The sequence below is a fragment of the Labeo rohita genome, chromosome 9, assembly GCF_022985175.1.
Source record: "Labeo rohita strain BAU-BD-2019 chromosome 9, IGBB_LRoh.1.0, whole genome shotgun sequence".
Classification (NCBI taxonomy): domain Eukaryota; kingdom Metazoa; phylum Chordata; class Actinopteri; order Cypriniformes; family Cyprinidae; genus Labeo; species Labeo rohita.
Genome location: NC_066877.1, coordinates 32,004,687 through 32,061,737, shown reverse-complemented (window position 1 = coordinate 32,061,737; position 57,051 = coordinate 32,004,687). Strand labels below are relative to the sequence as shown.

Sequence of the window (57,051 nt, the reverse complement as noted above, 5' to 3'; positions counted from 1 at the left end):
AAATAACAATTGTGACTAGAAAATAAAGCTTGTATATGTTTTGTTTGTGGCAGAGAAGATTGCTAAAATAGTCATGGTTATCACAAAGAAAAATTGAGCAATAAGAAGAAAGACAGAGATGAAGATTAGGATGAGACATAGCAATATAAAGTCACTTTTTTTCCTTTATAATATCATCTTGAGAAGCCGCCTCCTCCTCATTGTGATCACCAGGTTACTTCTGCTTCCTCCACTGACTAATCTTCCTCTTCATCAGCTGTTCTGCTAACTCTTATTTTGCGAACGCCTTTTCCATCACTAAATCCAGTTGTTCTGCCAACTCCTCTTGCTCATCTCTCCACTTTTCCAACGCTAACTCCTGTTGTTCTGCCCGCTCCAGTTGCTCATCTCTCCACTTTTCCAAGGCTAACTCCTGTTGTTCTCCCCACTCCAGTTGCTCATCTCTCCACTTTTCCAATGCTAACTCCTGTTGTTCTCCCCACTCCAGTTGTGCATCTCTCCACTCTTCCAATGCTAACTCCTGTTGTTCTCCCCACTCCAGTTGTGCATCTCTCCACTTTTCCAATGCTAACTCCTGTTGTTCTCCCCACTCCAGTTGTCGCACTAGTTGCTCATCTCTCCACTTTTCCAGCGCTAAGTCCTGTTGTTCTCCCTGCTCCAGTTGTGCATCTCTCCACTTTTCCAATGCCAACTCCTGTTGTTCTCCCTCCAGTTGCTCCAGTTGCTCCCTGCTCCAGTTGCTCATCTCTCCACTTTTCCAGCGCTAAGTCCTGTTGTTCTCCCTGCTCCAGTTGTGCATCTCTCCACTTTTCCAATGCCAACTCCTGTTGTTCTCCCTGCTCCAGTTGCTCATCTCTCCACTTTTCCAACTCTAAGTCCTGTTGTTCTCCCTCCAGTTGCTCATCAGTTGCTCATCTCCAGTTGCTCACTTTTTTCCAACTCTAAGTCCTGTTGTTCTCCCCACTCCAGTTGTGCATCTCTCCACTTTTCCAATGTTCCTGTTCTCCCTGCTCCAGTTGCTCATCTCTCCACTTTTCCAACTCTAAGTCCTGTTGTTCTCCCTGCTCCAGTTGCTCATCTCTCCACTTTTCCAATGCTAACTCCTGTTGTTCTCCCTCCCAGTTGCAGTTGCTCATCTCTCCACTTTTCCAACTCTAAGTCCTGTTGTTCTCCCTGCTCCAGTTGCTCATCTCTCCACTTTTCCAACTCTAAGTCCTGTTGTTCTCCCTGCTCCAGTTGCTCATCTCTCCACTTTTCCAATGCTAACTCCTGTTGTTCTCCCTGCTCCAGTTGCCGCTCCAGTTGCTCATCTCTCCACTTTTCCAACTCTAAGTCCTGTTGTTCTCCCCACTCCAGTTGTGCATCTCTCCACTTTTCCAATGCTAACTCCTGTTGTTTTCCCTGCTCCAGTTGCCGCTCCAGTTGCTCATCTCTCCACTTTTCCAACTCTAAGTCCTGTTGTTCTCCCCACTCCAGTTGCTCATCTCTCCACTTTTCCAGTGCTAACTCCACTTGTTCTCCCCACTTCTCTTGCTCTTCTTTTGCCTTTTCAATCGCGGACTCCATTTGTTCTGTCAGCTCTTCCTCCCCGAAAATGCCGTTGTTGTGTGAAGCAGGATTTTGTTCAAGTTCGCTCTGAGAGACCACTTCTCCGTCTATTATTTCTTGCGTGATGATGGCTTTTTTCGAGTCCGACGGAATGTGAAGTACCTGTGGACAGAAAGCTGAAGGTTAGAGTCATTATTTAATACATTAACATACATCTCCCGCATATTGATCTCAATGACGCAACCTTAAATCTAACAAGACACCTGCAAGATGTTGATCCGATAACAGTTGATCATGCAATACATTTTTATCTGGTATAATAATTATCTAAACATTTTTGTTGTTTTACCTGTTATTATAATGCGTTTTCCTGGTATTATCAAAGCATCTCCCAGGACTGCTTGCAGTCGGTTTCCTATTATTTCGTGAGATTACACTACATCACTTTCACTTTCGATTCACGAATAACGGGCGTTTGTTCTTTGGGGCCCTTTCCTGGAAATGGGTTGGGTCATTCTATGTTTCGAATCAGATGCCTATTGCATTTTGAGAAAGTAATTTTGAAGAAGATTTTTTTTTAATTATGTCTTTAAATTTCAACATATTGCATCGCACCATCTCAAGCTAAATTAACCCTCTACGGTACGCCCTATGATATCAATGAGGAAAAAATTATTTGTGATGTTTTTCCTGCTTAAAATTGGACACTATAACAATATCAATAAACATTTTTATAATTTATTTATTTATTTATTTTTTAAAAGTTTGTTGCCTCAGGGCAACATTGTACCACAATGGATAAAATTAAACATTTGATATTTTCATGCAGAAAAAAATTAATCAATTTATTTAAAACACCAGTTTCTTTAATCAAACATTTGAACAAATAGATTTAAAACATTTTTGATGTTTTGCACATCTCATATTTAACAAAAAGTAAGATTTCATACCCACATGTTGCTTTCAGGCAACACTGTACCATCGCGGATCACAAGTATAACCAAACTATCATATCTGTTATCATATCAAAACATTATAATTAGTGTTGTTTCAAAGTAAACAAACAAAAAAAAATTATCATAACCTTATGCTAATATATAACTTTTCCTTACAAGCATGCACATACACACACAAGCACATGCATGTCAAATCTCCTTCCTCACTAATGACTCCTCACTGCTTGTGAAAGCTGAGAAAGCACTTCCTCTCAACGGAATATGTGCAGATATTGTATATGAATTACAATTCTTATAAATGCATTACAATATCATGCAAAAATTCAAATGCATTTAGATAATTCTAACTTTTTTCTTACAAATATCATATACATGTATGCTATGCTATATGCCTGGTATGGCCATATGTGATTCCATTACGGTACAATGTTGCCTTGAGGCAACATGCAGTTTTTTGTAAATTCCTATGATATATTTGATGATATATTATGAAAAGTGTTTGAAAATACTTCTTTACTAATCAGTGAAGGTGATTCAGATTTTTTGTTGGCAATTATATGCATTAAAATTGATAAAAACTGCACCTTTCTCTGGACAAAATATGGAGTCATGTGACGTGCACATGTCCTGAAAGAGGGAGCAAAATAGACCCCTATGGGTCATGTGTCCACTTTTTTGCAATTTCATTTGTTAGTATTTGACTTCTTCTTTACTAAGATAGCATTGATTCATTAAATGGGTGGCTCATTTTATTTAAAAAACAAAAAACAAAAATAGGCTGTGTTGCCTGGAGGCAACATAGAGGGTTAACAATATTATATTATAATACATATTATGAGATATGGTTATATCTTCAGAACAGTAACAGGGTGAAATTTAAGTTTAATTTGAAAATAAGGTCATGAAGCTGTAAAGAATTTAAATTTGAGAATCCAAAAATGAAAATTAGCCCATTGTTTACTCCTAGATGTATATGACTTCCTTCTTTCAGATGAATGCAGTTGGAGTTATGGTGCGTTAAAGAGAGCTAAACAAAGCACAGTCACGAATTAGAAGTTCAAAACGAGGTTTTGAATATAAACCAAGAGAAGACTGTTTTTCCTTTGCTAAAGCAAGGAAACTTTGCTTCCTTTGCTCCTGTAAACAAACATGCTGCATTCCTGACAACTAGGATTTAGAATATTTCCCACTTCAACCCGGAAATAATTTATCGAACGGCGCTCTTTTAATGTTAACAGATACTAGTAATGTTTTAATGCTACTAAATCACTAAATTACCAAACCCATTTTTCTGTTGCTAAATCCAGACGTTACTTCCAGGTTTGTGGTGGGAAATATCCCACATCCAAGTTGTCTGGAATGCAGCGTAAGATAAAGTGATTATTACGTCTTAGATATGGATATTTTTCTTACAAAAATGCATCGATTTGCTACATGAGGCCTTTATTTACCCCCGGAGCCATGTAGAGCACTTTCTATTATGGATGGATACACTTAACTTAACTTGTTTTGGACTGATGAAGAGAAACACCTGCCCATTGCCATGATAGAGCTTGGGGGTGGGGAATTAAAGAAATTAAAATTTTATTTAGCAACGATGCTTTAAATTGTTCAAAAGTAATGATAATTATATTTCTAATGTTACAAAATATTTTTATTTCAGATAAATGCTGTTCTTCTGAACTTTCTATTTATCAAAACTTTGTTTTAAATTTTATTTGTTATTTTATTTTATTGTATTTTTCCATAACCAAGCTATTAGTCACTGTTGACCATTGAGTTTATGAAGTACAAAACAAACACCTCTTGGTTGTAATTTAGTATGTACAAATTTAGAAACTAGTTGTTTTCCTCAATAAGTTAATATTTGAAGAGTAAAAATGACCTCCTTCGTCAAAGAATTCACAATGATTGGAATGTGAAGTGCTTCTGTGTCATCAGACTTTAAAGGTTTCCAGGTAACACTATTCAGGAAGTTTTCATTTGTTACCAGTTAATGCATTTGGTATTTTAAACCGACAATGAGCAACCACTTTTACAGCATTTATTATGTTAACATTACATTGGTTAATGTTTATTTATACAGCTTAAAAAAAAAGCTGTATAATTTTTTTTTTTTTTTTCAGATTATGTGACATTTGTTAATGCATTAAACAGTTAATTGTTGCAGTATTTTATAATCTTTGTTAGTGTTATGAACAAATGCAGCTTTTGTTTTTTACGTTCTTATGTTTCATTGCATAGTGATTTATTAACATTAGTCATGCATTAGTCATGTCTTTTGCCTTCTTTGTTTTCAGTATCAATATTGGACATCATAAAATGGTCATAAATTAACCCGTCTTTTATACAAGAAATTCTTTGTCTGTTATTTGGGGTAAAATCACTGTACAAATGCAAATGTTTGTGGTCAGTAGAATACACATATATATACATTTTTTCGAATTTTGCATCAAAAATACAGCAAAAACAGTAACATTGTGAAATCCTATTACAATTCAAAATAACTCTTTTCTATGTGAATATATTGATTTGTTAATGCAAAAAAAATTCAGCATCATTGCTTCAGTCTTTAGTGTCACATGATCCATCAGAAATCATTCTAATATGCTGATTTGATTAATAGAAAGTTAAAAAGCATTTATTTGACATAGAAATCTTTTGTATTATTATAAATGTCCTGCTGTCACTTTTTGTCCATCCTTGCTGAATGTATTTTTACTTTCAAAAACAAACATTCTAACTGACTCAACGTTTAATCAGTAACATACATTATAAAATAACACTTAGTGGAAAATGAAGCTTATACATGTTTGTGGCACAGGAGATTGATAAAATAGTCATGGTCATCACAAAGGAAAAATTGAGCAATAAGAAAAAAGAAAGAGAGATGAAGAACCACCAATGCTGTAAGATTAGGATGAGCTGTAGCAATAGAAAGTCACTCGTTCTCCTTCAAATCATCTTAAGAAGCCTCATCATGTTCAGCAGGTGACTCTTTACTACACTAACTCATCTTCCTCTACACTGGTGGGTTTGCTAACTCCTCTTATTTTGCTAATGCCCTTTTCACCACTAACACCAGCTGTTCTACCAACACCACTTGTGCTTTTTTCCACTTATCAAATGCTATCTCGTGTTGTTCTGCCAACTCTTCTTGCTCATCTTTCGCCTTTTCCACAGCTAACTTTATTTGTTCTGCAAACTTCTCTTGCTCTTCTTTCCACTTTTCCACCCCTATCTCTAGTTGTTCTGCCAACGTTTTTTGCTTATCTTTCACCTTGTCCATCTCTAACTCTAGTTGTTTTCCCCACTCCTCTTGCTTATCTTTCGCCTTTTTCATCACAATCTACAAGTCTAACCCCAGTTGTTCTGCCAACTCCTCTTCTTTATCTTTCAGCTTTTCCATGTCTAACTCCAGTTGTTTTCCCCACTCCTCTTGCTCATCTTTTGCCTTTTCCATCGCTAACTCAAAGTCTAACCCCAGTTGTTCTGCCAACTCCTCTTCTTCATCTTTTAGCTTGTCCATCTCTAACTCTAGTTGTTTTCCCCACTCCTCTTGCTTATCTTTTGCCTTTTTCATCACAATCTACAAGGCTAACCCCGTTCGTTCTGCCAACTCCTCTTCTTTATCTTTCAGCTTTTCCATGTCTAACTCTAGTTGTTTTCCCCACTCCTCTTGCTCATCTTTCGCCTTTTCCATCGCTAGCTCCAAGGCTAACCCCATTCGTTTTGCCAAGTCCTCTTCTTTATCTTTCAGCTTTTCCATGTCTAACTCCAGTTGTTTTCCCCACTCCTCTTGCTCATCTTTTGCCTTTTCCATCGCTAACTCAAAGTCTAACCCCAGTTGTTCTGCCAACTCCTCTTCTTCATCTTTTAGCTTTTCCATGTCTAACTCTAGTTGTTTTCCCCATTCCTCTTGCTCATCTTTCGCCTTTTCCATCGCTAACTCCAAGGCTAACCCCATTCGTTCTGCCAACTCCTCTTCTTCATCTTTCAGCTTTTCCATGTCTAACTCTAGTTGTTTTCCCCACTCCTCTTGCTCATCTTTTGCCTTTTCCATCGCTAACTCAAAGTCTAACCCCAGTTGTTCTGCCAACTCCTCTTCTTCATCTTTCAGCTTTTCCATGTCTAACTCTAGTTGTTTTCCCCACTCCTCTTGCTCATCTTTCACCTTTTCCATCGCTGACTCCATTTGTTCTGTCAATTCCTCTTCCTCTTCAAAAACGTGGTCTTTGTGATAAGGATTTTGCTCAAGTTCACTCAAAGAGACCACGTTGGCGTCCACTATTTCTTGCTGATGATGATGGCTTTCTTAAGCGAAAGAGCTGGAGACAGAAAGCTGGAGGTTAGAGTCAGTCTTTAGTAATTCATTAAAAAGAGAAGTCCACTTCCAGAACAACAATTTACAGATAATGTACTCACCCCCTTGTCATCCAAGATGTTCATTTAAACTGCATTTTGGGAGTTCAAACTCGGGGCACCATAGCAGTCCATTATATATAAAAATCCTGAAATGTTTTCCTCAAAAACATAATTTCTTTACGACTGAAGAAAGGAAGACATGAACATCTTGGATGAAAAGGGGGTGGGTACATTATCTGTAAATTGTTGTTCTGGAAGTGGACTTCTCCTTTAAGACATTTTCAGACATTTGCACCTCTCCCGGAATGTCCAGGAGTCTCCTGCATTTTGATAGCAGCTTTCTAGGGGGCAATCATGGCCTAATGGTTAGAGAGTCGGACACTAAGGACAACCGAGGGATTCATATGCAACTATTACAGATGGTTCATACACTCACTGATACTCTAGAAGAAAAAAACGAGGCATTAAGAGCCAGGGGTGTAAACTTTTGAACAGAATGAAGATGTGTACATTTTTCTTATTTCAGTTAGCAACACAGTATAAAGAATCAAGCGTATTTTGAATCGGGCCATTTTTATAAATTATTTTCTCTTGACTATACAGTATGTAAAAGTGTTTTATGTGAAATATCTTATTCAGGTCAGTACTAAAGAAAAAATAACATGCATTTTAATAAAATAATTACCATTTTCCATATTCTGCAAGGTGTATGTAAACTTTTGATGCAGACTTTATTAAAACTGTAGGCTATTAATAAAAGTCACGGGAAATGCTTACAAGAAGTTTCTTTGTGTGTGTGCAGTGTGATTTGTGATATCTGACCTCTCTTTCTCTCTCTCTCTTTCTCTCTGTGTATGTGTGGATCAATTAAAGCAGTGCATTAAACTGACTTGAAACTACCTGTGCAACAGTTTTAATGCATACCTGCCAGCCAATCAGAATCCAGTGTTCAGACTGACCATGCTATCCACCTTTTTCTTAAGTAAGCCTATGGGTGATACTTCGGGTTCATTAGCCGCTATAGGGAAATAACAAGAAGAAGAACAACATGCAGTAACCGGGGTAATACTGTTTGCACTACAAATCAGTATGCTCATAATTAAGAATATACATTAAAATAATACAGTAGGACAATTTGCAATGTCAAGCAGCAATTTTTACAGGAAGAAAAAGGTGGGTAATACATTTTATTCTTTCTGACAACAAAGCACTTGAATGCAACAAGTAGCCAGTTTCATAAACATAGTCACCACATTAAGACAGTGTCTTAAGAAGTAGTTTGACTAACTAGCAGTTAACCAAGCCGTAATCACATTGGTCTTACATTTTAGATTCAATTGAGATCAATCTATGTAACTGACAATCTATGTAACTGACTTTAAATGTTATGACCAGTCTTGCAGAAAAAAGTTAGATGTCTAACTTTTTAGACTAGTCTAAACAGTTTAAGCAACCGGCCAAAGCTTGTAATCACAACTTAATAAGTGGGAAACAGGAAATTTCTGATAGCACATGAAGGCAGCACCATGTTGATCCAATAACAAATGGTCACTGTTCAACTCTTTATCTTAAGAATTTAATGTTCACAGCAGATGGCACAACATTGATCCAATTGGATTGGATATTGTACAGCTTATGGCCATAAAGTGTTAAATGTGGTCTTTCTGAAATAAACTGAACAAAATAAGCATCAGTTTGCATCTTCTAAATATACATTACAGACATTTAAATAGCTTGCTTCTGATACGTTATGCATAAATCAACATGACGGAGAAAGGTTAACCAATCTTAAACATATCAACATCATAAACAATGTATGGTTCGATTGCACAAGATAAATATGTAAACACAACATTCGTGTTTTCCTTGTATTATCAGTGCGTCTTCCATATTATTATTTCGTGAGACACCGCAGTAGTTTAACTTTCGGCTCACATATACTAGCTAATCAGTGAACAAATGGGTGTTTGTTCTCTGAGGCCATTTCCTGGAAAGGGGTTTTGCCAGGGAGAGATGTCTGCACTTATGTAGCATACAAAAAGAAATGAGACATTTTTTTCTTACAAGCAAGCAAATCATCAACATTGATGCATATGATTGTCTTCAAACATATTTGCATGAAGTTAGCAGTTTAGAAACATTAACAGTGTGAGTGATGTGAGTTTATTTGGCCAGCGAGGGCTCAGGCAGCACTGTTTACTCATCCTTGTTAGACCGTAGAGCAGTGAGTGATGATTAGTATAAAGACAAGCTTGATGTGTGTTTGTTAACTCACACTGACCATGCCTAAAATCTACACGTCATGGCACTCACCTGCATATAGCACATACAAGAAAATTCCTCTCTATGGAGGGAAGACGAAACATGAGAGAGTGGCACAAAGGGAGTGGCACAAAGGGAGGTACTTGATGGGAAAGGATGCAACTAAATATTCAGGACTGGGGTGGACTGAAGTTAAGGACAGATGCTTGACTTGTTTCTCTCAAGCCTGTAGGGAAAGAGTTTGTCTCGTGTGCTTGTTACTGAAGAGTGACTTCATCATGGAAAGATGAGTTTGTGCACACTAGATTTGCATGGGTATTGCAATACTGTGTGATGTGCACATTGCAATCAGTGACTAAAGATATTTCAAAATGGGATAGCCCACCAAAAATTACAGTTCTGTCATTAGTTACATTCCAAAACTGTATGACTTTGTTCTGTGGAACATAAATGAAGATATTTTGAAGAATGTTGGTAATTGCCCTTCCTGCTGACTTCCATTATGCACAAAAAGTACAATGTAAGTCAGTGGTAACCGAAAATGTTTGGTTACCAACAACAAAAAAAAAATGTATGAATATGTAGAAGAAAGAAATGCATACAGCTTTGGAACGACAAGATGGCAAGATGGTGCAACAAACATGCAGAAACATGCTTTTTGTGTTTGTTCTAAACTACACCAAACAAAACAGAAGCATTATTTGAATGTTTTTGAAAATGGTCTCTTATGCCCACCAAGACTGCATTTATTTAATCAAAAATACATTAAAAACAGTAATATTGTGAAATATCATTACAATTCAAAATAACTGTTTATTTTAATGTATTTTAAAATGTAATTTATTCCTTTAAGGCAAAGCTGCATTTTCAGGATCATCCCTCTAGTCTTCAATGTGACACATTTCCTTCAGAAATCTAATATGCTCTGATCTTTTCACACTGAGGACAACTGAGGGACTGATATGCAACTATTACAGAAGGTTCCAATGAATCACTGAAGCTTCAGAAGGAAACACGATGCATTAAGAGCCGGGGTGTGAAAACTCTTTGAATTTAAAGATCAGGGTACTAATTGAAAAAAATATATGATATTTAGGCAAAATAGGAAAAATGTGCACATTTTGAACCTTCTGTAATAGTTGCATATGAGTCTCTCAGTTGTCGTCAGTGTGAAAAGATGGATCTCAAAATCATGCAGTCATTGTTGGAAAGTGTTGACATACATAAGATGCTGAAAAACCTAAGAATTTGTGGGACCTGAATGATTTTTCTGAAGAACAAGCAGGCAGTTTAACTGTTCAGGACAAACAAGAGACTCATGGACAACTATCACTAAACAAAAAACACAGCTGTGGATCATTCAGGTAACAACACAGTATAAAGAATTAAGTGTATGTAAACTTTTGAAGAGGGTTATTTTTATAAATTCAACTGATATTTTCTCTTGTGGACTACATATGTAAAACAGTATTCAGGTCATCACTAAATAAAAAATAACATGCATTTTGTATGATCCTCTTATTGTGGTAAAAAAATTAACACTGCATATTCTGCAAGGTATATGTAAACTTTTGACTTCAACCGTATGGTGCTAGAAAAATAAATGCAACGATACAGTTAGTCCACGTTTCAATAGTTTTTAACCATGGTTTTCGGTTCGGTTTGGTTCTATCTTGCCACTTCAGTGTTTTTTTTTTTTTTGCAACAAATTAACAAAATAAACCTCTGTACACTGGAAAAAAGCGTGGTTTAGTATATGTCTGCTTCATTTTTCTTTTGAAAGAGGGATTATTTTTTAGATTTTTACACAAAATAGAATGGGTTTTTTATTCATACTAGACGCCAGAGGGCGCCATCACGCAGAAAATCCACATATGCGTCAAAGAAGTATCACTGATGATGTTCCGTTCCAGCTTCTCTAATATGGATAAAGGCATAATGATGTAACTGAATAAAAACAAGATATAAACTTAAACGTTTTGAATGATGAAATGTAAGAACAATAAACACTTGTCTGGAATAATATATGGTTTATCTGTGTTCTTCAAGCCATCTTGTGTATTTTCATAAGCCATTGCTAATCGACATACATAGAATTTGAGTGTAGAATTTATTGTTATTGTTATTAAAAATCCACATCAGATCACTTAAGGAAGTTATTTCAAACACTCGACTGATGTTATGAATTAAAAACAAGTTATAATGTTTTTATAACTTTTGTTTTTATAACTTTTGTTGGACAGCAGGTTTAGAAAGGCTCATCATTGCATGTCATTAGAATGGAAGATGCTCTGCATGTGTTGCTTTTTCAAATATATCCGGGGAAGCGTTTCCTCATTTCAGCACATGAAATCGCGGGCACACATATAGCAAATTCCGAGAGAAATAGAACAAGGAAGTTAGTTAAATGCAAAACTGAAAAACCACAATTCACAAGCGCGTATTGAACCATGGATGTCGTACCGAGCGGTTCAATATTATATTGAGAATTATGACATCCCTAAAGATACTTACAAGCAGTAATTAAAATATTGGGCTAATATTTGACCTACCTGACTGGAAATGCTAAGAACAAACACGAATGTTTTCAAGATTCTTGTGCTGGAAATCCTGGTTCAGTTTGGCCAACCATAAATGCCTTTTGTTCCTCAGACAGTTTTTTTTTTTTTGCACTCTTCTCCTTGATTTGTTATAACTTTTGGCAGTCTATAGTACTCCAATTGTTTTACCCGGCCCGACTGATTAGTACAGCCCAAAACATGACAATAATTAAACACTTTCAGCAGCAATAATCAGCAAAATACGCAAGTTTTGTCTGGTTCAGTGGCATACGTTCAGTGTCACCAATATGGCCGACTGATGGCACGTCTTGAAAAAACACTCTGTTTGAGCTAGAAGATGAGAAATTTTAACATCGGAACATTCTCTTGACATTTACCGTTGCTGTGAGGAACTATTTTTTAGTGGAATGACAAAAAGGTAACGTGTTAATACATGCATTTTTGGTTTTAATATTTTTATTATGTGATAACCGTTTTGTAAAAGGAATAAGGTACTTAAGCCGTGACTTATTCACAATACAGCACGGCCTCTCGTACCTTATTGCTTACTTAAAAACAAGTTCTTACTGACCCCAAATTTACATTGTAAAATAACAACACTGACCAGAAAATGAAACTCACACTTGTTTTATTGTGGCATAGGAGAATGATAAAACAGTCATGGTCATCACAAAGAAAAACTGAGCAGGAAGAAGCAAACAAAGACAGAGAAGAAGAATCACTGGGGCTGGAAGATTAGAATGAGACGTAGCAGTAAAAAGTCACTTTTTCTTCACAACATCTCCTCATTGTGTTCAGCAGGTGACTTCTCTGTCTTCCACGAACTCATCTTCCTCTGCTAACAGCAGTTGTTTTGTTAACTTTTCCTCTGCTTTCGCGTTTTCCACCCCTAACTCCAGTTGTTCTGCTATTTCCTCTTCCTCTGCTTTCGCGTTTTCCACCTCTACCTCCAGTTGTTCTGCTTTCACCTCTTCCACCGCTAGCTCTAGTTGTTCTGCTACTTCCTCCTCCTCTGCTTTCACATTTTCCACCTCTAACTCCAGTTGTTCTGCTTTCACCTCTTCCACCGCTAGCTCTAGTTGTTGTGCTACTTTCTCTTCCTCTGCTTTCACCTCTTCCACCACTGCTTCCAGTTGTTCTGTCAACTCCTCTTCCTCCCCAGAAACTTCCAGGTCATTATGATTAGTAGGATTTTGCTCAAGTTCACTCTGAGAGACCACTTCTCCGTCCACTATTTCTTGTGTGATGATGATGGGTTTCTTAGGAACGACGGAAGGAGGAGGAGGAGCTGGAGAAAGAACAAAGGCTGAAGGTCAGTCTTTCAGTAGTAAGTCATTAAGACATTAATGTAGTATACAAAAAAAAAAAAAAAGCACTTACAAGCAAAATGAATCATTAAGGTTAATCATGATGCACATAGTTGAGAAAGCAACATTTAATAGGCTAGTAAACATTACAAGGGTCATTCTATGAATCAGGCGCCTGTTGCAGTTTGAGGAGATTATTTAAAAAAATTCTATCAGGCAAATAATGGGTTTAAAATTTAACACATTGCATTTCACCATTTCAAGCTAAATAAACAAATTTTAGATATAATGATGTCTCCAGAACAGTAACAGGGTGACGTTTTACTTTATTTGACAATTGGCATTATAAGGCCATGAAGCTAAAAGGTGCTTCTTTGAGAATTTAATGTTAATATTTGTAAAAATATACACTTTTCATTAGTTCATTTTACTTAAGTCATATTTCTTAAAATTATAATTATTTTTAAATGGTTTAAAACATATGCATGAGTCGACTCAAATGTAAATTTATAAACACATCTGTTCAAAAGTTTGTCAAAGGTTTATTTTTTATTTTTGTAAGAAATTAATATTTTTATTCAGAAAGGATGCATAAATTGATCAAAAAAATTATTTCTATTTCAGTTAAATTCTGTTTCTTTTTTAAACTTACTGTTCATCAGAGAATACTAAAAAAGAAATGTGTATAAGTTTCCACAAAGATAGAATTTTTTTAACACTGATAATTATATTCTAGAAATATGTATTCTTTAATTTTTTGATCAAATACATGTGAGTCTGGTAACCAGAAAATACTTCTTTCAAAAACATCTTGCTGACCCACAACTTATAATATAAAATAATGATTTTTATTTTATTCTACTTTAAAATTTAATTAATTTCTGTGATGCAAAGCTGAATTTTCAACACCATTACTCCAGTCTTAAGTGTCACATGATCCTTCAGATATCATTCTAATTTGCTGATTTATTATTGGAATGATCAATGTTGGAAACAGTTGTGCTGCCAAATGTATATATTTTTTCAGGATTCTTTGATGAATTAAAGTATCAGCATTTATTCAAAATCTAAATCTTTTCTAACACTGTAAATCTATGCTATCACTTTTTTTTTATTAATTTAACACATCCTTGGTGAATAAAAACATTAATTTCTTTCAAAAAGAAAGAATAAAAATGTACTGACCCCAAACTTTTGAACAGAAGTGTATTTTGCTGTTCTTTTTAAACTTTTATTAATCAAAGAATACTGAAAAAAATATTTAAAAATATTAAAATACTAAGCAGCACAACTGTTTTCAACATTAATAATAAATCAACATATTAGAATGATTTCTGAAGGATCATGTGACACTTAAGACTGGAGTAACAGCTGATGAAAATTCAGCTTTGCATCACAGGAATAAATGATATTTTAAAGTATATTAAAATCAAAACCATTATTTTATATTGTAATAACATTTTGCAATATTACTGTTTTTTTTTCTGTTCTGTTTTGATCAAATACATGCAGCCTTCATCAGCATAAGAGACTTCTTTAAAAAACATTGCAAGTCTTACTTATCCCAACGAACAAATAATATATATATATATATATATTTGTTCACTGTTATATATATATATACAGACTAAAGTCAAAATATGTATTTTGTTCATGCAAACATGCTAATAGAGCCAAAAATGAAAACAGAGGTGGCTAAAAAAAAGCCACACAAATGGCACCTGTTTTGTAGAATGACCCTTTTGTTTCTTCAGTGAGATGATTGCATGATTATCTTCAAACATATTTGCATGAGGTTAGCAGTGAGAAACAAACAGTGTGAGTGATGTGAGTGTATTTGACCAGCGAGGGCTCAGGCAGCACTGTTTACTCTTCTTTGTTAGACCGTAGAGCAGTGAGTGATGATTAGTATGAAGACAAGCTTGATGTGGGTTAGGCAAGCGTTTGTTAACTCACACTGACGATGCCTAAAATCTACACTTCGACGCCACTCACCTGCATATAACGCCTGCTCTAAAGAAAATTCCTCTCTGTGGAGGGAAGAAAAAACATGAGAAAGTGGCAAAAAAGAAAGGTACTTGATGGGAAAGGAAAAGGTTGCAACTAAATGTTCAAGACTGCGGTGGATTGAAGTTAAGAATCGTTCACTGAAAACCCACAATGAGTAATCGCTTTTCTGCATATAAGGTGGTAAACAGGGGGGACAGATGCTTGCTGGGACTTGTTTCTCACAAGCCTGTAGGGAAAGAGTTTGTGTCATGTGCTTGTTACTATAGAGTAACTTCACCATGGAAAGATAAGCTTGTGCACGCTAGATTTGCATGGGCAGCTCACAGGGGAAAATGCTATAAGGAAACAGGATTAGATTGTATGATGTGCACATTGCAATCAGCGACCAAAGAGATTTCAAAATGGGATAGCCCACCAAAAAGGACAATTCTGTCATTATTTACATTCCAAACCTGTATGTCTTTATTCATCAAAAGATAGATATGTAAGGCAGAATGTTGATGACCAAACTGTTTCGGTTTCCATTTACTTCCATTATATAAACAAAACATATAATAAAAGTCAATGGGAATTGAAAATGTTTGGTTACCAGCATTCTCCAAAATGACTTTTTTTTTTTTTTCCCACAGAAGAAAAAAATGCATACAGTTTGGAACAACATGAAGGTGCAACAAACATGTATAAACATGCTTTCTGTATTTGTTCTGAACTACACCAACATAATTTAAAAAAAACAACAGTATTTACCCTTTTACTAAAACATTTTTTAGAGAAAATTAGACCTCTGATTTTAGAAAAAAAAAAAAAACATTAAGTGTCAACATATTCAATATCAGTGTTTGAATAATTTGATTTAAGGAATAGCTCTTCCAAAAATTAAAATTTGCTCACCCTCAGGCCATCCAAGATGTAGATGAGTTTGTTTCTTTATAAGAACAGATTTGGATAAATTTAACTTCATTAGACTTCATTTGCTCACCACTGGATCCTATGCAGTGAATGGGTGCCGTCAAAATGAGAGTCGAAAGAGCTGATAAAAACATCGCAATAATCCAAAAGTAATTGTCAAAACATCAGTTATATTTTGAAGCAAAAATCTGCATGTTTGTAAGAAACAAATCCATCATTATAGGGGTCATCGGATGCCCATTTTCCACAAGTTGATGTGATTCTTTAGGGTCTTAATGAAAAGTCTATAACATGCTTTGGTTAAAATTTCTCAATGGTAGTGTAAATAACACCTTTTTACCTAGCCAAAATCAGCTCTGCAAAAATTATGCTGTTCTGGTCGAGGTTGCTTTTAATGTTAATGAGCTCTGCTCGCCCCGCCCCTCTTTTCTCTTTGTGGAGTGACGAGCCTGTTTACTTTAGCCGCGTTTAGCCACGCTTTCCCTTCACAAACATAATCCACGTAATCCGTAAAAATGACAACCACTATGTTCATTATTACATCCAGCAACACAACACCTCAAACAGAGATATTCTTGTCTAACTTACATCCCTGCTCCGACGCATATAAACAATGGAGGTTGCCCTGTTACAGCTGACAGGTCTGAGGTAAGATGCTCATGTCAATCAACTATCGTGGGAGCGGCCTCTGTGGGTGTGACGCCATACCAACAGGCATCTGAGAATGGCTCGATTTGAAAAAGGCGATATTATTTTTACAGATTAATGAAAAACCACTGCATGGATTTTTATCATTATAGGGTAGATTTGTACATACACTGCCAACACACATTAATGTTCAAACAACATGTAAAAGTGAACTTTGCATCCGATGACCCCTTTAAGACCCCTTTAAGACAAACCATTGCTTGCAGCTAAAATGCAGAGTCTTCTATCTATATTATTGCTTTCTCCAGTGAAAAAGTTTTCTTTTCTGTATCAGGAGAGAAATATGCACGTCAAGCACTGTTTAAAAGCAAAAACAGTCCAAAACTGTACGAAAGAAATATATCAGTGGGTTTTGATGTAAGAGGACAACTCAGCGGACATTTTACAATGGATTATGAACTCGTATTTTGGCCAGAAGTAACGGTTTGAAGTTAAAAACACCTTAATGACGGTTTTGTTTCTTACAAACATGCAGCTTTATGCTTCACAAGATGCTAATTGATAGTCTGGAGTGGTGTGGATTACTTGTGAATTATTGTGATGTTTTCATCAGCTGTTTGGACTCTTGTTCTGACGGCACCCATTCACTGCAGAGGATCCATTGGGGAGCAAATAAAGTAATGCTAAAGTTCCAAACAAGAAGCAAACTCATCTACATCTTTGATGGCCTGAGAATGAATAGATTTTCAGCAAAATCTTTTTTGGTTGAATTATTCCTTGAAAACAGGCAGTGTGAACTGATGCATGAAAATGAATTGAACTAGCCAACTCTAATGCCATTTTTGCTATACCGCAAAGTTAACAAGAACATGCATGTTATTTCAAGTTAAAAAATAATTAAATAATATTGTGAATCTTTGATATGTTGCCCAGTGCTAATCTGATTCTTTATAAGGTGATTTGGCTTCAGTCTAAAAGAAATACCAGCTTATTCAACTCATTAAGGACTTGAGGCGATTAAGTGTCAAAGATGATTGTGGCACTGAGCTGGAATATTTTTCCCATTTATTTTTAATTGCTGTTCATAAACTCATCTGTCCTTCATCTTACTTGTTTTTGTCCTCCTTGTTGTCAACAACACCCTCCAGAAGGCGGTGATAGGTGGCAATCTCTGCCTCCAGCTTGGTCTTGAGGTTGAGCAAGGCCTCGTACTCGGCCGCCTGACGCTCCACCTGAGCTCGCACCTGTCCCAGCTCTCCCTCCAGCTGGAGGATTCGAGAGTTGTACCCATTGACGTCGTGAGCGTAACGTGCCTCAGTTTCACGTAGTGAATCTTCGAGCGATCGAATCTGCAAAGCACCAAGCAGAATAAGAAAAGTTTGGGCACTTTTGACTGAATTTGTATTATTATTATTAATTGTATTATTTTTATTATATTTTTATTTAATTATTTTTGCTTTTGCTAGCAGAATCATCTTTAATATACACAACATATTCAATACAATTTTGTTGGCAAAAAATAATCACATAAAACATTAAAAAAAAAAAAAAAAATTTATTTAATACAAAAATTAAGAATAATATTTCACCCCTTTATCATTAATGACAGTATTTTATTTTATTTTATGTATTATATGTTCATTATTTTTGTAAGCATTTGTGTTCTTTCAGGTGACTGTACTATTATTTTAAAATGTGGGAAATTGTTTTAATAATGAATAAGCAGGTGTGTTTTTGATTTTTTTTTTCTGAGATTATTTCTCTGCCAAAAAAGCCAAAAAAGTAAAAAAAAGAAGTAAAAAAAAATAAAAATAGATATATAAAAAATGTATTTTATTTATTTAGTTATTAATGTTTTTGACTTGAAAAAAAAATTATTGATAAGCCGCTATATAAAAACAACTTGATTTCTCACAGTTAAAAACACTTGGGTGCACAGGAATAATGTGTGCATTCAGATGACATGCATGCATCGAGACAGGCATGATTTAACCTTTAATGCAGTGACATTTTTTCAGGCAATCAAATCAAGACACCATGATCTTAATCCTTTGAAACAAAGACCTCTGCCTAAATGCTTAAAATTAAATGGACAAATATAAAATTGTATTTTTTTATTTAATATTATTTATTATTTATTTTTATATTTTATGAACTGTATTATTTATATTATGTTTTTAAATGTTTTATTATTATTATTATTATTATTATTCTTTAGTAGGTGTGCCAAACATTTTGACTTTCAGTAATTATTTCTCTGCAGAAATGTGTTTCAGAAATTATCTTGACAAAAAAATCTTGACAAACCACCATATAAAAAGGGCTCCTGTTTTCCCATGGTTTAAAAACACGCTTGGGTGCACAAAAATAATGTGTAAATTAAGATGACATGCATGCACAGAGACAAGCATTGAACGTTTTATGCAATCATATTTCATAATCATATAAACAATGCACATGTCTGCCAGGTGAGAGTGCTGACTGTGTAGAAAGTTGAATGATTTGCCAAGTGGATAATTTGTGTAATATGTGTACTGTACCATGTTGTGCAGAGCCTGCAGGTCAATTTCTAGAGATTGTTTCTGCCTGCGCAGCTCATTGAGCTCTGTCTTTCCTGCCTGCAGAGCTTCTGTGTTCTGAGTCACCTCAGCTGTGATGTTGTCAAACTGGATAGAGAGGAACAAAGAGAACAGGATAATCAGGTCACATGACAATATAGTGCCGCCTTATAATTTTGCACAAAGCTCTTCTAAATAAAAGCCACTTTCCACTTTCCCATAGGGTACAAAATAGGGTTAGAGCAAATGGAAGGATGGTGCTTAAATGTAATGGGACACCAAAGTGTAGTGAATTGGTGGAAAGCGACAACAATTTTGGAAGAACAGAAGGAGGAAACAAATGAATGCAAAATTTGACTGACTTTGTTTTGATACCAAGCTTCAGTGTCCTCGCGGCTCTTCTGCGCGGCTCGCTCGTACTGCAGGCGGATGTTATTAATGGTCTCATTTAGGTCTGCACTGTTTTTAGCCTCCATTTGCACATTGACTTGAGAGTCGCTGATCTGATTCTTCAGGCTGGCGACATCCTGTGAAATAAATTGACAAATGAATTTAGTTATATGGATTATAATAGCGGGATCTGGCAACCAACTACCAGCGAGCTGAGTTTGTTTAATGCCTGCCCTAAAGCATAGAAAACCAGCTAGGTCGGGTGGGAAGATCTGTTGACAGTAGCTCAAATGATTTTATGGTGACCGCCCACTTTTTTTTTTTTTTTTTTTTAGTTTGGAAAGTATTTTGCCCATACTTGTTCCCCATATTTAAAATATACAATAATATAAATATGTAACAAATTTCAGTTATATAAATAAATCAAATTTAATTTAGATATAATTAATACATTTAATATGTTTAGTCTGATTTGTTTTTATTATTTTAATATTATTTTTTTAAATTAATATTAATATTAAATCAGTAAACTCAGTTAAATCAGTTCCATTTTTTTTAAATATTAAAATAATTTCATTATTGATTTAGTTTAATTAATTTTAATTAAATTAATATTTCTTTTTTAATATTAAGATATTTATAATATTCATTTAGATCAATTAATATTAAATTCATATTAATTACTAACAAAATTATTTTCATAATGTCTGAGTATTTTACAATTAAAATAGTTTCATATTAATTTAATTCAATTAGTATTAAATCAATATTTGTTTAATTAAATGTATTAAAATATTACATTATTTTAACAATTTCCCGGTATTTTAATATAAGATAAACAAGAACTTTAATATTAATTTAATTCAATAATATTAATATAAAAAATGTAATTAAAATAATAAGTATGTATTATTATTGCTTATTATCCAGTATTTATTGTCCAGTATTTTAATCATAAAATAATTTCAGTATCTTTAATGACATTAATATTAATTACATAAATTTTTAAACTATTTTAATAATTTCCAAGTATTTTAAAATTTAGACAATTTTAATATTCATTTAGCTCAATTATATTAAATTATTATTAATTAATATGAAATTAATTTTCATAATGTCTGAGTATATAAAATGTAAATAGTTTCATATTAACTTAATTCAACTAATATTAATATTAAATTAATATTCATTCAGTTAAATGCATTAAAATACTTAAATATTTTAGCAGTTTCCCAGTATTTTTATAAGATATAAAATCATTTGAATATTAATTTAATTAAATTTAATAATGAATATTAAATTAATACGTATTTATGGTTTGTTATGATTACTGTTATTATCATCATTTATATAATTGTCAAGTATTTTAATATTAAAATAATTTCAATATTAATTTAATTTAATTTAATTAATATTCATTAAATACATTTCAATATTAATTTAGTAAATTAATATTAATTATTATTATTATTATGAGTATTTTAAAATTAAAATAGTTTATATTAATTTAAATCATTTAATATGAATATTATAAATATTCATTCAAATGTATTAAATTATTGTAACAATTTTTTTTAGTATTTTAATATTTATTTAATTCAAGTAATATTAATATGTGATGATATTAATATTACAAAATTAACATTAAATTATTACAATTAAATTAAATTAATATTATTATTAAATTGTTACATTACACTTATTAATGATTTCTACAGAACTACACAGTAAAATTAATTAGATTTTACTTCCGGGACTGATGTTTGCTTTTGTTGCGCTCTATTAACTAGTCTGTTGCTGCTTGTGACTGTCTGTGGTTCAACAATGAGTCTCATACAAACACAGATCAAATGAACCACCTGTACCTTTCTGTAGGTTTGATGTGTTAATGTTTAATCAGTGTTGAACGGTGTGTTTAAGGCGTGTACCTCCTCATGGCTCTTCTTCAGGAACGCCAGCTCTTCTCTCATGGACTCGATCTGGCTCTCCAGCTGCATTCGGCCCATGTAAGTGTCATCCAGCATCTTGCGGAGTCGTGCCAGATCTTGCTCCACCCCTTGCCGCATGGACTGCTCTGACTCAAACCTGCCAGAGTTCATTTACATTAGAAACCACAGGGCGTGTGTCATATTTACAGCAAACTACTGCAACTCTGTGACTGCTTTTTACACAATATGATTTTTTTTTAGTTTTTGTTTTTTAATATTTCATCATGGAATATATAAATAACTCACTTGACTTTGAAATCATCAGCAGCCAGCCTGGCATTGTCTATCTGTAAGAAAAGTCTGGCATTGTCCAAAGTCATTTCCTGGAGCTGAGGGGTTGATTTACAAACACAAACACTCATATCATTGTCTTGCGTTTAGGGTTCTCATTACAGCATTTAAGATTTATTATTATTTTTTTTTAATTCTCATTAAACTTTATGCATATAACCAACAGAGGGATATAGACTAAATCATATAAAACAATGAAATGGTTTACATCTACATTTAGACATTTAGCAGACGCTTTTATACCAAGCGACTTACGACAGAGGACAATGGAAGCAATCAAAATCAACAAAAGAGCAAGAACATGCAAGTGCTATGACAAGTCTCAGTTAGCTCAGTAACGCAGTACACATAGCTTTTATTTTTCAATTATATAATAAATAAAAAGAAAACATAGAATAGAAAAAGAAAAAGCAAGCTAGTGTTGGAGGCCTTCTTTTTTTTGCTTTTTGTTAATTACTTATAATAAAATAAATAAATAATGCAAAAGGAATAAACTTTTTTAAATGGTTATACCTCTTTAAAAAACGAATTTTAAAAATCTAAAAAAACAAATAAATTAATAAAATCTATTTATCCATCTATATGTAGTTTTTTGTTTTTCAAATGGTTATACCTCTATTATTTGCGATTTAATAGATTTGACACATTTTCAAAGTTTGGTTCCTGTGTTTTTTATGTAAAATTTTAAAGAAAGAGATTGTTTATTAATTGTATTTGGAACATTATTATTATTAATGCAAAATGCATCTTTTTACTTAGTTAAATAAAAATGAATTATGAAAAATAAATATTGAAGGTTTTTTAATTTTTTATTTAGGTGAAATTTTGAATTTTAATTATGTGCATTTTGATAGTTTTGACATGTTTCCAAATTTTGGTTCCTCTTTTTTTTTTTTTTTTTTTTTTAAAGAAGTTTAATATAATATAATTTAATATAACAGACCAGTTCAGTTATTAGTAATATTTTTGTAACCCTCTGGCTTTTTAAATGCACCCACTCTCAATTTTGCATCTTTTTATTTGGTTAAATAAAGATGCATTATGAAAAATAGATATTGAATTGTTTTTTATTTATTGAATCAGTTGTACATTAAGTTTAATATATTTAAACCATTAAAATTTTAAAGGTAGTTGCACCTTTTTTTAGCAAGTTGTTCTTGAACATCTGTCTTTACAAGCTTAATCCAAATGCATAACCAATTACATTTAAATTTCATTTTTATTTTTAATAAAATAATAGATAGTGAAGAAAAAGCATCAGCAACACTCCATGAGTCCAACTCATGGAGTTGAAGCTGGATTTTACAGGGCGGAGACTTTGCAGAAGCTCAAATAGAAGAACATATTTGGTCACTATATAATTCCCATACTTTTATTTGTGCTATTTAATGATTTACTATTATTCTAAAATAAGGAAAACAGTCTCGTAAAGAATACGTAGGTGTGTCCAAACATTTGGTTATGTGCTTTATGATAAAAAAACATGCATGAATACTTAAGAAAACCTTTTATTTGCTCACCTGGTTTCTCAGATCAGCAATTATCTTTTCGTAGGCGCTCCAGTCTCTGCCGCTCTCAGCTCCTTTCCTCATCAGAGCTTCTTTGATTTGCTCCTCCAGTTTATTGTTGGACTCCTCCAGGAGTCGCACTTTTGACAGATACCCTGCCAGACGATCATTCAGACCCTTCATGGTCTCTTTATCATCAACGGGGGGAAGAGTGCTGCTGTTGATCTGCACGATCGGACGCAGTGTGTTTGCCAGATTCCCTATGGCGGCTGAGGAAATGCCCCCAAACAAACTGCCCCTTGACCCCATGCTGCCAGACAGACTTGAGCTGGAGAAACTCCTGGAAGGGCTCCTGAACGACATGGTGCGGATTAGAGGTGCCTTTGAACGTGCTTGCGAGACACGGTCTGTTGTTTTACCTGCAGCAGGTAATGTGAGGGGGGTTTGGGAGCAGCTATATATAGACTCAGCTCTGTCTGGTGTGTTCAGCTCTCTACAGTGATTGGTCAGTGGGATGTAAGTCTACACCTGCACGGATCTCATTTGTTTGCAAATTCCCACAGACAATAAACAAGGATGTACTGTCAAACTACACTGCTGAAAATGTAGTGTAGGGTTGACTTTAAAAGCATTTGAAAGCCTGGAAAAATTATTTCATATCACATGATCTGTATGTGTTGCATGTTGCCACATGCATGTACAAGTTGTGTTTTGTCTATTTTATGTATACTGTTTATCTCACAGATCCTGTCAAAAACATGTATAGGTCATATTTCACCCTATTATTAAAAGAAAGAAAGTGGATTTTGCTAAATTCCCTTTGTGACAACATGCCCCAATAGTAATAACTTATGGGGTAAGTTGTCACACTGGGATTTTTTAATATTTTTATCAAAATGTAAAACAATACATTTCATGTTTTAAAATGCCATTTGAAAGCTACAAGAAGCAGACAAGAACTGTTAATACGTTCAGGTCATATTTCACTTCTCACCTGATCATATTTCATATTTACATACACTTTTCAGTAGTGCTATTGTTTTTGCACATGTAAAGCTTTGTGTATGACATTGTCTAAAAAGCCTGCCATATCTCCACTGTTACAGTACAGAAAAAGACTGAACACACTTCACTGAACACTTTTGTGACAACATGCCCCAAATAGCAATAGCTTATGGGGCAAGTTGTCACACCAGCCTTATTATAATTAAAATCAAAATCTATTATCTATTAATTATTTTGCACATGTAAAGCTTTGTGTATGACATTGTCTAAAAAAGGCTGCCATATTTCCACTGTTACAGTACAGAAAAAATACACTTCACTGTACACACTTTGACCTTTTGTGACAACATGCCCCAATAGTAATATCTTATGGCGTAAGTTATATGACGAACTGGGACCTGATTTCAATGGGAAACTTTTGGCTTCAGAACACAGACCTGAAGGACATGAAATGATTGCTTTATTATTAATCATATTAGCGCCGGATGTTTATTCGCTTAATTTCATCGGAGTCTTTGTGATTCATTGCCTTTAACTAAACGAACACACCTGCTAACTGGGGCAATTAAACTGTCACGAATCTGTCACGTGACATGCCATAGACCTTCAATCAGTTTAATATTCATATCAGGTTTAAAGATGTAAGTTGTATTTGTAGTAAAATCATGGTAACCACAACACTTACAACAGTTCTTGTAAGTTGTACTGTAATATTTGAAGTTAAAACACAGTAAACAGGATTCTTATGCTTTTACCTAAGTAACTGCAGTTTTACTGATATTTGAAGTTAAAGCAAAGTAAACATGACACTTACCATGTTTTACCACATTAACTACAGTTTCACTGTGAAATTTAAAGTGAAAACAGTAAACATGATATTTACCATGTTTTTACTACAGTAACTGTAGTTGTACTGTGCTATTTGAAGTTAAAACAGAGTAAACAGGACACTTACCATGCTTTTGCCACAGTAACTGTAGTTTTGCTGTGGCAGTTTCAGTAAAAAAGCACAATAACCGCAACACTTATTATGCTTTTACTGCAGTATCTTTAGTTTGACTGTGATATGTATAGTAATAGCACAGTAATCACCAGACTTTCTATGGTTTTACCACTGTAATGCTAGTTTTGATGTGCTTTGATGACAGATACCACATTAATCACTACACTTACTATTCCATGCTGGTAATACCTTTTAATGTAATGTAATGTAAAAAGTAAAATTTAACAAAAAAAGTTATTTTTTAACTTCCTGCTGTTCATTCATATCAGTTTAGAACTTAAATATGTTGCTCACAGATCATTATTAACATTCTCTATATAATTGTCTTTTCTTTCTCTTTTTTTAAAATTTTTTTTTTAGCTGAAAAGACCTAAAGGAAGCAGTCAGCCCAGTCTTGTTTGTGGAGAGGTCTTTGTTTGAAAACAGAGAAGACAGAAAGCTGCGGAGGGAGGCATTTGCAGTGGTAGGTCTGTGTTAGTTTTACCCAGCATCCCTGCTGTTATAATTTGCACAGCATATATAACACATATAACATGTTGTTTCTTAAACTTTTGCCTTGTCCAAATACCCACACTTGCAGTTTTGCACCTTGACTAATTCTATGACGTATTTCCTGTATTTGGCCTAAGTGTTGAAGTGAACTTGAAAACCACAAGTGTGTGCAGAACTTTTCATTACCTGACGGGACACACTTATAGTGTGGTAAAAATGCATGTGTTTACAGGGATTTATTTTTAATTTCAACTTTGGATTTTAAAATAAACTTCTGAATGTCTGTTCAGTAGTCCCTATAACAGATGGCAATTTAATTTGTGGTGCTTCTAATTAAGTGATAAAAAAGCAGTTGCAAATGGTGTACAAAATAAATATACTTCTCTTTGCATAAAACGTGCAACACTTTGTTTTACTACCAAATTATTTGTAATATCTAATTATTATAATTATTATTCATTTTTAACTTGCATTGGAAAGGTTTCCGTGACCTCTCACAAGATCTCACGATTTATTCCAAAACATGATGCACGATGGGATACACTAAGCCTCCTGAGCAGTATTCAAAATGGTGTGGATTTAGTGTGCTTTAAGGGCACTGCAGTTTGGCATTATTAAGACCTGGGACAGTCTTGCACATGCACTTCCTGTCGCATGCATGTGCTATAAAGTGGCCAAGACCGCAAGTGTGGGTAATTGGACTGGGTAAAAGTTTTAAAAATGGCCCATTAGTACATCAAAGTCTTAATTCAATAATTCAGTTGAATACTTGTATGATATTGTACAAGTCTACTTGTAGACAGTCCTGCAACGTTTACTCTACTGCTCATTGCCTCAGTGTCTGTACAGTCTCATTTGACACAATATTTGTAAATCAATTGTGCCCCTTTTTGGAAAGCAGTCAGATGCCCCGCACAGTCAGAAACTTTATATCGTCCATTGGCTTCTTAATAAATTACTTCAAATGGGCCCTGTCAGTTCATTGTCCAACATTACATGATGTCTCTCTGCACCTCGTAATTTATCTGTTTCAATGAGTAGAAATGCTAGTTTGATGTGTCCTGTTAGCATGTAAACATGTTTAAAAGAATTCATTAGATATGTACCTTGATTTTAAGGACTTACTATTAAAAATGGATGCATTTAACATTTAATTATTTAATTTAACATATAATTACAGAGGCTGTTTTTACAGTCTAAAAAAAAGAGAACCCACATTAATGTGTAAACCAACAAGTTGCATGTAATGTAATAGTATCTTCTTCCTTTTCTGTCTTACAGGATAACTCACAGATTGTGCTGTCCTTCATTTTTAGGTCTCTTTAATATCTAAACAACAGCTCCTTTACGAACCCTCACAAACCTTCCTAAAAACTAAAAGAGCCTTTTATTACTGAGTCTCAGCGAGTCTTGCCATGATCAGCCCTTCCCAGGTACATTTTTTTTAATGAACATTTACTTATCAAATGCTCTGGTCTGAATCTTATTTTAAATAAACTTAATTATATTTTTAAGAGTAAGTAGAGAATTTCTTGTTTTACAGAAGAGAAGGAAGACCAAGGAAGTCCTTTGTTCAGGGTGAGGAATGAATATGGCCATCTTGCGCCCAAACAAAGAAGACAGAAAAGTGTGCATGTCCACTGGTATGTCTATACTGGAGCAATGCTGGATTATGTAGTACAGCATTTTATGATGATCTCTCACAGGACTGTTCTTGTCAGCAGTGATTATTCTTTTTTGTAATAATTTGTAATTTTATTTATTTACTGGGTACAACTTACAATTATAGCATGTTAGCAAAGTGTGATTGGAACATTTTTTATCTTAAGTTTTTAAAAACCACATCAACTGTTTTTCAGCAGTGTTGTAAAAGTGGTTTAGTTGATGTAAACAATTTACATTATTTAATTGTTTTGTAAATGCTGTGTTGTAACAAATTGTTGATTAATAATTGATTGGTTTGAAGCGAGGCCTTACACTACACAGACTAAAACACATTTGTGTTTTAAGATAGAAGCAAGAGAAGTCATGAACTTTGGAGAAAGATTCTAGACGAAAGAGACACATTTACTGCAGTAGTAAAATTCTTTTTGCAGTATTTCAACCATTTTACTTTGTACAGATGATCTCATCAGCCAAATGAGGGGTTTTAACCGAGTGATGCTCTTGAAAGGAGAGAAAGAAGAGGATGTTGTAAATTGTCTTCAAAGAAAAAGCTTCTCAAAAAGTCTTAAAATCTTAAAAAAGGTATGTGTACAGTACCTTAAGGACCATAGTTACTCACCCAATATCATGCAGAACATAAACTGAGCTGACTGTCCATTAAACAAATTCATCTGAATTGTTTGTGTTTTTTTTTTGTTTTATTCTGACCAGGTCTCGGAACTGTCTGAAAATGGGATGTCAGGAGTGAGAGATCCTCCGGCTATGAAAAAGCTACACCACATCGGTGCTGGATATCAACCACAAACTGTTTACAGACAAGACAGAAGAAGATCATGATGGGGAAATGGGCAAGACACCAGTTTAGATGCGATGATGATGAATCATTATTTTCTCAAACAGTATCAAATATCTTATATGTACCACATGATCTGTATCAAAGTTGACTGGAATGGATTGTGTGACTTTAAGGACATTTCATCACTCATTTGTGTGTCTTCAGCTGCAGTGAACTGATTAATATATGATGTTAATGTATTTTTAATAATCCATTATTATTTTAATTATTTTAATAATCCATATTTTTCTTAAATGTCATTTGTCTTGATGCTACTTTTTCAGCTTTATGCTGTATGCTTCAATAAAATGAATATAGTGAATATTGTGTATTGAAAATTCTTGGTAAATACATAATTTTACTAGGTCGGCTCATATGTGTATATATGTGTTATACTTGAAAAACTACATATAATTAATAACCTGATGTTTTTACTTAAGACATAAACATTTTTGATCAGATTAATGATATTGGGGACAACAATACACCAAAAAGTTATTGTATATATTTAGTGATAAAAATGCACATTTTCGGTGAAATAAAGGGAATTACAAGATTAATTATTTTGCATTACAAGATGCTACCATGGGCTTTATTGCTACAAACACTTAAGGGATAACTGAGAATGTACCAGGAATGATGCGTGCAACGTGCATCTTGTACTGCATTAAAACCAAGAGCATGCACATTACTGATACCCGGCCTGTGAGGAGCAAGATAAGGGCGTGAGGACGACATATTTACACTGATTTTTGCTAATTATTATTATTTTTATATTGTGATTTTTACTACTGCATGAATTTGTCCTTGTGCAATAGTAATAGTGAAATATCACAAAGTGTATAAATCGTCTTTGATTACTGCTTAACAGTGGGGAATAGATAATGGCAAGTTGTTGCAGGTTTATCCATTATATTTGTTGGTGTTTACCTCAAAAATCTAAGAAATAATCTATTATTATTATTATTATTATTATTATTATTAAAGCATTTCTTTCAAATTTTTCTGTTTCATCAGATGGCCGCACAATGTCCTGTCAAAAGCTATACGAGGCATGATATAAGAATAGAAAAGAGTGGACTGTGAAAACTGTCAGATGTAAATGTAACTCAACACAGTTTGTTGTCCATGATGAGGAGAACACATGTATGTAGGTTTCACTGCCCTTCTACCCCCAGGGGCTCAGTAGCACCCCCTGAAAGAGCCAAAAAATGCATATTTCAAATGGCTGTAAATTAGAGTCCGATTAACGAATCAAAGAGAAAATCGGCATGATTACTACTTATGCTATTTATTATTAAATAATGTTGGGCACAGTTTTCTGAAATATATGGGAAGCTGTTATAAAGGCATTTTAAATATTGCTCACAGTAAAATACCAACTTTCAGCCTCCCTCTCAAATATAAGAGATTTGCACAATAAACATATTTAGATATCCAGTTTTCCATTAAAGATATTATTTATTTCATTTAATTAATAAAACGTTTTTTCATTTAATAAAGCGCTGTTTAATATGGGTTGAAAGATAATCCCAGCTGAACAAAGGCGTCACGCTTACTTGTCCATTTATGGTCAAATATAAAAAAATTCCTTCCGTTTTTCGGCTGACGGGACAGACTCGGTTAACCATAATTAAATTAGCTACCTCTTAGATTATGTTTTATTAATGTCTACACCTACATTAATTATTGTTGACAAAAATTGGGCAATATTGATTTGCTGTATCCCATGCAGCCTTAACCCATAGTTCTGTTTCATTCCTACTGACAGCCAGAGGCAGTATGAATACTTGGATTAATCGCAGCGCCTGCCAGATAGGTCGAGAAAATATACCAACAAAGTCACGTAGTGACGTATGCTGAGCTCTGGGGAGTTATAAACCACAGCCTCTTTCGCTTTCTCGCCTGTTTGAGATAGGTCGTTCTTGATTAAGTGATATATATACACGCTGTCAAGTGCAGCTTACAAGAGCAGCAAGATATCGTCCTCACGAGCTGTGTCAGCGCGCTTCTACACCTTTGTCAAAGGATTTGGAACTTTTCAGCACTATTGGTGAGTTTTCATTATTTTTCGTCGGTAACACCCTGTGTCTCTCGGTGCGATCCGGTGGCTGGTGTTATCCGCGCCTGTAAGTTAGCGGTCTCCCGTTAACGTAATCATTATATATTCCGTTGTTTCGAGTGTTTTCTCCTCGAATTTGGGTTATAATCTGTGTCCTTGGTTCAATCCATCGGCCATCTAGATAAATATACATATATATTTTTCTCTTTGACGGGTTTTTTGTTTGCACTGCCTGTCGGTTTTATCCGGAGGAATCGTATTTTTTTTTCTTTGAAGTATTTTCTTTCTTTTTTTCCGGACTTGTTGCGTGTTTACCATCTCTCCGCTTGACTTGAGGTGAGATATTCGAGATAGAACCTTACGGTGATATCCGAGGGTATTCATAGCGAGGAACTATGGCTCACAGCTCGACTGCCACTGGTTTCCCCTTGACTTGTAAGCTGTGCCCTAATAATCTTTTGCCAGATGACGGTCATGAATTCTGCCCGTCGTGCTTGGGTGTTCAACATCTCAGAGAGGCTCTCACAGACCCGTGTCTGCGTTGCAGTCTCTTACCCACGTCTGAACGACAGCTCCGTCTTGCTGAGTTGGATCCTAATAACGGTGAAACTCGGGCAGTTAGATGCAACCCCTCCGCGATTCAAGAAACGCAGGGTGTCTGCGGCAGCCGGCACTGCCCCGCCGTCTAAGAAGAAAGCCACATCACGAAGTGACGAATTTCCGCGTATGGAGGAAAATTCGCGTTCTAAGACGGTTTCTGTGCTTTCTTCAGAGATGGCAGAACTGAAACGCCTGCTTCAGTCACTTCAACCTGTCACATGTGCTAGTCCTGTGAAGATAACACAGGAGGATGTGAATGTTCAGAATCAAGGTGCTGGGGAGGAATCTCTTGATTCTCCTTGTTTTTCTGACCTGGATGTGCTCTCTACAAGTGCTTCTGATTCTTTCTTTAATGATCATGGGGACACTGTGGATACTGCTGTGCAGCCTTCAACTCAGGATGCTTTCGCTGGTCATCCAGCAGCAGAGGGGTCTAGTGAGGGCTCAGTTCAGTCATCTGGACAAGTCCAGTCGTCTTCTGATGATACTTTGGCTGTGCTTCGAATGACAATTGCTCGTTTAGGACTGGATGAGTCACCTGCCCAATCTGCTCAAACCAACATTTTTTTCAGACAGCCCACAGCTGCGACTTCTTTTGCCATGCCACCATGTAAAGATTTTGTGGCTGAATTTTCAAATGCCCTTACAGGTGCTGGTCCGCCTAAGCGGCGCTCAAAGATTGCTCGGACTCTATCATCTATGGCTAAAGCAGATTCTATTGGGATGGGTCGTGCTCCAGAGATAGAGCAGCCTGTTGCAGCTTTGGTGGTGTCTCCCGACGAGGCCCTACGAGGGAATGTGCGATGTCCCAGTGCGCAATGTGGTCGCACGGATACATTACTGAAAAAAGCATACGAGTCTGTCTCCTATGTAACTCGTACAGAAAACACAATCTGCCAATTACTACTTGCTGCCACCAGTACTCTGGAACCAGCAAATGTTGATTCCTCCATTTCACAGTTCCTGCAAATGGCTCTTTTGGCCATGGGCCATGTGACCCGTGAGCTGGGTAATCTTACAGCCAAGCTTTTGGCAGCCCGCCGCCAAGTGTGGCTTGCTCAAGCACGACTACCTGAGGACTGTAAGAAAACCTTGAGAGATCTTCCTTTTGTTCCAGGGCATCTCTTTGGGCCTAATGTTACAGAACTATTGGAAAAGAGGGTAAAGCTGTCTGAAGCCACTCGCCAACTGACACAGGTGCAACGCAACCCTACATTTAAGATACCAGCAGCTCAGAATCGTCAGCGCTATGCCACAATGGACCACCGCTGCGATTAATCCAAGTATTCATACTGCCTCTGGCGGTCATCCGGAATTCACAGAACCACAGTTACATGCATAACTAGCGTTTTATCTAATTAAATTCAATAAATAACTTTTATTTATTTATTTATTTTGACCATAGACAAGTGCATTTACTAATCAAATGTGCTTCTAACATTTACATTGTAATTTACATGATTTTAAAGTTATAAATATATTCACTATTGTGTTTCTGTAATTCTCTACCAGTTTAACTCTACGAATAAAAACTTAATAAATAAACCAGTAAATAAATAAAGCATAATGAAAAGCATAGTTTTGTATGCTTTTCCCAGTATTTACTGATGTGTCAAAAATAGTGCCCGAACTACTGCACTGCATCCTGTCACCAAGCTTGTTTTTGCCACTATGAAGAATAAATAATAAAATAAATAAATAGAATAAGCAGTTAATTACAAAAATGTATTTAATTATAGTTATACAATTAATTATAGTAAAATATAATTTAAAGTGTGTAACTCAGAAATATATAACAAAAGTCCCACACGCACACACGCACACACGCACACACACACACATATATATATATATATATATATATATGTGTGTGTGTGTGTGTGTGTGTGTGCGTGTCTGTGTGCCAAACAATATTTTTACAAACCACATGCAAAATCTTACAAACCTTCACAAAAATATTTTATTGCCTTCTCTTAAAAAAAAAAAAATAAAAATAAATATTTAAACTAAAAGGGAAGCAATTATTAAGAACAACATTGTAAATTTTTAACTGTAATACTTTTATTGTGACTAAATGCAAAGCAAATTAAAATTGTTAGTGATAATTATAATTGTAAACGTTAACTAATAACAAAAACAATACAGTACATATAGTGTGTCTTTCAGAGAACACTGGAAACAAACGCATTTTCTTAAAAAAACTTAAACTAACAACACATGTAAATGTGTCAAACTAACATCAAAAATAATACCAAACATATGACAGAATAACACCATGAAGTCATGCATGTCAAGTGTGTCATATCGTCTATAAAACTCCATAAAAATCAGCACAGCACCAAATAAACATTACTTGTCTGAACGATGGAAGAAACACCTGCTACATACAAACACAGAAACATACATTTGACAATAGCATCATGAAAAATATCATTTTGTGATAAAACCATTAGGAAGACACCAAGCAAAGTTTATAAAGATTAAAAAAAGAGAACACAATGCTTTATCAATACGAAAAAGACTATTTTTAACTATTGTTTTCATTACTGGTTCTGTATACAGTATATGGGTTGCTGGAAGGTCAAAATGTAGCTTATACTTAAAACAAAGTTGCATCTTCTGAAAAAAAAAAAAAAACCTGCAAAGTCTTAATATTGATCTGGTGCCATTTCTGTATGTGTGGGGGATAAAAATTTAAAGACGGCCTTGTGCATAATGGAGAAGGACAGCGTTATCTGCAAGAAACCCTGTAAGACAGAAAGAAAGGAAATATTACATTACATGCAACATGTTATTATACATTACTTTGGGGATTTTTTTAGGCCATAAAAGCAGCCTCTGCAGAGATGCTGTATAATCAAATTTTACATGCATCCATTATTCAAAGTAGGTAATTAATAGCAAACTTCATATCTAATTATTTTAAATATGTTTACGTGCTAACAGGACACATCAAACTAGCATTTCCACTCATTGAAAGGCAATGAGCAGTAGAGTAAACGTTGCAGGACTGTCTACAAGTAGACTTGTACAATATCATACAAGTATTCAACTGAATTATTGAATTATTAAGACTTTGATGTACTAATGGGGCATTTTTAAAACTTTTACCCAGTCAAATTACCCGCACTTCCGGTCTTGGCCACTTTATAGCACATGCATGTGACAGGAGGTGCGTGCACAAGACTGTCCCAGGTCTTAATAATGCCAAACTGCAGTGCCCTTAAAGCACACTAAATCCACACCATTTTGAATACTGCTCAGGAGGCTTAGTGTATCCCATCGTGCATCATGTTTTGGAATAAATCGTGAGATCTTGTGAGAGGTCACGGTAACCTTTCCAATGCAAGTTAAAAATGAATAATAATTATAATAATTAGATATTACAAATAATTTGGTAGTAAAACAAAGTGTTGCACGTTTTATGCAAAGAGAAGTATATTTATTTTGTACACCATTTGCAACTGCTTTTTTATCACTTAATTAGAAGCACCACAAATTAAATTGCCATCTGTTATAGGGACTACTGAACAGACATTCAGAAGTTTATTTTAAAATGGAAAGTTGAAACTAAAAATAAATCCCTGTAAACACATGCATTTTTACTACACTATAAGTGTGTCCCGTCAGGTAATGAAAAGTTTTACACTCACTTGTGGTTTTCAAGTTCACTTCAACACTTAGGCCAAATACAGGAAAAACGTCATAGAATTAGTCAAGGTGCAAAACTGCAAGTGTGGGTATTTGGACAAGGCAAAAGTTTAAGGAACAACATGTTATATGTGTTATATATGCTGTGCAAATTATAACAGCAGGAATGCTTGATAAAAGGGTAAAACTAACACAGACCTACCACTGCAAATGCCTCCCTCCGCAGCTTTCTGTCTTCTCTGTTTTCAAACAAAGACCTCTCCACAAACAAGACTGGGCTGACTGCTTCCTTTAGGTCTTCTCAGCTAAAAAAAATTAAAAAAAAAAAAAAAAAAAAAGGGGAAAGAAAAGACAGTTATATAGAGAATGTTAATAATGATCTGTGAGCAACATATTTAAGTTCTAAACTGATATGAATGAACTGCAGGAAGTTAAAAAATAACTTTTTTTTTAATTTTTACTTTTTACATTACATTACATTAAAAGGTATTACCAGCATGGAATAGTAAGTGTAGTGATTAATGTGGTATCTGTCATCAAAGCACATCAAAGCTAGCATTACAGTGGTAAAACCATAGAAAGTCTGGTGATCACTGTGCTATTACTATATATATCACAGTCAAACTAAAGATACTGCAGTAAAAGCATAATAAGTGTTGCGGTTATTGTGCTTTTTTACTGAAACTGCCACAGCAAAACTACAGTTACTGTGGCAAAGTAAGTGTCCTGTTTACTCTGTTTTAACTTCAAATATCACAGTACAGCTACAGTTACCGTGGTAAAAACATGGTAATTGTCCTGTTTACTCTGTTTTAACTTCAAATATCACAGTACAACTACAGTTATTGTGGTAAAAACATGGCAAGTGTCCTGTTTACTGTGTTTTAATTTCAAATTACACAGCAAAACTACAGTTACTGTGGTAAAAACATTGTAAGTATCACTGTTTTAACTTCAAATATCACAGTACAACTACAGTTAATGTAGTAAAAACATGGTAAGTGTCATGTTTACTGTGTTTTAACTTAAAATATCACAGTACACCTGCAGTTACTGGGGTAAAAACATGGTAAGTATGCTGTTTACTGTGTTTTAACTTCAGCTATCACAGTACAACAACAGGCACTGTGGTAAAAACATGGTAAGTGTCATGTTTACTGTGTTTTAACTTCAAATATCACAGTACAACTGCAGTTACTGAGGTAAAAACATGGTAAGTATGCTGTTTACTGTGTTTTAACTTCAGCTATCACAGTACAACTGCAGGTACTGTGGTAAAAACATGGTAAGTATCACTGTTTTAACTTCAAATATCACAGTACAACTGCAGTTACTGAGGTAAAAACATGGTAAGTATGCTGTTTACTGTGTTTTAACTTCAGCTATCACAGTACAACTGCAGGTACTGTGGTAAAAACATGGTAAGTATCACTGTTTTAACTTCAAATATCACAGTACAACTACAGTTATTGTGGTAAAAGCATGGTAAGTGTCCTGTTTACTGTTTTTTAATTTCAAATTTCACAGCAAAACTACAGTTACTGTGGTAAAAACATGGTAAGTATCACTGTTTTAACTTCAAATGTTACAGTACAACTACAGTAATTGTGGTAAAAGCATGGTAAGTGTCACAAATCTGGTCGGTGTCCTTTTCTCCGCTCACCACCAGACGTCGCTCTCACCTCGTTCTCACACATTGACTATTGCACTACACCCCGGACTCCATTTCCCATCAGCCACTGCTCTTACCATTTGCACCAATCACGGACAGTATAAATACCCTGGTCTTCCTGTCACCCCTCGCCGAGTATTGAATTGTATCTATCGTTCATGCAAAGCGTTTCTCCGTGTCTTGTTTCCTGGTTTTGCCTTGTTGTTTTGTTTAATCTGTCTTTCGGAACTTTCGCCTGCCTGACTATTCTCCTGCCTCGCCCCCTGGATAACGTTCGCCGCTGTTCGACCCACGCCCGGATTATGGATTACTCTCTGCCTAGCCCTTATGCACCTGTCTGCTCCCGTCTCGACCCTGCCTGCTTTTCTATGTGTCTGTCTAGCCCTAATAAAGGTTTGCAAATGGATCCGCTCGTCTCTCGTCTCGTTCTCCCCGTGACAGAATACTCGGCCACAACAGGATCCAGCAACTTACCACCCGGACATTCAGAAGATATGGACACAGACAGGATTTTATGTAGGATCAAACAGAGATCTGGCACACTGGAACAGTACACCCGTGAGTTTCTCTCCATCTCAAATTATTCCACCCTCCCGGACTGTATTCAAATTGAGGTGTTCTGTGACGGTGTGAACGAGCCGTTAAGAGCAAGGCTTAGACGCGAGGGTCCGCGCTCTTCGCTCGAGGCATTTATGAACTTTGCGTTGTCGTGTGTGGGTTCGCCGTGCACCGTGGGGGTCGCAGAGAGGGAACGCAACAACGCGGTAATGGCATCCGCGCATCCCACCCGCAGATTGGCGGTCATGCCGGAGCACGATCCCACAAACACGTTTGCCACCTGGATCGCTCGTGAAATGGCGGCCGTGCAGGAGCGCGCTCAAGCACTGGCGAAGGCTGCGGAGAGCGCTCCTCTAATCGCGGCGACAGCGACAGATGGCGGCCGCGTCGGAGCGCGTTCAGGATACAGCAGCGACAGCGGAGCCCATGCACAAAATGGCGGCGACTGCGGTGCCCGTTTGCAGGACTGCGGTGCCCGTTTGCAGGATGGCGGAGGCGCCGGCGTGCGCTCACAAAATGGCGGCGACGGCGGAGCCCGTTCACAAGATGGCGGTGAAAACAGAGCTCCGTCACGTCACAGCTGCCATATCAGAGCCATTTAAAGTTGCAGCGGCATTTCCTGAGTCAAGTCAAGTTTCCAAATCAAGCCAAGTTGCAGCTGCGTTTCCCGAGTCAAGTCAAATTTCCAAGTCAAGTCAAGTTGCAGCGGTGTTTCCTGCGTCAAGTCAAGTTTCCAAGTCAAGTCAAGCCACAGCTGCTGTTCCTGTGTCGAATCAAGCTGGAGCATCTCTTCCTAAGGCAAGTCAAGTTAAAACTGCGTTTTCTGTGTCAAGCCAAGTCAGAGCCATTGCCCCTGTCGCAAGTCAAATTACAGCCATCTTTCCAGAGCCACTGCACAAGATGGCCGCCGTCTCCAAGCAACTGCATAAGATGGCTGCCGTCTCCAAGCCACTCCACAATGTGGACGCCATTCCAGAACCTGTGGTCAACACCCGGACGCCACCTGTGGTCATGATGGCCCACGTGCTGGATACACCCCTAATGACAGTTTGGGCAGCTAAAGTGGCGCTCCATGTCGCGGCGGCTACCCCTGGCTCAAGTCAAGACACAGCTGCCGTTCTCCACGAGTCGAGCCAAGTCACAGTTGTTCCCCACGAGCCAAGTTACGCTACAGCTGTTGTTCCTGAGTCAAGCCATGTTGTTCCTGAGTTAAGTCACGCGACAGCTGTTGTTCCTGAGTCAAGCTATGTTGTTCCTGAGTTAAGTCACGCTACAGCTGTTGTTCCTGAGTCAAGCTATGTTGTTCCTGAGTCAAGTCACGCTACATCTGTTGTTCCTGAGTCGAGCCAGGCTACAGCAGATCCTCATGAGCCAAGTCAAGCTGCTGCTGTTGCTCCAGAGTCAAGTCAGGCTACAGCTCAAGCTTCCAAGTCCAGTCAAGCTTCCAAGTCCAGGCAAGCTTCCAAGCCCAGTCAAGCTTCCAAGTCCAGTCAAGCTTCCGCCATCATCCCTGAGCCCGAGTCTGCACTGCTCAAGAGGGCCGCCACGCCAGTGCTTGACGCAAAGATTACCACTAACGCCACGTCAGCCCAGCCCGCGCCTGCTAACGCCACGTCAGCCCAGCCCGCGCCTGCTAACGCCACGTCAGCCCAGCCAGCGCCTGCTAACGCCACGTCAGCCCAGCCAGCGCCTGCTAACGCCACGTCAGCCCAGCCAGCGCCTGCTAACGCCACGTCAGCCAGGCCACAGCCGGTCAAGGTCATGTCTGCCTCTTCTGAACCTGCACCAGCTGCTGTTTCTACTAAGTCAAGTCAAGTCACAGCCAAGTCAAGTCATGTTCCAGCTGTTCCTACCAAGTCAAGTCACGTCACAGCCGTTCAAACCAAGCCAAGCAAGGTCACAGCCGTGGCTCCCGAGTCAAGCAAAGTCACAGCCGTGGTTCCTGAGTCAAGCAAGGTCACAGTCGTGGTTCCTGAGTCAAGTAAAGTCAATGATCTTCACAAGCCAGTTCAAGCCACCGCAGGTCTTCACGTATCAAATCAAGTCACCGCTGATCTCCAAGAGTCAAGTCAGTTCACTACTGATCTTCACGAGTCTGGTCAAGTCACAGCAGCACTCACTGAGCCAAGTCAAGGTATTACTGTTGTTTCAGAGTCAAGTCACGCCCTGCCCGACGGCCCGGAGCCAGGTCACATCTCGTCTGACCCTCCAGAGCCCTGTCATGTCTCGTCTATCTGTCCAGAGCCTCACCATGTCCCGCCTGACGGCCCAGAGTCCAGTCACGTCCCACCTGACGGCCCAGAGTCCAGTCACGTCCCGCCTGACGGCCCAGAGTCCAGTCACGTCCCGCCTGACGGCCCAGAGTCCAGTCACGTCCCGCCTGACGGCCCAGAGTCCAGTCACGTCTCGTCTGAGCGCCCAGAGTCAAGTCGCGTTTCGTTTGACCGCCCAGAGCTTGTCACATCATGTCTGCCAGTGTGATGGCAACCGCCATCCTCAGCATCTCCAGAAGTCCTACCCGTCGTCAAGTCTGTGCCAGAGGTCTCGTCTGACCTCCCTGAGCCTTGTCACGTCATGTCTTCTAGCGTGCTGGCGATCGCCATTCTCAGTGTGTGGGCCGCACACTCAGCTCCAGAGGTCTCATCTGTTCGCCAGCCAACTCCAGAGCTCCCGTCTGATCTCAAGCCTGCTCCAGAGCTCCCGTCTGATCTCAAGTTTACTCCGGAGGCCCTGTCTGACCACGAGACAGACCCAGAGGCCTCACCAGTTGGAGAAGCCGCGCCGATGCCTCCTGAGGTGTCAGCTTCGGCTGTAGGTCCTCCTAGGGAGGCGGCGTTCTGCCTCAAACTCTCTGCTTCTCCCCTTATTCTGTCTGCCTCATCTGTCTCTACTGTTCCTAGGTCCCAGGCCATAAAGCGGTTTCCTGCTCCAGAGGTCCCGCCTGGTCCCAAGTCTGCTCCAGAGGTCCCGCCTGGTCCCAAGTCTGCTCCAGAGGTCCCGTCTGGTCCCAAGTTTGCTCCAGAGGTCCCGTCTGACCTCAAGTCCGCCCCCGAGGCCTTCCCCGTAGGAGAAGCTGCGCCAATGCCTCCAGAGGTGTCAGCGTCAGCTGTGGAACCTCTTATGGAGAGGGTGTTCACCTCAATACTCTCTGCTTCTCCCCTTCTTCTGTCTGTCTCCTCTGTCCCTGTTCTCCCCAGATCCCAGACCGTAACGCGGGTTCCTGTTTTTCCCCGGAGGGCCGCTCCGCCTCCTGCTCTGCCCCGGAGGACTGCTCCACCTCCAGTTCCGCCCTGGAGGAGTCCTGCGCCTCCTGCTCCTCCTCCGGCTCCGCCCTGGAGGACTCCTGTGCCTCCTGCTCCGCCTCCAGTTCCGCCCTGGAGGAGTCCTGCTCCACCTCCAGCTCCGCCCTGGAGGAGTCCTGCTCCGCCTCCAGTTCCGCCCTGGAGGACTCCTGCTCCGCCTCCAGTTCCGCCCTGGAGGAGTCCTGCTCCGGCTCCGCCCTGGAGTACGCCTGTGCCTCATGCTCCGCTCTGGAGGACCCTTGCCCAGCCGGTTCTGCCTCAGTCCCCTGGCCCCCCCACCGCTCCCCTGGACTGTTGTTTCTGTTGGAGCGTCTGGAAGCCGCTCCTTGGGGGGGGGGGCTATGTCACAAATCTGGTCGGTGTCCTGTTCTCCGCTCACCACCAGACGTCGCTCTCACCTCGTTCTCACACATTGACTATTGCACTACACCCCGGACTCCATTTCCCATCAGCCACTGCTCTTACCATTTGCACCAGTCACGGACAGTATAAATACCCTGGTCTTCCTGTCACCCCTCGCCGAGTATTGAATTGTATCTATCGTTCATGCAAAGCGTTTCTCCGTGTTTCCCCGTGTCTTGTTTCCTGGTTTTGCCTTGTTGTTTTGTTTAATCTGTCTTTCGGAACTTTCGCCTGCCTGACTATTCTCCTGCCTCGCCCCCTGGATAACGTTCGCCGCTGTTCGACCCACGCCCGGATTATGGATTACTCTCTGCCTAGCCCTTATGCACCTGTCTGCTCCCGTCTCGACCCTGCCTGCTTTTCTATGTGTCTGTCTAGCCCTAATAAAGGTTTGCAAATGGATCCGCTCGTCTCTCGTCTCGTTCTCCCCGTGACAGTAAGTGTCCTGTTTACTCTGTTTTAACTTCAAATATCACAGTACAACTTACAACAACTGTTGTAAGTGTTGTGGTTACCTTTAAAAAAAATAGTCGTATCATCTGCCAACTGACTACTAGAAATTTGTCTTTCAAACACCTTGAGTTTATCGAAACTATTGTCATTATTAATCAAAATAGCGAGCATATCCACAGCCAAAATGAATAAGAAAGGGGAAATGGGACAGCCTTGCCTAATTCCTCGTGAAATATTAAATCTCTGAGATGTCCCATGCAACAGTGATATCAAACTATTAATGTCTTTATATAGCATTTTTATTAAATATATAAATTTGTTACCAAAACCATATTTACTAAGAGAATCAAATATGAAATTGTGCTCAATTGTGTCAAACGCTTTTTAAAATCCAAAAACAAAATGTAACCATCATCCTCAATCCATTCATGGTAATCTAAAATATCTAAAACTAGCCTAATATTATTATGTATCGATCTGCCTTTCATAAATCCAGATTGTGATTCACTTATTATTTGGTCTAATCCTTCCTTTAGTCTGTTGGCAAATATGTGAGCTAGAATCTTATAATCGCAGTTAAGAAGAGTGATGGGTCGAAGATTATCTATTTGTTGAGCATCCTTGCCTGGCTTGGGTATTAGAGTAATCAGTCCTTGCTTCATAGTCGAAGCAAGTTCATTACTGTAAATACACTCAAGAAACACTTGAAACAATAAATCCCTCAAGTCTTCCTTAAAGAATTGATAAAATTCAGGAGTGGGGCCATCAGGGCCTGGAGATTTTCCTGAGGATAATTTATCTATGGCTTTATCAAGTTCCTCAATTTTAATGTCTGCCTCACACAAATCTCTAAAATTTTTGTCAATCTGTGGTATATCAGTATGTATTTAAAAAAAAAAAAAAAATTACAATCTATTGCAGAAAAAGCTGAGCTATATAAAGTGCTATAAAATTTAAAGACCTCTGAAGAAATTATTTTTGGGCAATTATTTATACTTTCATTAACATAAAGAGAATTTATAGTATTTTTTTCCTGTCGCCTTTTCTCGAGCCTGCAAAAATAACTATTACTTTTTTCACCTTTCTCTATCCATCTTGCTCTGGATCGCACATAAGCTCCTTTGGCTTTTTTGAATATACACATTATCAATTTTGGACTGTAAAGATAAAATTTTTAATTAAGTTTCATCATCAATTTCACTTCTATTACATAAGTTATTTAGCTCTCTAGTTAATTCTTCCTCCTAAAAAGTTAAAGAGGGCCTTGTGCATAATGGAGAAGGACAGCGTTATCTGCAAGAAACCCTGTAAGACAGAAAGAAAGGAAATATTACATTACATGCAACATGTTAGTTTATACATTTCTTTGGGGATTTTTTAGGCCGTAAAAGCAGCCTCTGCAGAGATGCTGTATAATCAAATTTTACATGCATCCATTATTCAAAGTAGGTCATTAATAGCAAACTTCATATCTAATTATTTTAAATATGTTTACATGCTAACAGGACACATCAAACTAGCATTTCCACTCATTGAGGCAATGAGCAGTAGAGTAAACGTTGCAGGACCGTCTACAAGTAGACTTGTACAATATCATACGAGTATTCAACTGAATTATTGAATTATTAAGACTTTGATGTACTAATGGGGCATTTTTAAAACTTTTACCCAGTCCAATTACCCACACTTGTGGTCTTGGCCACTTTATAGCACATGCATGTGACAGGAAGTGCATGCGCAAGACTGTCCCAGGTCTTAATAATGCCAAACTGCAGTGCCCTTAAAGCGCGCTAAATTCACACCATTTTGAATACTGCTCTGGAGGCTTAGCGTATCCCATCGTGCATCATGTTTTGGAATAAATCGTGAGATCTTGTGAGAGGTCACGGAAACCTTTCCAATGCAAGTTAAAAATGAATAATAATTATAATAATTAGATATTACAAATAATTTGGTAGTAAAACAAAGTGTTGCACGTTTTATGCAAAGAGAAGTATATTTATTTTGTACACCATTTGCAACTGCTTTTTTATCACTTAATTAGAAGCACCACAAATTAAATTGCCATCTGTTATAGGGACTACTGAACAGACATTCAGAAGTTTATTTTAAAATGGAAAGTTGAAACTAAAAATAAATCCCTGTAAACACATGCATTTTTTTTTATCACACTATAAGTGTGTCCCATCAGGTAATGACAAGTTCTGCACACACTTGTGGTTTTCAAGTTCATTTCAACACTTAGGCCAAATACAGGAAATACGTCATAGAATTAGTCAAGGTGCAAAACTGCAAGTGTGGGTATTTGGACAAGGCAAAAGTTTAAGAAACAACATGTTATATGTGTTATATATGCTGTGCAAATTATAACAGCAGGGATGCTTGATAAAAGGGTAAAACTAACACATACCTACAACTGCAAATGGCTCCCTCCACAGCTTTCTGTCTTCTCTGTTTTCAAACAAAGACCTCTCCACAAACAAGACTGGGCTGACTGCTTCCTTTAGGTCTTCTCGGCTAAAATAAAAAAAAAAAAAAAAAAAAAAAAAAAAAAGGGCAAGAAAAGACAATTATATAGAGAATGTTAATAATGATCTGTGAGCAACATATTTAAGTTCTAAACTGATATGAATGAACTGCAGGAAGTTAAAAAATAACTTTTTTTGTTAAATTTTACTTTTTACATTACATTACATTAAAACGTATTACCAGCATGGAATAGTAAGTGTAGTGATTAATGTGGTATCTGTCATCAAAGCACATCAAAACTAGCATTACGGTGGTAAAACCATAGAAAGTCTGGTGATCACTGTGCTATTACTATACATATCACAGTCAAACTAAAGATACTGCAGTAAAAGCATAATAAGTGTTGCGGTTATTGTGCTTTTTTACTGAAACTGCCACAGCAAAACTACAGTTAATGTAGTAAAAACATGGTAAGTGTCATGTTTACTGTGTTTTAACTTCAAATATCACAGTAGAACTGCAGTTACTGAGGTAAAAGCATGGTAAGTATGCTGTTTACTGTGTTTTAACTTCAGCTATCACAGTACAACTGCAGGTACTGTGGTAAAAACATGGTAAGTGTCCTGTTTACTGTGTTTTAAATTAAAATATCACAGTACAACTTACAACAACTGTTGTAAGTGTTGTGGTTACCATGATTTTACTACAAATACAACTTACATCTTTGAACCTGATATGAATATAAAACTGATTGAAGGTCTATGGCATGTCACGTGACAGATTCGTGACAGTTTAATCACCCCAGTTAGCAGGTGTGTTCGTTTAGTTAAACGCAATGAATCGCAAAGACTCGGATGAAATTAAGCGAATAAACATACGGCGCTAATATGATTAATAAAAAAGACAGGATACATTTTAAAACAAACATTAAGACAGCGTAAACTGATGGCAAATATCGTGATGTGTGCTGAATGAGACTTCCTGAACATGATTTCATAGCGATCACCGTCTCTTTTTTTTTTTTTAATTGAAAAACAAAAAAATGTACAAACCAAACAGGCTTTAAATAAACCAAAATAGAAAATATCAAAATACACAATTGCAAGTGCATAAGGCAGACACAACTATAAAGTACACCGTATGACCGTATGACAACATTTAAATTTGAATACAAAATCAAGATAAAATGCATTACAATAGACAAAATATATAATAATAAATAAGTGAATAAATAAGGATAAAGTAAAATAAAATAAAAATAATACAAAACTTTTACATAACTTTGCAAAAGGGGTTATAAGCTATTATGAATCACTAAACTCGTTGAAAAAATTAGCTAATGTAATAGCCTTATTATTTGAAATTGTACAAGTGTAAAGTGTAAGTGTAAACCAGAAGCATTGGAGAAGAGATTAACTAACTTAATGGCTCTATCAATTTGATATTTATCCTTTAAAAAAATAGTCGTATCATCTGCCAACTGACTAATAGAAATGTGTCTTTCAAACACTTGAGTTTATTGAAACTATTGTCATTATTAATCAAAATAGCGAGCATATCCACAGCCAAAATGAATAAGAAAGGGGAAATGGAACAGCCTTGCCTAATTCCTCATGAAATATTAAATTTCTGAGATGTCCCATGCAACAGTGATATCAAACTATTAATGTCTTTATATAGCATTTTTATTAAATATATAAATTTGTTACCAAAACCATATTTACTAAGAGAATCAAATATGAAATTGTGCTCAATTGTGTCAAACGCTTTTTTAAAATCCAAAAACAAAATGTAACCATCATCCTCAATCCATTCATGGTAATCTAAAATATCTAAAACTAGCCTAATATTATTATGTATCGATCTGCCTTTCATAAATCCAGATTGTGATTCACTTATTATTTGGTCTAATCCTTCCTTTAGTCTGTTGGCAAATATGTGAGCTAGAATCTTATAATCGCAGTTAAGAAGAGTGATGGGTCGAAGATTATCTATTTGTTGAGCATCCTTGCCTGGCTTGGGTATTAGAGTAATCAGTAAATGCTTCATAGTTAAAGCAAGTTCATTACTGTAAATACACTCAAGAAACACTTGAAACAATAAATCCCTCAAGTCTTCCTTAAAGAATTGATAAAATTCAGGAGTGGGGGCATCAGGGCCTGGAGATTTTCCTGAGGATAATTTATCTATGGCTTTATCAAGTTCCTCAATTTTAATGTCTGCCTCACACAAATCTCTAAAATTTTCGTCAATCTGTGGTATATCAGTATGTATTTAAAAAAAAAAAAAAAAAAAAAATAAAAAATTACAATCTATTGCAGAAAAAGCTGAGCTATATAAAGTGCTATAAAATTTAAAGACCTCTGAAGAAATTATTTTTGGGCAATTATTTATTCTTCCATTAACATAAAGAGAATTTATAGTATTTTTTTCCTGTCGCCTTTTCTCGAGCCTGCAAAAATAACTATTACTTTTTTCACCTTTCTCTATCCATCTTGCTCTGGATCGCACATAAGCTCCTTTGGCTTTTTGAATATACACATTATCAATTTTGGACTGTAAAGATAAAATTTTTAATTTAGTTTCATCATCAATTTCACTTCTATTACATAAGTTATTTAGCTCTCTAGTTAATTCTTCCTCCTAAAAAGTTAAAGAGGGCCTTGTGCATAATGGAGAAGGTGTTATGAATAAGTCAACTGGATTCAGTATGCGAGTAATTAAACAGTTTATTGACAAATGTAGTAGAAACAAAGAAAAGGAGACGCGAGAAGTGCACGAAGCTCCAGATGGCACAGGGACGCTAATGGGCAGCCGAGCCTCCGGGGAAGTAATCCAGAAACCGGAGCGAACAGGAGACAGGACCCAAGCGAAGGAAGCCGAAGGCAGAGCACTGGAACACAATCCTCACACAAGACAGAAAACAACGATCTGACAACACAGAACGGAAACACAGGCGTTAAATACAGAGCCTCAACAAGCAACAGCTGGCGTTTAATCGAGGTAGCGCTGCCACGCCCACACATACACACACCAGACACACACACACCCACAGAGAGAGCAAGACTGAGTCCGTGAACCCATGAACCGTGACAGTAGGACAGCGTTATCTGCAAGAAACCCTGTAAGACAGAAAGAAAGGAAATACATTACATGCAACATGTTAGTTTATACATTACTTTGGGGATTTTTTAGGCCGTAAAAGCAGCCTCTGCAGAGATGCTGTATAATCAAATTTTACATGCATCCATTATTAAAAGTAAGTCATTAATAGCAGACTTCATATATAATTATTTTAAATATGTTTACATGCTAACAGGACACATCAACCTAGCATTTCCACTCATTGAAAGGCAATGAGCAGTAGAGTAAACGTTGCAGGACTGTCTACAAGTAGACTTGTACAATATCATACAAGTGTTCAACTGAATTATTGAATTATTAAGACTTAGATAATGGGGCATTTTTACAATTTTTTACCCAGTCCAATTACCCGCACTTCCGGTCTTGGACACTTTATAGCACATGCATGCGACAGGAAGTGCATGCGCAAGACTGTCCCAGGTCTTAGTGTGCCCTTAAAATAAATCCACACCATTTTGAATACTGCTCAGGAGGCTTAGCGTATCCCATCGTGCATCATGTTTTGGAATAAATCGTGAGATCTTGTGAGAGGTCACGGAAACCTTTCCAATGCAAGTTAAAAATGAAAAATAATTATAATAATTAGATATCACAAATAATTTGGTAGTAAAACAAAGTGCTGCACGTTTTATGCAAAGAGAAGTATATTTATTTTGTACACCATTTGCAACTGCTTTTTTATCACTTAATTAAAAGCACCACAAATTAAATTGCCATCTGTTATAGGGACTACTGAACAGACATTCAGAAGTTTATTTTAAAATGCAAAGTTGAAACTAAAAATAAATCCCTGTAAACACATGCAATTTTACCACACTATAAGTGTGTCCCGTCAGGTAATGACAAGTTCTGCACACACTTGTGGTTTTCAAGTTCACTTCAACACTTAAGCCAAATACAGGAAATACGTCATAGAATGAGTCAAGGTGCAAAACTGCAAGTGTGGGTATTTGGACAAGGCAAAAGTTTAAGAAACAAAATGTTATATATGTTATATATGCTGTGCAAATTATAACATCAGGAATGCTTGATAAAAGGGTAAAACTAACACAGACCTACCACTGCAAATGCCTCCCTCCACAGTTTTCTGTCTTCTCTGTTTGTAAACAAAGACCTCTCCACAAACAAGAGTGGGCTGACTGCTTCATAAAAACAAATTAAAAATAAAAAAAAGGGGAAAGAAAAGACAGTTATATAGAGAATGTTAATAATGATCTGTGAGCAACATATTTAAGTTCTAAACTGATATGAATGAACTGCAGGAAGTTAAAAAATAACTTTTTTTGTTAAATTTTACTTTTTACATTACATTACATTAAAACGTATTACCAGCATGGAATAGTAAGTGTAGTGATTAATGTGGTATCTGTCATCAAAGCACATCAAAACTAGCATTACAGTGGTAAAACCATAGAAAGTCTGGTGATCACTGTGCTATTACTATATATATCACAGTCAAACTAAAGATACTGCAGTAAAAGCATAATAAGTGTTGCGGTTATTGTGCTTTTTTACTGAAACTGCCACAGCAAAACTACAGTTACTGTGGTAAAAACATGGTAAGTATCACTGTTTTAACTTCAAATATCACAGTACAACTACAGTTAATGTAGTAAAAACATGGTAAGTGTCATGTTTACTGTGTTTTAACATAAAATATCACAGTACACCTGCAGTTACTGGGGTAAAAATATGGTAAGTATGCTGTTTACTGTGATTTAACTTCAAATATCACAGTAAAACTGCAGTTACTGAGGTAAAAACATGGTATCACTGTTTTAACTTCAAATATCACAGTACAACTACAGTTATTGTGGTAAAAACATGGCAAGTGTCCTGTTTACTGTGTTTTAATTTCAAATTTCACAGCAAAACTACAGTTACTGTGGTAATAACATGGTAAGTATCACTGTTTTACCTTAAAATATCACAGTACACCTGCAGTTACTGGGGTAAAAATATGGTAAGTATGCTGTTTACTGTGTTTTAACTTCAAATATCACAGTAAAACTGCAATTACTAAGGTAAAAACATGGTAAGTATCACTGTTTTAACTTCAAATATCACAGTACAACTACAGTTATTGTGGTAAAAACATGGCAAGTGTCCTGTTTACTGTGTTTTAATTTCAAATTTCACAGCAAAACTAGAGTTACTGTGGTAAAAACATGGTAAGTATCACTGTTTTAACTTCAAATATCACAGTACAACTACAGTTACCGTGGTAAAAACATGCTAAGTGTCCTGTTTACTCTGTTTTAACTTCAAATATCACTGTACAACTACAGTTATTGTGGTAAAAACATGGCAAGTGTCCTGTTTACTGTGTTTTAATTTCAAATTTCACAGCAAAACTACAGTAACTGTGGTAAAAACACTTGAAAAGTGTTTCAGGGCTTTGGTGTCAAAAAAATACATTTCATATTTTTAGTAAGGTTACATTATACTTGCAGCGATCTCCAGGAGAGAATCAGAGGCGTTCAGAACAGTCATTACTGAAACCTGGAGTTTTGTTCAGATTGAACTCGTGAATTCCCTCATCATAAAGCAACGAAGTGCAGATGTACGAACTATGAAAGTAAGAGATTTATTTGTCATACAGTGTATGGACAGCTTCATTGATTATAAGAGAAGTTATGAGTGCTTAAACACTGGCTAGACTGATTGTGCTCATTTAGAGTGCGTGATTCAGTTTAATAAAATGTATTTTCCCAAAATTCAGGATATGGGGGGAAAAAATGTATATTTATATCATTTCATATAGTTAATCAATATCACACGAAGAGTGCCATTTTTTTGTTGCAAAAATCATAAATGGGATATTGATTTTATACTACAGTTCAGTAAACTAAGTTAATATTAAGTGACTATTTTTGCTCTATTTCGCCAAGACAAATAATTCCAAACACAGCCACTGCACTGTTTTGCGTCTCTAAACAACTTGACGGTGATTCGTTCCTGAATGAATCAACCGTTTAAATGATTCGAATCAATCGCAATGACTCACTTATTAACTGTGACTTACTGACACCTGCTGGCGATTGTAATTCCACATTTAAAGTACCTCTTCATTTTTTTTAAATAATTGTAAATATCAGCATTCAACTTTTAGTATTAAAATATTAAAACATTTTTCATGCATTTGTAACTGCAGGTTAAATACATTCATGTCCTGCATTAAACAGTGGGTAAATACATCTAAATGCCATTTCAGATGCAGCGTTTGTGTTTCCTCTATATTGAAAAGATGAATTTTGTTGATAATGATTTTATTTGTGTGATAACAGCCTAAAATGTCTTATTATTCTAAGTGACTTTATTGATTAAATATAAGAATTTGACACAAAAGATAATGCACACTTTCAGAAAAAAGAATGGCTTTATAAAGGTTAAAAAAATGCCCACAAAAGGCAAAAATCACTTTAAACTTGTTTGAAAATATTAATTTCCTCGGCTAGATATTTAATTCTTCTTTGCTTAGTGATTGTTTGGTACACCTCATTTACTGTTCATCGAAAAATAAGATTTTATCTTAGAATTGGGTTTCTCAATTATAACACGGACAAGACAAAAATCTGAATCATATTTATGTAAGATTTATGATTTTTTTAGTGTTAGGGGGACCCCCCAAGAGCTTTGACTATTTAAAAAGCCCTTTTATAGCTAGGCACACTATAAAAAAATCAATTTCAAAAGTTATTAGATTGTCTTAACTGGAGCCAGAAAGTTAACATAACATCAGTCTAGGCTGAACGGCTAATTAGGGTAACTTAACTAGCTAAACTAATGTTAAAACATGTGGTCGAAAAAGCGCAAATCCAAAAAGTAATATGAATTTTACTATCACTAATATACTGCTGAAATTGATAGGAGAAATTAAGCCATTGTCTTACCTTTTCACTTGCGTTCTTGGTATAAGTATTGGTACAATGGTGCTGGGGCAATGGGGTTTTTGTTTTTTTTGAATTTGCGAGGGGCGTTACTGTTTTTTTTTTTTTTTTTTAGCGGACTCTGCAGGGGGGCACATAGTGATAATGTCATAAATGTTGATTGGCTGAGGCAGTTGTTGTCCCAGGGTCATCCTAAAAAATATTGGTCTCAGGACAACTAGGACTTGGCAAATTAGGATGTGCGTTGTCACACTGGGCACTAAACAGCCTATTATATGCTTTTTTATTAAAATATAAACATTGAAAAAAAGGTCAATAAATACTGAAATTAATACATTTTATGTTTTAAAATGGAATTTGAAAAGTACTCTTGTCTGAATGTATTCCATAGTGGTTTTATGTTTTTATATTTATTTTATTTTGTTTTGTTTTGTGTTATTTTATTTTATTTTATTTTATTTCAAAGGTTTTGGACTTGGTTTTTGTCACAATCATGCATAACTACCGCTGGAGAAAATGATTAATGTAAAGGCAAGACAAGGCTTTTATAAAGCAGTTATGAAAATATACCCTCTATATTAATGTACATACTTCTGGGCCGCAAGATAATTTTTATTTTTGCCTTTAATAATGTTTAGAAGTATATGATCATGCTATAAGAATTTCCATACGCTTTATTGCATCTCTTTGTGGGAATTGTGGCGTTGTCTCTCATCGCCACATGAGGGCAGCAGAAACCGCTTGATATCTGTGCTACTTCACAAGAAAAGTTCTGTAGGAATCATGAAGGACTATATTACAAACAGCATACAGGATTTCAGCACGATTTATGTTATAGTTGCCTGTAGATAAATTAAGGAATCATTATAAATTATCTGCCTTAAGATTTTGCACGCAGGTACACAGGAATCGTTCTTTGGGGTCGGATCTTTTTTAATGAATCGTTTGAACTGGAAGCGGCCTAAACGATTCGCTTAAAAATCATAGTGATTCAGTAGGCTAAACGCGGTTCTGTAGTCAAAAACTCGAGATATTAAACGGAAACTTGTGTGTTTCCAACAAACCAACAGAAGTGATTTCGTAATTACGCCGTGGCGTAAAAGAACTGCCGAATCGAGTTTTTTTTTACTGTTTAAACGAAAACAAGAACCCGTTCGTGGAAGTGAATCACACTATTGTTTTTTCGGTGTTTCCGTCCACGTTAGAATTATTTCCCCCTCATAATTATAAGGTAAGGCCATGGCCATTTTTAAGGCAATTTATTAAAAGTCTAGAACATTCATAGAGTTTTTCTCTAATCATAGTTGAATTTATATATTTTGGCCTCTAAAATAAAACTAAATTTTAATCTTTTGCATTTAGTTTTTTCTGGAAATAATGTATATAATAACAATTTTATGTGACTAAACAGGTTTCTATTCAAGAATTTTATTGTGAGCCGAAAAAAAAAAAAAAAAACATATCTTGCAATGCTTTTGTGTTGTCTGACCTCAGAGATGTCAGCCACACAGTTTCACACAGTTCTTTAGCTTCCCATGATAATTTAATATGTTAGTATAATTAAATATGTTTTATAAAAAGAGAAGTAGTTTAATGGTAAGTAATATGACAACTGAATGCGTGACAAACCATTGTTTGCAAGCCATAAATGCCATAGGTCACAAATCGTGTCAGAGGTTTGGAATCAGGAGTAAACAAAACACCAGAGACTAAACATTGTAGTAGAGCTTTAGCCTCACAAGACTGACAAAGATTGTTATGAACTGACAAGCAATCTGGAAAGACATAAAGACAGATCCATGAGCATCAGAATCCTCTGCTGAACTGAATTATGAAAGTAGAGATTATAGACTTCTTATAAACACTAATGCATGCTCTCCTTAAAATGTAGCGTCCATCTATAAGAAAATGCATTATTATCATTTGAGAAGGAGTCTGTTTGAATACGAACAACAGCACAGCCGCTGTCTGTTTCTGCTCAGTCATGGTTGTATAAATCTGTATTATTCTTGCATAAATCAATCCGACTCAAAGGATCCCGGATGCACAGGCCTGTCGAGATGAGTGCTGTTTCTCAGGGAGATAAATCATCTGCTGGCTTTTCCACCTGCTGATTCCTCGAGTACAATGACCGGCAGAGCAAAAATCACCATGCACTTTCAGTGTACCCTGCTAACAGGGAACGTTGTCAGAACTTTGGCTAACATTCTGGCAAGGTTCCCTCAAACGTTCTTTTTTACAATGTTAGATGTTCGTCTAACATTTTTTAAATGTTACTGTTTGTTTCAGAATGTTCAGAGAACATTCAAAAATAACATTCCCTTTCAAAATGGAATGTTTTCTTAACACTTGCATAACAAAGAAAAAAATGTTTAAAACTTTTAAAAAATGGACGTTTTGATCTTAACATGTTCATACCATAATCAGAATGTTGGCAACTTCTTAGTTAGAACGTATTTTTGCAAAACAGCAGCTTGAATATACTTTAAAATATCTCTTACAGGTTTGAATTGAAATAAGAGTGAATAAATAAACCATTTCTTTCTTTAAGCAGAATATCTGCTAAGCTTCAATCCCAAATTGAAAGACAGAAGCACAAAGACAGAGAACATCCTGAAACTGACCAACTGCTGCCGCTTGCTATAAAGATGAAGGAGAGCAGAACAAACAGGTAAAAAGATGAGTATTGCTTTTGATCAAGTGTATTCGATTTTTATCTAGTTACCTTTTCAGTAAAAATGCACGCATCCTTCTCTGATAAGTAAAATAATCTAATTTTAAATTTTGATTTGTGGCTACACTTCTGCTGTGGTGATGAAAGCACCTTTACATTGACTCTTATTGGATCTGGTTTTCAGAATAAAAGGTCACAGCACAATAAATGGTCTGAATTAACCTGGCTAGATAGGATGCTCCTGCTTTTTGGGGGTCTACTTCAGTGCAAATGGATTTTATGATGCAAGTGAATATAATACAGTCCCCAGCAGATGAAAGTAAATAGTTTTATTGTGTGAATCTTATGAAACCCTACAACCTTTCTGGTCATTGCCATTGGAAAGTCTCACCAATTTTTATAGCCATAATAAAAAACCAACGAACTAAATTTTCATTCTCATTACTGGAATAGGGGAAATATATATAATTTAAATAGTAAAATATTTATTCATCACCATTTTCAGTTGTATTTGTTGCGCTGTCTTTTATTTTTGCTTATGTAAATATTAATATTTCAATATTTTTTTAAAAAAAATCCAAAATTTTGTGACATTGAAATTGATTTGCATTTAAGAATAGTTTATGCATTTTTTTTTTTTATCAAAATGTAATTTGCATAATTTTTTGATTTTAGGGTGAAATGATCTAAACATGTTTTCTTGAAATTTACTCCTATGAAAAAAAACATATAATGTATAATATAATATAATATAATATAATAGCACAACATAATATATAATAAATACAAATAAAGAGATTTTTATGGTTCCATTGTGGTTGTCTAAACTGTTAAGCATTGGCATTGCTATTTGTTTTATTTAAAATTAAATACATTAAAATACTTAAGAATTTTTCCAAAAAAACAGACATAATCAGATAGTTTTAAGATTACACATTGTTACATTTGCACTGTAAGTAATTTAATGAATCCCGGACATTGCACTAAAAACACTGAGGTGGTGTTTATATTATGCTCTTCTATAACATATCTCACCTGTTGTTATATTATATTTGTCATATTTCTAAACATACCATAACTTATGCAGAGGTCCTCGCACAAAAGCAGGAGTGTCTGTCCTCCTTTCTTGTTGAATAGCCAAGAGCCACTCTTCAGAGACTGAAGGTCAAAGGTCAAATAGACTGTATACTGAATTCTTTTTTATTTACAGTGGAGATCAAATTTAAAGAACAACCTATAATTTCCTAAATTTCAAGTTCACTGCTTAGTCCTATTTGAAGTTATCCTTACAGGAGTAGAAGGGCAGTTTTTCAATCATAATTCATAAAATTTTATATTCTGAAGCACAGTATAAAGAACGTAAATGAGATATTTCATGAAGAACTCTGATCAAAATTAGACGACACTTATCTGTGTTAATCTGGCACCTGGTGCTGATTAACCTTAATTATATGACAAACCCTATTTAACTGGCAGCATTCATCCAATTTTCACTGAGATTGCAAAATGGCAGGCTGTTCTAATGCGACTGAAACCCTACGACAGGAGGTTGTCCAGATGAAGGCGAAAGAGATGACCTTTCAGCCACTGCCAGAGAAGTTGGTCATTCAAAATCTGTGATTTCTTGAATATTGCAGGTTTACAATGACACTAATTAATTAAAGTCCCCCCAAAATGCTGGTCGCCCACGTAAGACAAATGCACGAGAAGACAGGATAATGCAGAGACTCTCAATGAAGAATTGGTTCAAAACTGCAGCTGGAATTGCTCACCAGTTCGGCGCTGAACAAATTAAGGATTTGTCTCGGAACGTTTAAGAAACGTTTAGGAAACATGCAGCAACAGCAACATGCAGTTCCTTCCCTGCAAGCATCTCCCAATCAGCTTGCAATTTTCATTCAAGACAGTGCCCCTGTCACACTGCAAAACAGGTAAAGCAGTACCTTGAAGCTAGGAACTTTGAAATAATGAAATAGGGCACCAAAACAGCCAGGTCTGGCGGTGTGTGATGAGGCGCACCTAACGCAAATGAAGCCTCATCACCACCGGCGTTGAAATGCCGAGTGGGAGACCGGTCTCTTCCCCGTGCATGCACGCTGGTGTCCTCGTGGGTTACCTGGACCCTTTCCTTCTCGAACACTGCCCCTCCTTCACAAAACCCCCAGCACGACGAGGACACCAGAACCCCTCTTTATTTTGGATACTTTTATTTTCCCCTTTGGACACTTTTGTTTATTTTTATGTTTAATAAAAGCCTCTCTGAGGCCTGACGTCACACCCACTGTGTCTGTCATTTTCTCCTCCCAACACAACTTCCTACTAGTTTCTGACAGCTGTACCCTCCAAAATTGTAGTTTTAATCTCCTTTTGTACTACTGTGGTTACTGTTCTCTAGTCTGGGAATGAGCGCATGAGTAGGATATTTCAAAACACTTATATCTCAGTTGCAAAAATATCTGACGACATCTGTTATCACATACTAACCCAGTGGCCAATTTAAAGTTCCCAGAATGGTTTATTTATTTACAATATGACGTCAAAAATATGTCTCACTGTAAATGCTAGACACCTGAGACTTATATTACATCTTGTAAAAAAGGGCATAATAGGTCTTCTCTAAGCAATAGCAATGCTCTGCATGCATCACTAATTAGATCGTTTTCTGATAAGCTGAAAAAGTTAGTAGCAACAAGGAAGAAAGTGTTGGGTATCGAAAGTGCAAGAGATTAATTTGTATGTATGGGTGTGTGTGGGTGGGTGGAGGGATGAGGTTGTGTTTGTGGTTTTTCTACACTATTGACCTTGTTTGGCTTCTATTTCAAAACTATGGGGAACAAAGAGTCAGACCTACAGACTAAGAGTTTAATCAAATACTTTCTTCTTTATATAAATGCTCATGTGAGTAATGATCAACATTCGAGTGTAGCTGCCAATGTTTGTAGTGAACTTACTGTAATGTTCTCAAGGGACTCGACATTTCGTTTCACATTTTACCCTGCAACACAAACCATCAGGACAGCTCAATTTGTCTTTATATCTCTTGTTTACAGATACTTTGTGTTTTTAGCTCTTTGTCTTGTGGCTCACACAGACAGTATGCAAACACACACAATATTCAAAAGAGTTTCTCCAGACTCCGACAATTTCCCACCGTGATGAACACACTGTTAGTGGATTTGTCATCGGAGGGACAGTTTCTGGGAATGAGCGTATGCGTAGGATATTTCAAAACACTTATATCTCAGTTGCAAATATATCTGACGACATCTGTGATCACATACTAACCCATTGGCCAATTTAAAGTTTCCAGAATGGTTTATTTATTTACTATATGACATCAAAAATATGTTTCATTGTAAATGCGTTATTTTAGTGAGAAATGGTTAGATTATGAAAGTTTGGTAAACTAATATGTTGTAGCCTCCTCATTTTGTAATAGATAGATAGATAGATAGATGGCTGAAGAATAAGATCTTTTTTTTTCCCTAGCAAAACCACAAAAAACAATCCATTTTAGTGTTGTATTTTTATACTCATGAAATGTAGTATTTATATTTTTCATTGAATGTAAATTTAATGAAATGAAATGAAAAATATATATTACACTCTAAAAATGCTGGGTTAAAAACAACCCAGCACTGGTGTGAAATGTGGACAAACCCAGCAAATGTGTTGTTTTGACCCAGCGGTTGGGTTAAATGTTTAACCCCAGCCTTTTGGATAGTTTTATTTAACTCAACAGTTGTTTAAAAATTATTTGGCTGGCTTAAAATGCACCCAGAATAGGTTGTAAATTAAAAACCAGACACATAATTACTAGAAGCATCAGCAATAATCAAAAATGAACTTTTATTAATAATCAAATGGTTAACT

General features: G+C 36.3%; 3 protein-coding genes and 1 long non-coding RNA gene across 4 annotated transcripts; 1 reads left to right on the top strand and 3 right to left on the bottom strand.

The window, feature by feature from the left end:
- Positions 1–1,005: 1,005 nt before the first annotated feature.
- Positions 1,006–1,990, bottom strand: LOC127171208 (trichohyalin). The gene is made up of 2 exons (XM_051119712.1): positions 1,898–1,990; positions 1,006–1,710 (listed from the first exon to the last, which is right to left on the bottom strand). Exon 2 carries the CDS (start codon positions 1,564–1,566, stop codon positions 1,075–1,077), a length of 492 nt encoding a protein of 163 aa, XP_050975669.1. The 5' UTR covers positions 1,567–1,710; positions 1,898–1,990; the 3' UTR covers positions 1,006–1,074.
- Positions 1,991–6,093: 4,103 nt separating this feature from the next.
- LOC127170877 (nipped-B-like protein B) lies at positions 6,094–7,880 on the bottom strand. Its single transcript, XM_051119171.1, has 2 exons — positions 7,794–7,880; positions 6,094–6,832 (listed from the first exon to the last, which is right to left on the bottom strand). Exon 2 carries the CDS (start codon positions 6,697–6,699, stop codon positions 6,094–6,096), a length of 606 nt encoding a protein of 201 aa, XP_050975128.1. The 5' UTR covers positions 6,700–6,832; positions 7,794–7,880.
- A 4,423-nt stretch (positions 7,881–12,303) lies between these two features.
- Positions 12,304–23,716, bottom strand: zgc:92380 (uncharacterized protein LOC445086 homolog). The gene is made up of 8 exons (XM_051120094.1): positions 23,314–23,716; positions 21,749–21,831; positions 21,443–21,599; positions 19,487–19,651; positions 19,107–19,232; positions 17,677–17,915; positions 14,995–15,029; positions 12,304–12,980 (listed from the first exon to the last, which is right to left on the bottom strand). The coding sequence occupies exons 1-8, from the start codon at positions 23,662–23,664 to the stop codon at positions 12,487–12,489; spliced, it is 1,650 nt and encodes a 549-aa protein (XP_050976051.1). The 5' UTR covers positions 23,665–23,716; the 3' UTR covers positions 12,304–12,486.
- Positions 23,717–27,189: 3,473 nt separating this feature from the next.
- LOC127170518 (uncharacterized) lies at positions 27,190–28,044 on the top strand. The gene is made up of 3 exons (XR_007828376.1): positions 27,190–27,234; positions 27,345–27,444; positions 27,924–28,044. It is a non-coding gene; the product is annotated as an uncharacterized LOC127170518 (long non-coding RNA).
- The last annotated feature ends 29,007 nt before the right edge of the window (positions 28,045–57,051 follow it).

Coding starts and splice junctions, on each gene's coding strand:
- LOC127171208 (XM_051119712.1), bottom strand. CDS start 1,566: ATGGAGTCCGCGATTGAAAAGGCAAAAGAAGAGCAAGAGAAGTGGGGA.
- LOC127170877 (XM_051119171.1), bottom strand. CDS start 6,699: ATGGAGTCAGCGATGGAAAAGGTGAAAGATGAGCAAGAGGAGTGGGGA.
- zgc:92380 (XM_051120094.1), bottom strand. CDS start 23,664: ATGTCGTTCAGGAGCCCTTCCAGGAGTTTCTCCAGCTCAAGTCTGTCT. Junction 21,600..21,748: donor GCTGATGATTTCAAAGTCAA/GTGAGTTATTTA, acceptor GAACTCTGGCAG/GTTTGAGTCAGAGCAGTCCA. Junction 19,652..21,442: donor TGAAGAAGAGCCATGAGGAG/GTACACGCCTTA, acceptor TTTATTTCACAG/GATGTCGCCAGCCTGAAGAA.